This window comes from Bos mutus, chromosome 19 (genome assembly GCF_027580195.1).
Source record: "Bos mutus isolate GX-2022 chromosome 19, NWIPB_WYAK_1.1, whole genome shotgun sequence".
NCBI classification, from domain to species: Eukaryota; Metazoa; Chordata; class Mammalia; order Artiodactyla; family Bovidae; genus Bos; species Bos mutus.
The window spans coordinates 19,582,551-19,654,639 of NC_091635.1; the positions used below are offsets into that span (position 1 = coordinate 19,582,551).

The following is a 72,089-nucleotide window of genomic DNA, read 5'->3' on the forward strand; positions in this document are numbered from 1 at the left end:
ACAACCTGCAGACCCCAGGACCATAGAGCTGTCATTTCCAGAGAAATCTGCAAAGTGCTTTAAAGAGTGTCCCTTGAAGCACCTTCCTGAGGCTGAGTCTTGCAGCCTTAAGATATTCCTCTCACTGGTGAAAACAAAGCTTGACACGTTTTGCATTGCTCTGTGGAAGTGGGGAAGATAAGAGGAGCCGACTTGTCAAACAGGGCTGCTGCAGCTCCTTCACTACAAAACAGCCTCGGGACCAGGACATTCTAGAGCCTGCTCTCCTTCATCCGGAAAGGATGGGCCCCTCTGAAAGGTACCAGCATCCAACCATCCGTTGTCAAGACCGGAAGCTGCGGCATCACCCCAGACTCTGCACCTTCTCTCAACACCAGTTACCCGTGGATCACCGAGTGTTAGCAGCTCCATCTCCAAACTGTTTCCACCACCTTCATTCTCATGGCAACCACTCTATTTTAGGCCCTGGTTTAATTTCTCTGAATTACTGCCAAAGCCAAATGCTCTCTCTGCCTGCACTTTGTCACTATCTAATGACCATTAAAAATAACCATCATCACCAACTTGTTATGTTCTGGACATTGTACTAGTACAGTAAGTCCCCTATATACGAAACTCCAAGTTGCCAACTTTCAAAGATGCAAACATGTATTTGCAAGTCCAATCACATGAGTTAGTTCATATGTCTATAAGATTATTGTACTATAAAATTTAAAATATTTTTATATTTATATTTTTATTTTTAAAAAATATATGGGTTCAGGATGGGAAACACATGTAGAATTTTTTTAATTATTTAAAAAAAGAAGAAAAAAACCACAAAACTAAAAAAGGGATCAGTTGATATAAAAAAATAAATAAAAATTTTTATTTTTCTTTGTTTTTTATGGAGTGTTTGTTAGTCTTGTCCAGTTCTTTGTGATCCCATGAACTGTTAGCCCACCAGGCTCTTCTGTCCGTGGAATTTTCCAGGCAAGAATACTGGAGTATGTTGCCATTCTCCTCTCCAGGGGATCTTCCCAACCCAGGGATCAAACCCGTGTCTCCTGCATTGCAGGTGGATTCTTTATCATGTGTGAAAAGTATTATAAACCTATTTCAGTTCAGTACTATCAATGATGGACAGGGAAGCCTGGTGTGCTACAGTCCATGGGGTCACAAAGAGTCAGACACAACTGATTAACTGAACTGAACTATCAATATATAGCCAATCATGTTAGCTGGGTACCTGGGCTGATTTTATTGGACTTATGAACAAATTGGACTTAGAAAAGTGCTCATGGATGGGAACTCATTCATGTGTAGGGGACTCACTGTACTGAAATTGACCTGAGAAATAGTAATTATTAACTTTTCCCCAACATTTTATTATGGAAAAAAATACAAAAAAAGTTGAAAGAGTGGCCCAATGAACACCCAAATTCCTACCACTTAGAATCTATAATTGCTACCTTTTAACAGCATTTGCTCTATCACATATGTATCCATCTATCAACCCGTTTTACTTTTTATTCATTTAAAAGTTAGTTGCAGATGTCAGGTTATTCACTCTTAAGTAATATGACATGAAAACCATTAAATAAAGTGCAATACATGCTTAACATTTTTAAGGTAAGATTTACATACAGTAAAATGTGCACCTCTCAAGGGCACCACTGATGGAATTTGGTGACTGTCTCCACCTGAGTAATACAGCACATTATTGTTAACCCAGAAAATTCCATCGAGCCACTTTCCAGTCAATTCCCAGTCCCCAAGGGCAACCACTGTTGACAACTATTATTTTGGGAACTATTATTCCAAAATAAAACTAAACTAAAATAAAACTATCATTCCAGCTATTATTCCGAATTTCAGTGAGGGAAGCAAAGCTAGAAAAATTGAACATTTTGCTCACAGAATCGAAGTCAAAAAGCCTGGATCTTTCTAACTCCAGAGACCATGTTCTCATCCTGGCTTTGTCCCAAAGCTTCAGCTGAGTGTCTCTAGTGAGGTGGCACTGCCCACCAAGGCCTCTGTGGAACACGCTGATGGTTTTTTGAGAGAAAAGTCCACTAGAGGATTTCTTGATGGATATGAGCATCTAGAAGAATTTCAAAGGTTCTGAGAAATCCTGCAACAAAAAAAACATCAAAACAGAACAAAATAGACACCTGGTTATAGCCTGCTTATTGTTGTTTAGTCACTAAGTCAAGTCTGATTATTTGCGATCCCATGGACTGTAGCCCGCTGGGTTCTTCTGTCCGCTGGCGTCTCCAGGTAAGAATAGTAGAGTGGGTGACCATTCCCTTCTCCAGGGGATCTTCCTGACCCAAGGATCTAACCCATGTCTCCTGGGTTAGCAGGTGGATTCTTCACCACTGAGCCACCAGGGAAGCCCATTTATTAGCTGACTTAAATCGTTTTCTCCTGTAACAAAACATGCTGTGATGGTGCTTTGAAATATTCCCCAACACCTGCTGTGCTCGGCGACAGGTGGGCTGCAGTCTGTAATGTCTCTACCAGGCATGTTCTGTCCTGCCTTCTGACCCCTGCCCTGCCCTTTCTCCCGGCCTGGAATTCTCTCAGCCTCCATCTCCACTCTGACTTGTGCTGGTCCTCCAGCTCTCAGTCTATTACTTCTTGGAAAGTTCCCAAATGCCCTGAAAGGACCGATTAGGAATGCATCCCCTGTGTTGCAATGGTCCCCCCCCCCCGCCACCGCCAACACCCCCACGAGTAGCACTCCTCTCTGTTGCCTTGGAGATGTCTTTTTATTTGTGTCTTTTTTTACTTCTATGTTCTCTGTTTGCTAAATATCCACAGACCCTTTGACCACCCAGACACATGTATTTGCTCTTATCATCTCATTCCATACCTGGGTTAGAAGGAACTGCATCAAGCTGGAAAGTCTCTGGGTCCATAATAATTCCCCAGTTCCCCCTTCAGGGCAGCCAAGAGCTTTGGACAGCCCTCTCCAGGGAGGTGGAAGCCTCAAGCGCTTAGAAAAGACCTTTATCCACTGACCAAACAATGCCCAGCTGTTCCCAGAGGCCAGACCTGTCCTCGAACCTCTCCATTTCCATTTCAGCAGACACCTGCAGCAGGTGAAAGGACTATTTAAATGATCATTGTTTCCTTGTTCTTCTGGTCCCCCAACATCTCCTTCAGGAAGGCAACATATAACATGGGGAGACAGTGTCTTCAAACCAGGCTATAAAACCTACTTAACAGAGAGTATAGTTGAAATTCCCTCATGTGGAGGAAACAGGCTTTTGTGCATCAGCCAGGAATGAACCTGTCACTTAAAACTGATTCTATGGGGGAAGATATTTCAAGGACAAACAACCAGCTTATGAACTTTTCTTGCCATGATCACTTTGGGTTGTTTCTAGTCAGAGGGTAAATCCCTACTACCCTCCTTGGCCAGAAACAGAAGTCCTTTTGTTTGGTTTTTGCCCAGTATTTTCCAAACAGGCAAGGGTCTTTCGGAACTTTTGATCTTAGTCACATGGTCAGTGCATGACTTATCTTCCAAGAATCTGCTCCAAGTCACCCCCTTCAAGAAGCTTCTAACACTTTCTGTCTACCATCACACACTTCATACAGAATAGAGCCTTTCTATTCATGAGGAATACATTCTGAGCATGGGAAAGAACCTATTTTAGTTAACTAGCACCAAAGTGCCCACCAGGCTCCTCTGTCCATGGAATTCTCCAGGCAGGAACACTGGAGTGTGGGTAGCCGTTTCCTTCTCCAGGGAATCTTCCTGACCCAGGGATCAAACCCACATCTCTTGGATTGCCAGCAGATTCTTTACCTTCAAGCCACCAGGGAAGCCCCAAAATGCTGGTAAGTGTTCACAAAACATAGTTGCTCCCCATTTGGAACTGAATGCTCTTTAGAAGAAGTATGCTACCAAAGACCCAAGCACACAGAGGGCAACCTACAGTCCATCAGTATCAATGGTTACTGTCAACAGTCTCGTCCTTAGAGGTCTTTCATTTCTTCTCTTCTCCATCATCGCCATTAGCAACTGGATTTTTCTTAAGGTTGTTTCTGACTACACTGAGATAGATTCTCATCAGTCACACTGTGAAGGTAACTGTGCCAGTCACCACCACACCCCTCCCTCCAACCAAGCGTCAACTAGTGGTGGAAAGTCAGCTGGTCTCCTCATTAGTTTGGTGACTTGTTCCTGCCCATACATTTCACACTGTGCCCTCAGCCACCCAGGTAACACTGCACCCGAGCAAAATTAAAGTCATTACATGTGTAAATAAACTGGTACATCCAGACAATGGAATATTATTGAACACACACAATGAGCTATCCAGCCTTGAAATGACATGGAGGAGGGTAGCTCAGTTGGTAAAGAATCCACCTGCAATGCAGGAGACCCCAGTGCAATTCTCAGGTCAGGAAGATCCCCTGGAAGAGAGCATGACAACCCACTCTGGTATTCTTGCTTGGAGAATCCCCATGGACAGAGGAGCCTTGTGGGCTACAGTCCATGGGGTTGCAAAGAGTTGGACATTTCTGAGCAACTAAGCACAGCAAACTTAAATGCATATGATTAAGTAAAAGAAGCCGATTTGAAAAGTCTACGTACTGTATGACTCAGACTACATGACTTTCTGGGAAAGGCAAAACCTTGGAGACAGTCAAAAGATCAGTTGTCAGGACTTTGGGGAGCAGTTAGGATGAATAGTTAATAGCAGTTAGGCCTTCCCATGTGACTCAGACAGTAAAGAATCTGCTTGCAATGCAAGAGACCCAGGTTCAACCCCTGGGTTAGGAAAATCCCCTGGAGAAAGGAATGGCTACCCAGTCCAGTATTCTTACTTGGAGAATTCCATGGAGAGAGGAGCCTGGCAGGCTACAGTCCATAGGGTCCCAAAGAGTCAGTCAGTCACTCAGATTGAGTGACTAACATGGATGCTGCTGCTGCTGCTGCTGCTGCTGCGTTGCTTCAGTTGTGTCCGACTCTGTGTGACCCCATAGACAGCAGCCCACCAGGCTCCCCTGTCCCCAGGATTCTCCAGGCAAGAATACTGGAGTGGGTTGCCATTTCCTTCTCCAAAGCATGAAGGTGAAAAGTGAAAGTGAAGTCGCTTAGTCGTGTCCGACTCTGAGCGACCCCATGGACTGTAGCCTACCAGGCTCCTCCATCCATGGGATTTTCCAGGCAAGAGTACTGGAGTGGGGTGCCATCGCCTTCTCTGAACATGGGTGCTAGGAATGAAGAAACAAAGTGCAGGTTTCTAGGGCAGTGAAAATACTCTGTATGGTATTTTAACGATGGGTATATGTCATTATACCTTTGTCTAAAGCCATACAATGTACACCACCAAATGAATGCTAAGCTAAACTGTGGACTTTGGATGACTATGATGAGTCCTTGTAGAGTCATCAACTGTAATAAACATACCATCTGGTGGGGGACATTGATAATGGGGAGGCTATGTATGTGCGGAGGTGGGTAGAAGCTGTATGGGAAATTCCTGTACCTTTTCCTCAATTTTCCTGTAAACTTAAAACTTGTCTTAAAAATACTCATTAAACTTATCTTCACAGTGATAAGAGAACAGACTCTGTATGATTTCAATACCTTTAGACCATGAAGTTTTTGCACCTTGTTTTATATCCTTGGGTATGTTCCAACATCTCCTAGTTTATAGTCTATGGGAACTTAAATACGATTACTATCTTACTGTTGTATGAAAATTGCATAAATCTTAATTATTTTGAATTGGCTTATGGTGCTGTTTGAGTCTAGTATGTCCTTTTCTGTATATTCATTCTATTAATTTTTGAGCATTTGATATTGAACTCCAACCAAAAATCTTAAATTATCTACTTAAAAAATAATTGTAATATATAGTGGAACTATATATAACTTTGTTCTGTATTTTCCAAGTCTGCTGTAAAGGTGTTATCACACTTTCACAACTTAAAAAATAAAAAAGAAAGGGGAAAAAATAGTCATTAAAAAAATCACTGGAAGGCACAGGCCTGTGTCCGTACTCAGATACTGCTGACACCGTGAATACCAAGTCCAGCTGTTGAGAATCTAATTACACTTTATTGCATTTCTTTCTTTTTTTAATTTCCTTACTGATGTTCTCCTTCTAGACTCTGGTCTTGGAAGGCTGAGACTTGTCTTACCACTCTTCCATCCCTATGGCTAACTTCAGTCCCTGGCATAACATACACACTTTATTAATATTTGTTGCATGTATGAATGAAGGGGTTGTTTGAAAAAACATACAAATCTCCACACCTCTGTGTTTCACTAGAAATCTGCACATGAAGGTAGGGATCCCCTGTTTATATGCACCACACTCTGACTGTTAAATATTTCTTTGAGTTGCTTTACAACTCATTTATTTATGTTACTTCAACATTTAAAATTTCCAACCTCTTGGCTCATCAACTATCCTTTCTGCTGCTTGGACTTCAAGGTGGGTTTAAGGAAAATAGATTTTGGTACGGTAGAATTGTAGGATGTCTCAAGAACGCTGGGGCAGTGATGAATGTGTTCTTGAAGGTCTTTATCACTTTAGCATTTATCACCTTTCTCATCATTTTCTATGTTTCTTCCTGAAGGCTAAGGTGTGCAGGAACTTTGAGAGCTTCCCCACCACAAAGTAGGAACCCTCTTTGCTTTTTAATCTGACTAAAAACCTAGAGCATGTATATGAAGACACACTATTATTTTATTTTTTTGGCCACACCCTCCAACATGCAGGATCTTAGTCACCCAACCAGGGACTGAACCCGTGCCCCATGCACTGGGATCATGGAATCTTAATCTCTGGGCCACCAAGAAGTCTCAAGACACACTACTATTATCACTGTGCTTAGTCACTCAGTCATGTCCAACTCTTTTCGACCCCATGGACCGTAGCCTGCCGGGCTCCTCTGTCCATGGGGATTCTCCAGGCAAGAATACTGGAGCGGGTTGACAAACCCTCCTCCAGGGGATCTTCCTAACCCAGGAATCGAACCCAGGTCTCCCGAATTGCAGACGAGTTCTTAACCATCTGAGCCACCAGGGAATTGTTTTATTATTCCCATTTTAAACATGAGGAAAGTGGGGTTTTGAGTATAAAGAAATGTCCAAGTCTATTAGAATTGGACTCTCCTGCCACCAGCTCCATCTCAAGCATCAACTTTCTCCTGGTTCACTTTATCTCCAAGGATAAACACTTCATGGTGCTCGGTCTCTCTAACAGTGGATCTGATAACCCTTGACGAGTGCCGCCTGGAACAGGCTCAGGATTTTATGTGAACTATTTGGAGGCCTCTGATGGAAGGCTGTGTGGTATGAACATTCAGTCATGTTCAAAACATCTGAGGGACTGAGCTATGTTTATCCAGACCTGGCAGTTCTTGTGTTCAGAACTATTTTCCTGGAGCACACTGTGGAGGGGCTTGCCTTTGCCAGAGAATGTTCCTATAAGCTTTCTCTCAAGTGAGAGGAGAGCATCGTCCCTGCTCTGAGGCCCTCCTAGGGGTGTGGGAACATAGTTTTCATCAGATGCTTATAGACACCTTGTTCATTACATGGCCCTCCCAGAGCACATGTGGAAATGCCACAGCCATACAGATTCACAGCATGTCCACACCGGCTTACAGACAAGCCCAGGGGTTGTGATGCTGGGTTCTACCACTCTTTTCCTGACCACGAACTCCAGCCACAGGCCACTTGTGGTCTGAGTCCTAACCCAGCTCTCAGCACATGTGACCACATGATTTCTGGACAAAATAATGGGCTGTGTGGGTGGGGATCCAGCTCTGGACCCTGGGGTGCAGGAGGCATCAATTCTTTCCTGAATGGGATGAGCCATTAGTGAGCTTAAAAAGCAAGCCATTTCTTACAAGCCGGATGACCCAGTTTTACCTTAATGTGTCTGGTTCCTTTTTGCTGTGTCGCAAATTTTATGAACAGTTAAAGCTAGGCTTTTTCCAGTAGCCATGTACGGATGTGAGGGTTGGACCCTAAAAAAGGCTGAGCACCAAAGAACTGATGCTTTCTAATTGTGATGCTGAAGAAGACTCTTGAGAGTCTCTTGGATGCAAGGAGATCAAGACTGTCAATTCTAAAGGAAATCAACCCTTAGTGTTCATTGGAAGGACTGATACTGAAGCTCCAATACTTTGGCCACCCATGCAAAGAGCCGATTTATTGGAAAAGACCCTGATGCTGGGAAAGATTGAGGGCAGGAGGAGAAGGGGGTGACAGAGGATGAGATGGTTGGATGGCATCACCAACTCAACGGACATGAATTTGAGCAAACTCTGGAAGATAGTGGAAGACAGAGAAGTCTGACATGCTGCAGTCCATGGAGTCACAAAGAGTCAGAGACAACTTAACAATTGGACAACAATAAACTTTACAGAAACTTGCCTTAAATGTTTGCTCTCAGCTATGTTCTTAGACATTAAAAGAAGTCACTTTCCACCCATCGTGTATCATTTGCCAGGATGGCCCTAACAAAGTACCCTAGAGAAGACAGCCACCTTCTCCCTGTGTCTTCACCTGGTCTGTCCTCTATGTATGTCAACATCTAAGGTGTCCTCCTCTTATAAGGACTCTAGTCATGCTTGATTAAGACTCACCTATACGGCCTCATGGTAACTTACCTCTTTAAGAATCCTGCATCTTTATACATCCCATTCTGAGGTACTGGGGTTAAGACTTGAACATGGGAATTTTAGAGAACACACTTCAGCCCATACCACATCCCTACACAGAACAGTGTTGGAGGACTTGGTAATTAATGAGCAATTATTCAAAGGGAAGGAAAATTTGAGAGGAGAGAATTGGAGCTTCACTCCTAAACTCCCTTCCCCCCAAAGGAAGAGACTTGGGGTTTCTGGGCTCCTTCCTTTTTCCTTTTGGGGTGACATACATATTCAAACCATAGAAGCCAGTGAACACTAGTGCCTGAGAGAAGGAATGTCTTTCTCTACTTTTTCATACTTTGGTTCACAGAAGAATGGACTTTCTCTCTCCTCCCTATAGACAACTTTTAAAGGGGCCCTGGCTGACTTTTCTCTCCCACTTCCCAGGGTCCTTCCCCCAGGTAAGAATGGGATCACTGACCCATCGAACATGAAATTCATTCATGGCACTGGGGTCACTGGGTTCAGACCACTGCTCATGGGCCCACACTGTGGTATTTTCAGGGGATTATATGTAAGGCCAGCTAGTTATCCTCACTCCTGGGTGACAGACAGTAGCTGAGGGACTTCCCTGTGGTGGTCCAGTGGTTAAGAACAGACCTTCCAGTGCAGAGGTCGTGGATTCAATAGCTGGTCAGGGAACTAAGATCCCCCATACCTAGGGGGCAACTAAGCCCACACACTGCCGCTACTGAGTCCATGTGTCCCAGCGAAAGATCCCATGTGCTGCACCTAAGACCCAAAGCAGCCAAATAAACACGTAAATAAAATAGAACAGGGCGGGAAAAGTCAGTAGCTGAGTCAGGAATTTTCAAGGCCGTGCCTCTCTCTCTCTCCATTGCCATCTGAGAATGTGGTCCCAGATTTCAATTCTGGGGTAAAAGCCAGGAAGTGAGAGACCCCTGTCTTTGATCCCAAGCTTGAGAACCCTCTTCTAATTACCCACACTTTGCATTGGGATATTGGGCTCTGAACTGGTGTACTCAATATGCCATTAAAAAAGGAAGCATGCAAATGAAAATGTTTCTCTGTTGTTTAGTGAGACCTGTGTATATAATAAATAGCAGGAGGAGAGAATGTCCCTCCCAACGTCTTTTCACACCATGATAATTAGAAGGTTAAAGGGAGGATTAATTAAAATAATTGGGGCATCTCTTGCAATAAAGGCCAAAAAAACCCCACAAATTGGTTGGAGGTATTGAGAAGGACATTGTCTGATAGAATGGGGGATCATATTCTCTGAGGAACTACAAGCTTTGAACTTTTCAGATCGTCCCCATTTCCTAAAAATAAAGACAGAAAGTTTTCTACATTATCTGTCTCTAGGGGTACTGAGTGTTGCTTATACTATTTCCACAAGTCAACTTTTACTGAACATCCTGTTCAAGGACATCTACCTAATTCATTTAAGAACTTCGTTTTATTTTCTCTTTAAATTTTTTTTTTCAAAAATTTGTCATTGTTTTTTGTTATCACTCTGCTGTTTTAAATCCTCGGTTCACAGAAAAGAATCAACGGCTCCAAGGTGGTTTGTTAAGAATAAGAGTATATTGAAAATAGTAATGTTAATACTAGAGCTCAGAATAGCATCATAAATATAAATAGGAAAGAGGATTCCAGTACAGTTCAACTATAGACTATGAATCTGCATGTGCCAGAGCCGTGATAGGAAAACAGATTTCCTACAAACAACTCCAACTGGAGGGTTGAATGAAAAGTCTGACAAGTGAGTTTTTAAATTGGATTTCACTGGATGAAGGAATTTCTTTCTTTCTATTTCTGCACTGATTTGTCCTGATCAGAAACTTCGCTAAATAGGAGTATGAAGATTTTGCATCATTTTTCACCAGTGACCTCTTTAATAAACCCACTGAGCAATTTTTTTCTAGAATGACCACAAAATACTGCTTTCCAGTCTTCAATGGAATCTTTTTCTCTAAGAAGTCTAAAACTTCAAAGCCAACATTCAAAGCCTTCTCCAAAGCATCAACAGGTTGAGTCAAAATATTTTCCCAAAGTTCACAAAACCAATTTCATAGCCTTTGACACATTTGTACTCAGAGAGTAAGTCAAATGAGCATGTGGAAATCATTAGGGCATTCACTACCCATTTCTAGTTCTCTGCCTCCTGCGTGCCTGACAGCACTGCATCTCTCAGCTGCCTCTGAAGTCAGGCACAGCCACATGACCGGCTTCAGTCTGGAAAAAAAGGTGGATAAACAATTTTCAGAGTTCTCTCTAGCCTGCTGCCAGGACTTGTCCATGTTCCAGCAGTGGCTGTTTCACCACCCTGGATCTCAGAGTAAGGATGATGTACAGCAGTCTTCAACTGCCTCGTGCCAGTCACAAACTTTGCTGAGTGAGATCAGGGGCTCACTTGTTACTGCAGCATAACTTAGCTCAACCTGACTGATGTGTAGTGATGGGATTTATTCATCAGTTCAGTTCAGTTCAGTTCAGTCGCTCAATCGTGTCCGACTCTTTGCGACCCCATGAATCGCAGCACGCCAGGCCTCCCTGTCCATCACGAACTCCCGGAGTTCATGCAGACTCATGTCCATCGAGTCGCTGATGCCATCCAGCCATCTCATCCTCTGTCGTCCCCTTCTCCTCCTGCCCCCAATCCCTCCCAGCATCAGAGTCTTTTCCAATGAGTCAACTCTTTGCATGAGGTGGCCAAAGTACTGGAGTTTCAGCTTTAGCATCATCCCTTCCAAAGAACACCCAGGACTGATCTCCTTTAGAATGGACTGGTTGGATCTCCTTGCAGTCCAAGGGACTCTCAAGAGTCTTCTCCAACACCACAGTTTAAAAGCATCAATTCTTCGGTGCTCAGCCTTCTTCACAGTCCAACTCTCACATCCATACATGAGTGGACACCAGATGGATGATGCCCTGTATTAATAACATCTAATGTGAAAGAGCAACGTCATGAAGGCTGGTGGTAAGGCTTGTGTTTGTTTTTGGTTTGTGGTTGGATAAAACCCTGGTGTACCAACTTTTGAACTCACTTGGAATATGAGTGAATATCTCAAGGAAGAAAAAGCTGACAACTTTTTCTGTTGGAAACTTATAGTACAGAAGAGGTATTTATTTTAGTGAGCAATTATTGTGTGAGTCATGCTGAGGACTGGAAAATGTGCGTTGGGAACACTAGCTAAGTAGGTATGGTGAGAGAAGGAGCTGGTGAAAATAAATGTTGGGATTACCAGTGTGTGTGTTATTCATGACGCAGTAAAGCAGGGAAGATGCTCAAACTGGAAATTTAAATCAAGCGGTGCCCATTCAGCATAGGCCTTTTGACACAGGGTGTGAAGGTATCAGCAGGAGGTATAAGATTTTATTCTCTACAATAGACTGTATTGAGTAAAAGGCACTCAAATGAGTATTTGAATTTAGGAATGAGCGTTTAGATTTTTAAAAAACATTACTTCATGGCACTGATAATATCTCTTAAGCCCAACTCAGTGATGCCCAGGGCAACAACAGACTGGTTCCAAATAGGAAAAGGAGTTCGTCAAGGCTGTATATTGTCAACCTGTTTATTTAACTTATATTCAGAGTACATCATGAGAAATGCTGGACTGGAAGAAACACAAGCTGGAATCAAGATTGCCGGGAGAAATATCAATAACCTCAGATATGCAGATGACACCACCCTTATGGCAGAAAGTGAAGAGGAACTCAAAAGCCTCTTGATGAAAGTGAAAGTGGAGAGTGAAAAAGTTGGCTTAAAGCTCAACATTCAGAAAACGAAGATCATGGCATCCAGTCCCACCACTTCACAGGAAATAGATGGGGAAACAGTGGAAACAGTGTCAGACTTTATTTTTCTGGGCTGCAAAATCACTACAGATGACGACTGCAGCCATGAAATTAAAAGACACTTACTCCTTGGAAGGAAAGTTATGACCAACCTAGATAGCATATTCAAAAGCAGAGACATTACTTTGCCAACAAAGGTTCGTCTAGTCAAGGTTATGGTTTTTCCTGTGGTCATGTATGGATGTGAGAGTTGGACTATGAAGAAGGCTGAGCACCGAAGAATTGATGCTTTTGAACTGTGGTGTTGGAGAAGACTCTTGAGAGTCCCTTGGACTGCAAGAGGATCCAACCAGTCCATTCTGAAGGAGGTCAGCCCTGGGATTTCTTTGGAAGGAATGATGCTGAAGCTGAAACTCCAGTACTTTGGCCACCTCATGCGAAAAGTTGACTCATTGGAAAAGACTCTGATGCTGGGAGGGATTGGGGGCAGGAGGAGAAGGGGACGACGGAGGATGAGATGGCTGGATGGCATCAGCGACTCAATGGACATGAGTCTGCATGAACTCCGGGAGTTCGTGATGGACAGGGAGGCCTGGCGTGCTGCGATTCATGGGGTCGCAAAGAGTCGGACACGACTGAGCGACTGATCTGATCTGATCACACTATATATTTGGAAATTCATGAGGATTTTTCAGGAGATGGACAATTGGTATAAATGAATAAGTGAGTGCTAGTCACTCAGTCAGGTCCAACTCTTTGCGATCCCAGGGACTACAGCCTGCCAGGCTCCTTTGTCCATGGAATTCTCCAGGCAAGAATACTGGAGTAGGTTGCCATTTCCTTCTCCTGGTATAAATGACTTAATAGCAAAGAATTTGACTCTTTCCCAGTACCTGTTGATTTTTTTTCCATTATTAGAGGAAGAGAGAGATGACATTGTTGGGTAGACAACATCTTAAAACTGCAACCAAAATGATGTCACAGAATTTGAAAAATTAAAAAACTCAATTCAACCAAAAAGTGCATGAGGAAATGTTCACTGATCCTTCCCAGTTTTTGACTTTCACTTTTATTGTTCTTCTGGATGTTTGAATAGATACAGAGAGTGTATACTTTCATGATACTTAAAAATCTATAGTCATCTATAATTTATACTAATTTGTCTTACTAAATTACAACCTAAATTAATTTTTTTGGCAAATTGCTATTTATTGAGTGATCCATCCTCCCTCCTACCATTATGGAGCATCGATTTTATTAGATCCACATATATAAGGGCATGATTTTGGACTTTCCTGTTTCAGTGATCTGTCTGCCTATCTCAGCTTTAATTACTATAATTTTAAAATGCTGCTTCTGTAATAAGTAAAAGTAGCTGAAAGATTTTTAAGGACACTTAGAGAAGTCTTACCTTAGAGTAACTTTAAAATTGTTACCAAGTAACTCATCTCTTTAGAAGGTAATATACGTAATCTGACTCCTCCAGTCTGATTTCTTCCTCTCTTCCTTGGCTTCTTCTCTATACTTGCAAACGTGAACAACGTATTCATATCTTGAAGAAATTTGCACTGTCTTGGATGTTGCAATCCTGCTTTGTCCCCAGCAGCTCTGGACATCTTCTGGGTGTGGGAGAAAGGAGCCCTTAATGAGAAAAAACCTCAACACGTGGTTTTCCTAGAAGCTCTCCCATCTTTCCGTTCTGACCACCACAAGTGTATCCTTCCTTCTTCCTCGGTACCTTCCACTGAGAAGTTCGTCAGAAGCTTCTCTGGCCTCTTGCTGCCAATAGCTCAAATCGAAATCTCTCAGCCTGGCACTCAGGACCACCAGAGTAAGAGCACAAACTTACTTGGCAGCATCCATACCCATTGCCACCCTAGTTAACATTTGGCCTGAAAGGGTCTGCGTTTCAGTAGCTGTGTGATCTTGGGCCCTTAGCCTCACTCCCTACAAACCCTGAAGTCCACCAGGAAGTGGCTTAGCCAGTGGGATATTGAGTGTGTCAGACAGTGAGGAACCTGCGGGATTGGGAGCCCCGTCTTTAGCACACATGCAGAACACGGCCCATCTTGTAGAGTGGTGGTGGCAACACCTCTAGGCTCCTGGAGGTAAACACTGGGACCCTCCCTTTTTCTTCTGTGTTCTTAGAGGTCACCAAGTGGTTCTCTTTTCTCATTGCTCACCCTTTTTTGACCCAATGAAACTATTTTATTTCTTGGCATCCCCATACCTGCAATTACCCTTAATAGATGCTCTATAAAGCTTTGCAAATAAATAGAGACCACATGGCCACAACACAGAGAAAAGATCCCTGAGAGTCAGAAGGTCTGAGCTTCATCTGGATTTGTCCTCTTCCAGTTCTGTGGTACTGAACCACTAAATAGCTTTCCTGAGTTCCAGTGCCCTACATTTTCATTTGAAGTGGTGTTAATTTTCTGTATTTAAGAGTCACATGTGGCTGGTGGCTACTCTTTTGGACAGAGAAGACATAGGACATTTCCATCACTGCAGAAACCTCTACTGGACGGTGCTGAGAGTTAATACAGCACAAGAAGAAGATGCTGTGGCTGGCAGACATGTCATAAGATAATCTTTATGGGAAATGCCTGGAATAGAAGCTTCACGGTCAGCAGGAACACGGCTGCATTGAATGGGAGAGATGGTCAGTGTCTGTGAGAGGCACTCCAGGGCTTCAGAGGAATTAGATTAGCGGAGATTCAGAAAAGCAACTGAGAAACCTCATCGGAACCATCTGGGAGTCATCTGAGCTCACTGAGTCATAGGGAGGAAGAGGGGAAAGTGGCCCCACCTCATGTGAGAGTCTGCAGCATTAAACTCAAGCTATGGCACAGCTCCCCCAAAGTATTGTGAGGCTTCAAACGGAAAACAGTGGTGTTCAGATCTTTAAGCTTCTTAATCGATTTAAGAAATTGAGCCTGATGAATGCAAGGAAGTGATTACTGGCCTTAAACAGAAATGTTTTGGTGAAGTAACAGAAATGGAAGCCTGATCACAGGAGGCAGAGTGAATGGACACAGCCTATCATGAAAAGACTCTTCACAAATGCAATGAATTCTCCAGCTCCTATATCTAATCTCAGAACCAAGGTCCTATGCCTGCATTCTAGCTGTAACAACTACTGGGGGAAAAAAATCCTAAAAGATGCCTAAAAATAAAAATCAAATTGATAGAAAGAAGGCCAATATCTTCAGAAGCATAACATCTTAAATTCTGAAGCATTGTGCTTTAAAAAGGATATGAAGAACTGGAAAGTTGGAAGGAAGTTCTGGGAAGAAATCAGATTTATTCCTCTTATAATCTGAAACATAATAACAGTACCTTTTATTTGTATGGTACTTTAGAGTTCAAAAATGGCTTTTAATACATCTTTCTCTGAGTTAAAAAAGAAAAAGAAAGAAAAGAAAGAAATTGAGCTTGAGTTGGGAGGCAAAAACATGGTGTTTAGCCCAGAGAAAAGAAGACTGGGAGGACACATATGAGAAATGATACCTTTCCCAACTCAGAAATGTCCTGTTAACCTATTAACCCTCTGTTCAATTCTCAGGATCCTCTTCAAAGGACACCCCTTGGCCAGGTTCTTTGTACCAGCTGTACTGTAAGTTTCTAAAGGGCAACAACCATGACACCACTCCCCTCCAGTCTTCACATCACAACCAGAGCATCCTTCAGGAATTGAGACGATGACCCTCCTTGAGTCACACCCTCCAATGGTTACACATCACAAGTAGGGTCAAGATCAAACTCCCACAGCCAGGACCACCTATGAAAATGCAGGGCTCCTTGTTCAAAAATTATTAAGAATTTCAAGATGGTGACAGCAGAGCACTGGCCCAAGCATGAGCTCCCCTGAGTCCAGGGCCTTGAGTGACTGTGCAGGTCTCGTGCCTATGAAGCCAGCCCTGCCCATTTGTAACTCTCTTATGTTAGTGCTGTCACTCAGTCACGTCTGACTCTCTGATCCCATGGACTATATAGCCCACCAGGCTCCTCTGTCCCTGGGATTCTCTAGGCAAGAATACTGGAGTGGGTTGCCATGCCCTTCTCCAGGGCTTCTTCCTGATCCAGGGATCAAACCCGGGTCTCCTGCCTTGCAGGAAGATTGTTTACTGTCTGAGTCACCAGAGAAGCCCTGTATGAAGCTCCTCAAATGTTCGGGGTCTTTGAAAATGCACTTCTCTGTACCACTGTGGGCTCTCCCACCCCCAGCACATTGCACATTGATCCTGTCCCTTTCAGATAGTTGCTTAAATGTCACAATTTCAAGACAGCCTCCCAAGGTTCAATCCCTCTCATAAATTGTCATAATTAGCTTAGTTCTTTGTTAAGAACTAAGGGTTCTTAATTCTTAAATTTGATTGGGTGGCCCGTCAAATTCACTGGGCTGTCACCTCCATGAGGGCAAAGACCATGTCAATCTTGTTTACTGTCTTATTTCCAGAGCTCAATAAGCACAAACACATGGTAGGAACTCAGTAGAAATCTATTGATTCAGTGAATGAATAAAGAATGAACTGCAAATAACCCACATATTTTCTTTTTTTGCAAGTGCAATGTGCCACTTACTGAGAGATCTTCAACTTAGCTATTGAACTTTTGCTATTGATTTCTAACATAATTCCACAGTGATAAGAGAACAGACTCTATGATTTCAATACCTTTAGACCATGAAATTTTTGTACCTTGTTTCTTTTCTTGAACAATAAACACATCTCAAAACTTCTCTAAGAAGGTAATTACTCATCTGACCAACCAGAACTCAAATGACTCTTGAAATTCTCCCTAGGTAGTTATGCATCGGTAGGTTTGAGGTTTTTGTTGACTCCTCATCTCTAAATTTCATAATTAGAGCCCTTTCTACATTCCCTAACACTGCTATTCCACACTGCTTAGTACCCATTTTATTAATACATTCCTGTGTATCCTCAGCTCCTTGCAAACAAAGAAAAATGTGTCCTTAGCTAAGGGTCTTAAAATCCTCAAGATAAGATGAACAGAAACCAAACCAAGGTGAGAAAGGGAGGGACCTACTTCTAAATTCTCTTTTCTGTCTAGAGGAAGTTAGCTATTTCTGTTGCTATAACTCCAGCTCAAGAAGACAGTCCAAAATGCACACATACGGGAAAGAACCTATTTTAGTTAACTAGCACTAAAATGTCGGTGTCACAAAGCACAATCGTTTTCCATTTGCAACTGAACACTCTTAAGGAAAAACATGCTGTCAAAGACACAGGCACATGGAGGGCAATTCTACAGTCCATCAGTATCAATGGCTATTGCCAACAGGATGCTAGAAGAGCTTGATTCCTAGAACTGAGTACCTTCTGTCAAGCTGTTTGAGATTTTTTCCTTCTATCTGTAAAACAGAGTATACACTCAGATATGGTTCTTAAATTCTATTTAAAGATATACTCAAAGAAGTTTAGATCTAGGACTTTGCAATATTTTGGCAAAATTAATTCACTAATATTGATGAGATTGATTGTTCAAAATATTATATCCTCATGAATATCTGTTGGGAAAAATAATACATCGGTCTTAAAATAATTTTCTTTAAACCACCACAAGCTTTGATAACGTCTAATTTATTCTAAACAGTCAGAGTTCCCTCCTCACTGTACCATGGTGTCACTGGAGCTGCTTTTTGGTCTTGATGAGCTCTTTAGAAGCTCTTTGCTAAAAGGAAAAAGTTGGCAGCAGAAAGGGTCTTCTATTAGCTTCCAGCAAAATGAGTGAACAGCAGGGTCCCCAGGGAACCAGCCATCAGTCACAAAACAGAACCCTTCTGATGTCAGAAGAGAAAGATCTGGGTTGAGGGAGAAGTCAGAAGTGTTAGAGCAGAGGCTGCAGAGTCTGTGCTGCTGCTTCTTCATCCTGGGCCCCTGCAGGCTAGACTCCCCTTCGGATGTCTAGATTCTTACCTGTGTGAACACACACGTGGCCCCAGAATCCTTCTCAACATTCTGAGTAAGCACAACTGTGGTCTAGAGCTGGTCCTCAAGATCAGATAGACTTCCCACCCCTGGAGAAGAGATGAAGTAGTGTCTCTTTTCCCCATGAATGCATGAAGGTATAGGGTTCAGGAAATACCATCATGGCACCCTGCGTAGAACGCTGGGTGCGTAATCTCAACAATGCTGGGTCTAGCACCACTAGGAACAGCTGAAGGGCCAGGGCTAGAGGAGTGGACACTGACAAGGTCAAAGGGGACACATCAGTGAGAACCATTCCACCTCCTCCTGCACTGGGTCAGCCCCACATACAAAAGGAAGGACTCCAGCCCCGTTTTCAGGGCAAAACAAAAATTATAACTGAGCACTAGACCCCACATCAGCTATTTACAGCATGAACTCAAGACTCAAAAATGCCTGGCGAGGTGTTTATGACAACACTCTCCAGGGACATAAAAGGAAATTACTAAAATTATAGGTGACTTGGCTATTTAGGGGCAGTTACACACATTTCTAAATCGGAATGATGCTTGGCTGGGTGGAAGCCTTTAACATTCCACAGCCTTTCTTAAAGCCACATAATATTAAAGACAGTTTGAGCCTGAGGACACGAGGCCAGATCACGTGTTGATATTTGCAGACCTGGGATTCTTACACAAGATCACGCTCTGTGAGTCTTGGCTGTTCGTGGGTCCTTGTGTTTGAATATTTGCCCTGGTGAAGTAGTTGTGACATTTAGACCAGAAACCAAATGTTTATTTGTGGAATTTTGCCTTGCCCACGCTTTACCAAAATAACAAGAAAACTAGCCTTTTCCTATGTCTGAACTGCGTCTTCTTCCCATCACATTCTTGTAATCCTGGGAACATATGTTTAAGTAAAAGGACTCCATATTCACACATTCCTCAAAAAAATACAACAAATTATAATTCATGGAAAAAGTAGGCAAGACTTTTCCCGAAACACACAACAAATAAGACACATGTGGAATTTATGTTTTTTCTCACCATTGTCTAAAAATGATGACCACCAACACTTGATTACTCTAATTGCTAAGTGTTTGGTGGCACGTATATATCTTTGTTTCCATTAGAAGCAAAAGGAGGATGATGAAACCTACAATTTGATGTCTAAAATGATATACTGGGACTACGAAAATAACACGAGGACAAGCTTATCATGTTTATGTCAATCCTACTAGCGTTTTGAGACGTTTTGTGAGGTTGACTAAACCAAGAATTGCTGGAGAAAAAACTTTAGGAAACAGAGATAGAGAGAGAAATAGACTTGGGGTTAGTAGACAGCGGTTAGGACAGAGCAGAAAGAACTCAGGCAGGAAAAGATGCTAATGAGAGAGAGAGATGGGCATGCAAGACGCAAGTAGCGAGAAACAGGAGAGAAGAGACGTCCTTCCCCAACCCCCACCCCCTGTAATTTCATCTCCCCATTTCAGAGTTTCTAGATCAAAGGATTCAAAGCTAGCATGCTCTCTACATCATATCAAATTGAATTCCAGATGGTTAAGTGAAACTTAAGAAGTCATGAACTGAATTAGAAGAAATTATAAGTAAATAATCCTGCGGTGAGAAAGAGCTTTCCTGGTGTAATTCCAAAGAAATAAATCATAATGGAGACATCTACACAGTTCACCCTCTGAACATTAAAAACTATAAGCAAAATGTAAACACAAGAGGCATATAAAGAATGTATGTTCTGTATGTATATGGCTAAGTCTCTTCGCTGTTCACCTGAAACTACCACAACATTGTTAATCACCTATACTCCAATACAAAGTAAAAAGTTTAAAGTTTTTTAAAAAAGACTATATATTCTTGGGAATTCTCTGGTGGTCCAGTGGTTAGGACTCAGCGTTTTCACTGCCTGAGGCCCAGGTTCTAAGACCCTACAAACCGCGGAGCAAGTGCAGCCAAAAGAAAATATGTTCAGCACGTAGGATGAAAATGTGTGTCACAGGATATACAGGGAACTCTTAAAAACAAATGAAGAAAAGATAAATCCTTGGGGGAAACAGGCAAATAACAAGGACAAGCAATTGACCAAAGAAAGTCAAGGACCCAGTAAACAATGTCCTACGTCATCATTTTCCAAAGATGAGATGTGAAAGCAATAGAAGCACTTTCCTGTGATGGGAAAGACGCAGAAAGTCAGGCCCTCTCATGCGCTGGTGGTAGGGATGCTAAGTAACACATTCTCTCAGGAACGCCATTTGACAAAATACCGTAAAAGCCTTTCCCAATGTGTGCCTGAGTTCTGATGTAATGATTACATATCTAGGAACTTAACTTAAGGGAAATATTAAAGATGTTTGCAACTTTGCAGACATTTCACTAACAAGATTCAGTCATGGCTACCTTTTTATAAAGAAAAGTTCCTTTTTATAAAGAGGAATTCCCTGGAGGTCCAGGGGTTTAGGACTCCATGTTTTCACTGCCAAGGGCACAGGTTCAATCCCATCCCTAGTCAGGGAACTAAGATCCCACAAGCTGCACAGTGGAACGAAAAGAGGAAAAAAAAAAATAGTTATTAAAAAATACACTAAAAAAGAAGAGTCAGCCACAATAAAAATATCCAATAATGGGGGATAGGACATAAAGCGTTCTAAAAACTCAAGACAATGGAATATTAAAAAGCCATCAAAATGATGCTGTGGAAAGGGATTAAATGACATGGAAAGAGTATACATTTTCAAGTGGAAAAAGCATAAATGAGTTGAGGTGAGCAAGGCTCTGGGGATGGAGTCAGTCACATAATAAGTTTCAGCTTCATAAGGGCTCCTTTATTGGGAATTCCATTTCTGAATGGAAAATGTGCACAAAATCACAGAAATAAAATATATGTATATCGAAACATCTAGTTAGTTTAAAAGTAATTGAAAGTTTTTATTTTTCTCTTTTGCTCATTTGTACTTTCTCTTTTTTATCAAAGTATAGTTGACTTACAGAATTATATTAGAGTCAGGTGTATGACAGTGATTCAGTATTTTTACAGATTATAATCCCTTTAAAGTTACAACATAAAGGCGGTATTTCCCTGTGCTTATGGATTTTATACATAATAGTTTGTACCTCTTAATCCCCTACCCTTCTCTTGCTCCTCCCCCCGCCTTTGCCCACTTGTAACCACTAGTTTATTCTCTGTGAGTCTGTTTGTGTTTTATTAACTTCATTGTTTGTCTTATTTTTCAGATTCCACATATAAGTGATAACATAGTGAAATAAATCAGCCATAGAAAGGGAAATATTCTGTTATCCCTTGTCTGTGTTTTCTGACATTTCCACGAGTGGTATTTATTGTTTTTACAGACACTGAGGCAAGGTTTTAAAAAATGATGCTGTGTATTAACAGCTAATGACAGAAACCCATTTGAATAAGGAAATGAGATTACCAATCAGCAGCATCATCCAAAATGTTATTAATCATGTATTTAAATACAAGCATTACATATTATACCTATTTGTAAATAAACATAAACATTGCATATTACCTATATATGCAAATAAATTTTATATGTACATATATTGTAATAGAAAAAGGACTGGAAACACGTACCATAAAATGCTAACAAGCTTCAGTGATTATTTCTGGGTGTTGTGAAAATAAAGCAATTTTCAGGGGTTCTGTGTGTGTGTGTTCCCTATTTTCCAAAACAGGTATTCAGCAAATGTTTTTCATTTATAATACACAAAAAGTTTTTTTAAAAAATACACAACCCTTGAGATAAGGCAGGACCTCCTACAATGTAAGTGATGTCCCGTTTACTGGTCCATCCAGCATCAGCACCTTTTTGTCACCTTTTTGGACGCTCTGCACTCACAAGTGAGGTGAGCAAGTCCTGCTGATTCATTGCACCATGTCTGGCGTTTCTCCCCTCTTGGTTTCCACGGCCATCTCTCTAATTCAAGACTCTCCTTCCCCAGTCATGGCTTTCACAAGGACATGTCCCCACCCAGAGATGTCCACTGTTCCCCCAATCGACATGGAACTGAAACCCTCCCCCAACATTTCCAGGCGTCTCACCCATCCTATTTCTTCATACACGCCCTCCATTAGGAATCACAGCCAACTGTCCCCTTACTATTGTCCAAAGGCACTCTGTTTTTCCAGCTTCCTTTTTGCTCCAAGAACCCTGACAACCACCTTCCCAGAAACCTTTCTCCTTCTCTCAAAACCCACCTGCCAGGACAGGATCTCTGTCCCCACACCTCAGAGGAAATACACTTCTCCTTTCCAGCCCATTCATGTTACACAGAATAAGAGGAATAATACAAATAAATGTTCTTACCTAGTCTGTTACATTGTATTTATCTAGCTCAGGAGCCTAGTAAATCTAGAGAATGAAGGTTTGGATGCAAAGAAAGGGTTTTCCAAGACAGGACCCCAGTACGTATCTATAAATACGATCCTTTAATAAGTGAGCAGATCATCCCTTGCATAAGCGCAGGCGCAGGGCCCTGGTCCCGCCTGGTCCCGGGAGCGCCACATCTGGTCCGGGGAGAGCACCTAACAGAAGCCCACCAGGCGCAGGGTGCTGGGGAAGCTTCTGCGCATGCTCATGCACTTGTCCTGGTCGATGTACAGGGAGTTGGCCTTGACTGCCAGGTCGTGCTCAAGCGTGGCCTTCGTGTGGGCCAGCGACTGCAGCGTGTCCTCCGCGTCCCTCAGGCGCTGCTGCAGGGTCTGGATGGTGTCGTCCACCTCGTACACCTCGTTCACCAGCCTGCGTGGGGAAGAGGCGCCCGTTAGGTTAGCAGAGGTCAGGCTGGTCATTGCTCCACCGGGGGCGTGTGTGCTTACTGCATTCCCACCGGTCACCCCAACCTCAGAACTATTTCACGTCACACGGGAAACAGTATCGGTGTGCAGTTGCATGAGACCAGGAGGAAATGTCAAAACCCAAGAGAACATGAAAATGACAATGCATGAAATCAGCTACATGAGCCATGAAACAAGTTGCAGTTCTGATTGTGCTGCTGATGAAAAACATGAAACATTTTCCTTAAGACTGAAAGGAAAAAAGGCATGATTTTATATTAAAAAAAAATCTAGCATCTCCCTCTCAAATTATTTTAATCCACATTGTTTTCATTTTCATTTCTTTAATTATCAGTGAACCTTTCTTCAATGTCTATTGGGCATTTGCAATTCTGCAAAAACAATTTGGCAAGTGTTTTCCCCAATTTGTTTTTGACTTTTAATCAGCTTATGATAGTTTTGTTAAAAGTAAGATTTCAATTTTTAGTAAGATGTCTTTGTGATTTCTTCTATTGTATTTATATTTAGAAGCCTTTTCTCTTCCCAAAGAACAATTAAGCAAGGACTCCTTTACAGTCTGACCTGGCCAATAGTATCCAAAGGATATGACCACATGGTCAGTCAAGAGAAAGAATATGAAACAGGTTACAAAATGACAATAATAATGATCATTAATTTATTGACTGCATTAGTGTATGTGTATATATGTATATATATATATATACATGCATGCACGCTCAGTCACTCAGTTGTGTCTAACTCTGTGACTCCATGAACTGTAGCCCACCAGGCTCCTCTGTCCATGGAATTTTTCAGGCAAGAATACTGGAGTGGTTTGCCATTTCCTCCTCCAGGGGATCTTCCCAACCCAGGGATCAAACCCACATCTCCTGTGTCTCCTGAACTGGCAGACGGATTCTTTACCACCGAGCCACCTGGGAAGCCAGTGAAAACACCAACTCCAAATTCATCAAATTTTGACCAGCGATTAAAAGCTAGTTTTCCTTATTTGGAGGTTCATTTATCAGGAGACTGGAGTGCATGAAATTAACTAAAATGTACCATAATCTAAAGAGAAGAGTGACAGTAAACAAATAGGATGGGGACATCCCTGGAGCTAGAAAATGATCTCATGATCATAGAAGAATATTTAGACCATGTTTAAATCGTTATACCAAGGCCATCTTATAGCTCCACAGAACTTTGCAACTGAAAAATAAATGTGAGAGGTCATTAAGCCACGTTTCCTTGTTTTACAGTTGAAGAAACTAAACACCCCAGGGACTGATGAACTGCCCTCCCTGCAGGCACATATCCATGTTTATACACAGCATGGTCATCCAGGAAGATGGAAGGAAATCAGGGGCCTTGACAACCATAATAAAGAACTGGGTCCCATTTCCTGCCCGACCCGCTCAGCATCCAGAAGCAGAGAGCAGGGAAGTTGGCCTCTGCACTCTCTCCTACTCATGAATTTGAACAAAGTGAAGAGTTTGACATAGAAGGATAAAAGAATGATTTCTTCATTGTGTTAACTTGTGTTGAATAATATTAAGTGAGAACAAGAAGAAATAACATCAATGTCTGATGATAACAGACACCATAGCTGGATGATGGGGTACTACACAGTCATACCTTTTACAAAAGAATTTGTTCTTGCCTTGGGATTCCCTGGTGGCTCAGTGGGTAAAGAATCAGCTTGCAATGCAGGAGACGTGGGTTCTATCCCTGGGTCGGGAAGATTCCCTGGAGGAGGGCATGGCAACCCTTGTCTAGAAACCTATGGACAGAGGCGCATGTCGGGCTACGGTCCATGGGGTCCCAAAGAGTTGGACATGACTGAAGTGACTGAGCATGCATGCACATGGGGAAAGAGACTCAGAATATAATGTTGGTTGAAAACATTAAGCTATTTGGGAGCCTCCTGCAGCCATCCCAAGGTTGGGGTCACTGCAAAGCACCCCCAAAAGGCTCATGGAGGCAACGACAAGCCTGTGCACACCCACACCATGACTTCATCTGAGAACCTAACCTGTTTTCTTATGTTGCAAGGGGGAGGGGAGGAATTAAACTTTTGTGCGAAAGTTTCCTTTGGTCTAAAATCAGTAAATGCAGCATCTGAGAACAGAGCTAAAAGCATATTTTGTTGTTGTTGTTGTTAAGATCAAGTTGGATTTTAAAAGTTAAGTTATTTTTTGAAGATCCCAGGGTTTACAATACCACTAGCAAAGAAACAGGTCTTCAGAGAGACTGTTGGATAGGGCTGGTGGTAGGATTTACGAGGGCCCGTTGTTTATAATCACACCGGCCTGCTTCTCGTCTCGCATCCTTCACTGAACTGTTTTCACTGCTTCAAAAGGAACTCTGAACCCGAAGGTAGGGACGGAGCAGGATTATATGAGTCTTTACTCCTCCAAGCCAAATATGTTAGTCTAGTGGGAAATTTATCTGTGAGAGATCTTCTGAAGAAAGACACATTAAAATATCAATTTCTTAAAAGGAATACAATTTCTTAAAAAGATACTTAGAATGCAGGCAGCTAGCATCCTTGTTTCCCTATTGCTGTGTGAAGGCAGCGCAGAGGTATTACGCCTCCCTCAACTTGCGCCATTACAAATACATTTTTCCTCCTCTTTCAAGGCCACGTTCCCCTCTCAGTTTCCTTATTTTTTTGGCAGATGGCAGAGAGCCATTCCGCTGGAACCACTCCTTCTGGGGGAAATCACAGAACTGAAAAACAGTTTGCATTCAAATACAAATAAAACTACCATCGTTTGAAAAAAAAAAATCAAGATGAAGTACAGCAGAGCCTGGTCTGGCCTACCACCAAGGATGCCAAGAATGTTTAGAATTGCTCTTGAAAGAACCCATTTAGAAAAACTTCAAATGCAAAGCAAAGTGTTGAAATGAAAACAGCACTTCTTCTCTGTCCCCACTCCCCTGAGTTCACGGTTCTTATGTTTTCTTCACCCAGACAGCCAAAGGCTGCTTTCAGAATGCTCGATGAGAAAGAAAAATAATCCCCTCCCTCAATAATCATCCTCAATTCCACAGTTGTTCCTCTAGGACCATATTTTTGGCAACGATATTTTAACAAGAAATCTTTATGGAAACAAAAGCAGGTTTTGTCCTGAAGTTGGTAAAGGAGCAGAGGAAATAGACACATGGCAGGGTCGCCAGGAAGTAAAGGAAAAAAAAAAAAAAGCAAATTCTGCTCAGCCAGGAAGGGCAAGAAAAGAAGAAAATGCATTCAGCATCTTAGAAGTGGCTGTAAACACCTCACTGTCTGATAACTGCAAAGTCAAATTTGACCATGACCCAAGCCCTTCTAGAAAGCAACCCTGGCTGGTCTGATGGCAGCCTGGACAATTTCTCTCGCCCTGCCTCTATTTCGATGACTTTGCAGAAATTGTCAGAGCATGAAACTGCAGCTCAGCTTTTCCTAATAATATTTGCATAAAACCACAATTCATGATCTACTGGCCAAATGGGTGTGACCCCACTCAATACCAGGTTCCTGTAATAAGCAGACACTTCCGACTGGCTGCCTCCAGAGTGGAGGCCCACTTATCCTCCGAGATGGGCTGTGTGTGAGTCGGGGTTCTGCGGAACCCACTTGGATAAAGGTGGCCTGGGTGGGTGGCCTCCTCCAAGGGATGGCCAGACGACAGCTCCACTGAGAGAAAGGCAGCTGCTGCGGGAGATGAAAGCCAGTGGCATGTGGTCTAGAGCCCGTCTCTCAGTATCCAACACAGACAACATGCGTGCTGCCCGTGGAGGGGGCTCTGCAGTGATGCTTCCTCTGTGAGCCTCAGGTTCATCATCTTCTCCGAGAGCCAGATGTAGCCTGTGCTCGGCTAAGATATCCCATGGCAATCCAGAAGCCAGAGGAGCTCAGGCCTAGGACTGGGGGTGCCAGGGGCCCCACCCAATGAAAGAGAAGCAGAAGCAAATCGCTGGGTTGGCTGAACGGAGCTCAGCAGCAGACAGACAAGGATTCTAACTATCCTTCCAGCAGGTGCCAGCCAGGCCACGTCACTCAGCTCACGTCTGCCTCAATTTCCCTATTTATAAGGTGAAGATCATGCAGGAGGTAAAGTGTGCAGGACAGCGCCCAGCACAGAATAAGATCAATAAATGACAATGGCCCTGGTGATTGTCAGGCTTCCCTGGTGGCTCAGACAGTAAAGTACCTGCCTGCAATGCAGGAGACCTGGGTTCAATCCCTGGGTCGGGAAGATCCCCTGGAGAAAGAAATGGCGACTCACTCAAGTATTCTTGTCTGGAGAATTCCATGGACAGAGGAGCCTGGTGGGCTACAGTCCAGGGGGTTGCAAAGAGTCGGACTTGACTGGATGACTAACACTTTCATGGTGATTGTCAGCATCACCACCTTTATCATCTTCATCATTTCCGGCCTCACAAAACTGCCCCCCCCACATTGGACATATGTATACCTACGGCTGATTCACATCGATGTTTGACAGAAAACAACAAAATTCTATAAAGCAATTATCCTTCAATTAAAAAATAAAAAAGACCCGCCCCCTTTCCTTCGCTCCGGGGAACACACAGCCTCACCCTCCTGCTTGTTCCCTGGGTAAGAGCTCAGAGTCCTTTTGTCCCTAGATAGAAGGGAACTCTATCATGGAGCAGGGCAGATGACAAGGCCAGTGGCCTCTCCCCTCTGCACAAGTTCAAGTGCTGCCCCATCGCTCCTCCAGTTGATATAAATTTGACTTGCTTCTACACAAATTGTTTCAAGACCTAAGAAGAGCCATAATGAAATCCAGAAAGAGGCAGACAGACTGGTACTGAGAAATTAGAAATAAAGCCAGAATGGGGGTGAGGGTGGCCAAGTCCACATGAGGCCATCTAAAAGGAATCTTCCAGGTTAAAATGATAAGAATAAAATATACCTAGTGTCCGGGCACATGTGGGAGATGCTTGATGAAGACCAGCTGCTTTCAAGTTCTACTGAGAACAAGAACAAACTGAAATGAGCTGAGATGAGCTGTTGAGGTTTAGGGAATCCTAAGGATGCTCTGAAGGACCAGGGCAGGTATTAGCTCCCCAAAGTGGTGAAAGAGAGCAGCGGTGAGAGCAGACAGATGGGGTCTGGGGAGCTGGTGCCCAAAGTCCCTTTTCTTATGAGTCCGGGGGACTGAGAAGCTCATAGTGGCCAACCTCTGAGCTGCTTCCAAGACAGGAATCTGGAAACCCCAGAGACTCTAGGCAGATGTAAAGGAACCCAGCGCGTCCTCCATCTGCTGAAGGAGGCTAAATGTTTGTTAACACTTTTCTTGTATGTAGCGTTGATGTCATTTCCTTTTTTCTCTATCCGTGGTAAAATACACATAACACAGAATTTACCATCCCAGCTCTTAAGTTTGTGGCATTAATACCCTCACAATCTTGTGCATCCATCACCAACTTCTACACTTCGAGAACTTATCATCATCCCAAGCTGCAAATACTAACACCATTACTGACACTTTAAAGAAGGCTCCTGTCAAAGCTATGGTCTTTCAAGTAGTCATGTATGGATATAAGAGTTGGACCATAAAGAAGGCTAGACACTGAAGCATTGATGCTTTTGAATTGTGGTATTGTAGAGGACTCTTGAGAGTCCCTGGGACTGCAAGGAGATCAAATCAGTCAACGCTAAGGGAAATCAACCCTGAATACTCATTGGAAGGACTGATACTGAAGCTGAATCTCCAACACTTGGGCCACCTGATGTAAACAGCCAACTCACTGGCAAACATCCTGATGTTGGGAAACATTGAAGGCAAAAGGATAAGAGGGTAGCAAAGGACAAGCTGGTTGGATAGCATCACCAATTCAATGGACATGAACTTGAAACCTCCAGGAGATGGTGAGGGACAGGGATGCCTGCCATGCTGCAGTTCATGGGGTCACAGAAAGTCGGACATGATTTAGTGACTGAACAACAATGACAACAAAAAAGTCTGCAGCACCAAGACCATCACTAGGTTCCCCCACATCCCCGAGTTGGCGGACACACCTTTGAAAGCAGCTCAAAGCTGCAGGCAGGCTGGGGGCTTCCCCAGAAGAGCCCAAGCAGACCCAGGAGGCGCCCCCCACCATCACCATGACCCCAGCCTGGTCCTCCCCACCTCTTGCCACCCACTCACCGCAGCTGAGCCATGTCTCTGCACAGTTCTATGTTGGGTCTCCTGGTCCGCTCGTCCAGACGGGTCTGAGCCACCTTCAGGAAGGCAGACTTCTCCACGATGGCCTTCTTGATGGATTCAATAGTCATCTCTGTCTGGAAAATCTCCTGCAGAGTCTGTACCAAGAGAAGCAAATGCCTGAGGCTTTGGTGCTGAGCCACCAACAACCTGCTTCCCACCCTGTGCATCTGGGACCCAGACTTGTCCTCTGCTGGGAACAGGGGTTCTCTGGGGGCCTCCTCCTTTCAGTGCCATCTGGGACCTGTGGTGGGAGGTACGGCACCTGCTCGCACCCTCCAGAGAGCATCCTCCAGACGTGGCATGTGAACACTGACACCACAGAAATGGGCAAATGCTGCAAACCCAAGCTCGCTGTCCTCCTTTCCCCAGATCACGGGCTGTTAGACATTGACTAGTGCACATTTGTACGTGACCCAGAGAAAAGGGGGGCCAGGAACTTTGAGGGCACCCACTTCCCTCCCAAATTTGTATGCCCTTAAGTCTTTATCTTCCTGCTGTCTCTTCTCACTAATCTTAAAGAGGTTTTCCTGCCAATGGAGGATTTGCCTTGAAGCAAGTCAAGGTCAAGCTTTAGGGTGTCTCCATGGAAGGGAGGAGCGCTGGCAGTCTGGTAAGCCCAAATTTATATTCATTTTGCCTTAGAAAAGGGTTGCCCCAGTTACCTAAACCTGAATCCCTCCCCACCTGGGAAGCCCTTGAAGAGGTAACGAAGTTAAAATGAGGTCATTAGGGTTGGTCCTAATCTAGTCCAACTGGTGTCCTTATAAAAAGAAGAGACTGAGACAGACATGCATGCAGGGGAGACCACGTGATGATGCTGGGAGAGAGTGACCATCTACAAGTCTAGGAGAGAGGACTTAGAAGAAACCAACCCTACTGATAACTTGACCTCAGACTTCAGCCTCCAAGACTGTGAGAAAATAAATGTCTGTTGTTTAAGCCGCCCTGTCTGAGTGCTTTGTTATGGCAGCCTGAACAAACTTAATACAGCGGTAAATAAAAATCTGTTGAACAAAGGGACTCCATCGTGTCACTTTCTAAAACGCCTTTAGATGATCTCTCACTGGCCAGGGGACCATGCCTCTAGATGACCTCTCACTCCCCTTTAGATGCCCAGGGAATCGTAACCCTTCCCATCAGTGAGATCCATGGTCTGGCTCCAGCTAGTTTTCCAAGCTTCTCTTTCAGGACACACACTGTCCATGCCAGCCAGACCAGGCTCTTTACAGACCTGACTCAGCCCCTGATCTGCCCCCTCTCGAGGCTTTGTTCATGATACTGCCCCACCCGAATGTTTGCTTCTTTCTCCAAACCCCGAAAACAATTTCTTTATTGGCTATTTGGCAACCACAACTTGTAATTTTCTATTGTTTTTAATTGTGTGTGAGCTTTTCAAGTTACACACACCTTCTCTACAAATATAAGCTTCCTGGAACAAAAACTACCTTTCATCCATCTCTCTGCCCTTCTCCGAAGTAGAAGCTGTCTGGCCCAAATGTTTGTGGCCCAAAGAATTCACTGTGAGAAGGGAAGGTGAATTCTTACAGCCTGGGAAGAATGGCGACCTCAATCAAATAGTACCTCCTTAGAGAAACACAGCCAACAGTGTAAGATTCTTAAAAAGAGAAACAGAAAACTATATACAGCATAATCCACAGAAATAATAAGAGCTCCAAGCCCGAAACTAAGTAATATAAGAGCTCCTTGTTTATCTTGAAACCCACGAATTCTGCCTAAATCCTTCATTTTATTGTCCTTATAAAACAAAAGCACTTTAAAAAGTTCAATATCAGAAACATCTTGAACCACCTAATAGTTTCCTGTGTTTGGTTTTATATTCCAGAAAAAAAAGGGGGCTGAAATAATTTAACAGAAAACATCCCTACCAATTCACTTGCTAGTTACATACAGTAATTCATTAAACTTTAATAATAATATTTTTGTAACTGTTAAATAGTAGGAGCCTTTCACAATATAGTGCATTCTTTGTGCTCCCCAAACTGGTGGATTCCAATTTCATTCTGACACCTGGCTACCTGGCTAACATAAATGGTGTGCTTCCTATTGGTTCTCATTTTCTTTAGCCTGTATGGCCAGGAAGTCGTGTGCCTTATGGTGGAGATCTGTGGTCCCAGGGCCCCTGCCCTGTCTCTCTAGGTCAGCCGTGGGGCCCACCCCCCAGTACCAGGCTTACCTTTGCCAGGTGAGTCTGAATCTTATTTTTCGCATCCGCGGTTTCAGCAATGCGGTTGGTGAAAGCCAAGTTCACCTTGTTGAACTGATTCCACATCTCATTGGCTGTCACCACCAGGACGTTTTGGATATCGTCTCTCAGTTTCGCAGAGGCGGCTCGCTCACTCTGGGAGCGAAGAATGTTGTCGTCGGTAAATTTGGCCCAGGACTCGGGCACTGAGACCCTGAAGAGAAAGGAAACAGATCCAGACAACGGAAACAATGATGCATCAGCCTAGACGGTCTGCAGGCAATCGTCCATCCGGCGAAAGGAAAAAAACAAAAAAACAAAAACAAAATCACTTGATTCTGGTTTTATTGCATGAAGTGTAAACAGCAGAGCAAAGCGCCTTTTAAACCTGTCTTAATTGCTCCTTGTTTCACTGCTTACTCTGGAAAGCCACAGCATGTATTAAGTTCACTACCAAGGTAGGGGGAGAAAGGATTGCTGAAGGGTGTGAGTATGTCCATTCATTAGAAAGGTCTCACCAGCCCCATAAGTGTTACGAAAAACTATTCAACCTCAGGACTAATCAAAGAAGTACTGCTGAAAACAGCTTGCTAATGACCCTTTGTCAGAACAGCAAAGAGCTAAGAAAACAATTATTTTCCAGTGAGCATGTTTAGAAACAGATTCGCTCATATCCTGCAGGTATATGCGTTAGTCGTTCAGTTGTGTCAGACTCTTTGCAACGCCAAGGACTGTAGCCCACCAGGCTCTTCTGTCCTTGGGATTTCCCAGGCAAGAATATTTGAGTGGGTTTGCCATTTCCTCCTCCAGGGGATCTGCCTGACTCAAGGGTTGATCCTGCATCTCCTGCATTGGCAGGCATTCTTTACTATCTAAGCCGCCAGGGAAGCCCTATCCTGTAGGTAGGAATGTTGAATTGCTACAGGCCTGGTGGAGAGCAATGTGAACTGAGTCTCTCAAATGTCATAACCCAGAAATTATACTTCGAATTGACATGTAGCATTACATCAGTTTCCAATGTGCAACATAATGATTTGATTTATGGATATATTGCAAAATGCCCACCACAGTGAGTCTAACTAACATCCAGCATCACACACAGTTACAAATCTTTTACTCAGGATGAGAATTTTTAAGATATCTTCCTGGTGGCTCAGACAGTAAAGAATCTGCCTGCAATGCAAGAGACCCAGGTTCAATCCATGGATCAGGAAGATCCCCTGAAGGAGGGCATGGCAACCCACTCCAGTATTCCTACCTGGAGAATTCCATGGACAGAGGTGCTTGGCAGGCTACAGTCCATGGGGTCACAAGAGTCAGATAGAACTGAGTGATTGAGCACACACACAAAGAAAGGTAACACAGGGTTATCAAGATGCAGAGAGACAGGTCCTCTCAGAGAAGAGACCATCCATCCCAGATCGCATCCAGGGGCCTGGCAAAGAAACCATGGACAGGGCAAGTCTAACAAAGAGGGGAAATAAATTATTCAACGTTCAGCTATTTTTCAGCTTCTACTCCTATCACCCCACCCATTCAGGGCATCTAATATACTGGTAATATTTTATTTTCTTTATGTTTAATTGTGTTTTCTAGGTTTTCTGCCTCAAGCAGGTGCTATTTTCATAGTTAGGATTATAAACAACAAATAATTCTTTTACAAAAGATCACAGGATACAAGTGGCCACAGAACACGTGAGCTTACTGAAGACTTGTCCATAGCAGCTGAGTCTTACCTTTCTGTGTCCTCCCATGGCTTCCAACTTACCTGTATGCTGCATCCTTTGGAAAACGGAGAGAATGGACTCAGGAGCGTGGAAGTCACAGGCAGCCTGTGCCTACTTACGTGGCATCCACCCTCTCCACTCCACGGAAGTAGCTGACGCCGTCCGACGTGTTTCGCAGGTGGTGGCATTTATCGTCGATCCTGTAAGCCGACTGCTTGTCACTCAGGTCCTTCTCCAGCTCGTGCTGGGCGGCTCTGTTGGCTCTAAAAGGCAGAAAGAGACAGAGCTTCAGGCTTAGGAAACAAGGTCACACAAAGAAGTGTGACTGCCGTTCTGGGTGGGGAACCACCCCTACCCCCTCCCTACCCCCATCCCCACACCCACTCCCTCCCATGACCTCCCATGAAAGTCTGCTCCTTCACACAATATCCAGCTTCTCCATTAAAAGGAGCTTCCCCTGCAACCTAGACGTCCATCTACAGATAAATGGATAGAGTTGTGGTACATGTATGTGGTGGAATATTACTCCATGAAAAGGAATGAATTTGAGTCAGTTGAACTGAGGTGGATGAACCCGAAGTCTGTTATACAGACTGAAGTCAGTCAGAGAGAGAAAAACAAATATTGTATATTAAGGCATATGTATGGAATCTAGAAAAAATGGTACTGATGAACCTATTTGCAGGGCAGGAATAGAGACATAGATGTACAGAACAGACTTGTGGACGAAGCCAGAGGAGGAGAGAGGGTGGGACGAATTGAGAGAGTAGCACCAAAACGTTCATTCAATTCAGTTCAGTTCAGTTGCTCAGTCGTGTCCAACTCTTTGCGACCCCATGAATCGCAGCACGCCAGGCCTCCCTGTCCATCACCAACTCAGACTCATGCCCATCCAGTCAGTGATGCCATCCAGCCATCTCATCCTCTGTCGTCCCCTTCTCCTCCTGCCCCCAAATCCCTCCCAGCATCAGAGTCTTTTCCAATGAGTCAACTCTTTGCATGAGGTGGCCAAAGTACTGGAGTCTCAGCTTTAGCATCCTTCCTTCCAAAGAAATCCCAGGGCTGATCACCTTCAGAATGGACTGGTTGGATCTCCTTGCAGTCCAAGGGACTCTCAAGAGTCTTCCCCAACACCACAGTTCAAAAGCATCAATTCTTCGGCGCTCAGCCTTCTTCACAGTCCAACTCTCACATCCATACATGACCACAGGAAAAACCATAGCCTTGACTAGACGGACCTTTTTTGGCAAAGTGATGTCTTTGCTTTTGAATATGCTATCTAGGTTGGTCATAACTTTCCTTCCAAAGAGTAAGCATCTTTTAATTTCATGGCTGCAGTCACCATCTGCAGTGATTTTGGAGCCCAGAAAAATAAAGTCTGACACTGTTTACAGTTTCCCCATCTATTTCCCATGAAGTAATGGGATCGGATGCCATGATCTTCATTTTCTGAATTACCATATGTCAAATAGCTGGCTAGTAGGAAGCTGCTCTATAGTACAAGGAGCTCGTGACAACCTAGAGAGGTGGGAATGGGTGGGAGGTGTGAGGGAGGTTCAAGAGGGAGGGGATGTATGTATACCTATGGCTGATTCACATTACTGTATGGCAGAAACCAACACAACACTGTAAAGCAATTATCCTCTAATTGAAAAACAAAAAGGAGCTTCCCCTGGAGATGTCCATACATATGAGTGATGAGAACGCTGTCCAGACTGCCCCTGTTATGGGCAGAAGATGTGTGGGCACACAGAACTGGGTATCTGCAACCCGTCAGGCTGCCCCCCATCTTCCTAACACACAAACCGCCCCAGACAGGACACTGGCTTGGAGCAATCTGTCCACATCTGTGCTTCCCTTTCCTTCTTCCTTTTCCTCTTCTACATCCTAACCCCTTCCCCTTCTATTCCTGGAGAGCAATCCCCTGTGGAGTTATTAGGAATTCGGAGTCAGCCTCCTTCCATCTGAAATGACCTCAGTTTGTGGTCACCGCAGGTCTGAGAGGTTTGCCAGGAGATAGAAACCAAGAGTCAAAATGAACCTCCGTGGTAGGAGCCAGTGTGCAGAAAGAGATCAGGAATTGTGGTACCCAAGCTCGTGCCCCAGCGGCCACCCTCCTGGGAAGGAGGAGCCCTTGGGGAGCTCTGAGATGCTATAATCACAGAGTGCCTACTCAGCACCCAGGAAGCAAAGTGGACAAAGCAAAGGTCTCCTCCCCAGAGGAGCATACATCCTACTGCAAGGCAACAGGCAGTCCCCATAAGGAATAGACAAATCCTGTGGCTTGTTAGCAGAACAATTCAGAAAACAACGCAGGAAAAGGGGGCCAGGAATGTGAGTGATGATGTTAAACAGGATAGTCAGGGTAGGACTCCTAGAGGAGGTGGTGCTTGACCCAAGACTTGCAGAGGGAGAACCAGACCAGACAAAGCCTTACTGGCCATTGGAGGGAGTCAGGTTTTTCTCTTAGATGGAATGAGAGACCACTGACTCACATTCTTACAGGATCATTCTGATGTGGGGTTTACAACAGACTTCAGGGGACAGAGAGGTCCCATTAGCAGACACGTGCAGTTACCCAGGTGAGACACGGTGGTGGCTTAGACCAACAGGGCGGGGGGGTGCGGGGAGGAGGAGAGCAAGGTTTAGATTCTGGAGATGCTTTAAAGATAAAACCAGGGGAATCTCCTAGGAGATCAGACATCGGTGAAAAAAAAAATAAAACCTGATGTTGAGTCACTGGAATAGCAGGAAGCCATCAGTGGAGGTGGGCAAAATTGAGGGTGGGTGGGGGAGAAGAACACAGAAGGTCTTGCTTAATGTCTAAGTGTCTATTAAACATCCAAGTGCAGATATGAAGTGGGTTGTTGGAACTGGGGAGAAAGTTCTGGGCTAGAGTAAAAATTGAGGAGGCAATCGCATAAATCACATACAGAGAGCACCTGAAAGACGCAAAGAACTGGATAATCCTAGTCATTTCTGAATTCTGGTCTCAGCACAGAAAAGCCACCCAGGAAAACCTGCATGGGACTCAACCAGCTGATTTCTAACTTGGCCTGTGGCTTTGGGTACTTCACCGGACCTGTCAGAGCTCTAAATTTTGTGGTTTGTCAAGTAGAAATGAGGATAGCGGCATGCAGGTCGTCTGCATTTTGTGAGTTCTAAGTCAGTGCATCCGTGTTCACAGGATGAAAGAAGAGGGAGCTGCCTTCCTGCTGCTTCCCGAGTCCAGTCTCTCGCCTCAGGTACTGGGTTGAATCTCTGGGACTCGAAGACCTTCCTCATCTGTCGTCTGGGATCAAGATGCTCCCCTGGCTTCCTCTCTCGGGCTGACACCCTTGACCTCCTCTGACCTGACTTCAGAACCTCCTTAGGAAGGTCTTCCCTCCATCCACTACCCTAGCGCCCAAGACAGGAGAGATCTATGCTGCCATGTTGGTTCCTAATGAGACTCCATTCTCAACTGAGATCCTTGCTGGTCTCGTTTCTTCATTCATTATTCCTCCCAAGACAAGTAGAGTTGAAACCCCTCTCCCATTGCCTCTACTAGACCAAGTCCAGTAACCATGTTAGGGATTCCAGCCCCCATCTCCTGGATGGAGAAACCATCCCAGGAAATTAGGTGGGCATTTTGGCCACTGTGTATTAAAGAGCAGAGGATATGGAAGATGGGTGGCAGATTTTAGATTATGAAAAAAAATGAAGATTAGGAACTGGACCAGAAGAAAACAGAACAATCATTGGAACCACACTCAACTGATTTTGCAATTTCCAAGGAGCAGAAACCAGAAATTAATATCACAGCTGCTGTATCTTGTATTTATAGCTTAAGTGAACTGTTCACTTACTTAACCAAGCCATGGGAAGTCAGCCATCCATAACCAGTCCTTAGCTATTTCTGAATTTAAAAAGCCCTTTCAATCACAGCTTGAGAGACACCTTAGCCACCTGAACCTGACTGACCTTCACAGCATCCATCCTGAAGGTCAGCAGACTGAGAAAAACCACCACTTTCAGAGCACCTGTTCCCTTGGCTGCATCACACATTACTGCTGACAACATCAGTACAGGCAGAATGATCGTTCCCTTTGTGTGACATATTCCTCACTACTTCTTTCCATGGTCATCACCAAATGCATGTTGATCTTTCTAGTCCTTTCAGCCAGTACTTTTTCTATGCTGATAGTTGTTATCAAGGCTTCGAACCCTCCTTTGACTATTCTTCTTTGCCCTCAAACTCCACTATACATTTTAAGTACCTACTATCTACTATAGAGTCAGACAGAGGAGCCTGGTGGGCTACAGTCCATGCGGTTGCAAAGAGTTGGACCCGACTGAGCAACTGAACTGAACTGAACTATCTACTATTGCCAAGAGAAGAATAATTTGTATTTGGTTAGAGAGGAGGATGGATGAATGATTGCAATGCCATGGATGTAGTGAATGCAAAGATGTCATCACAGCACCAAGGACCATGTATTAGGGTTGCAGGAAACCAGCGAAAGCTGAGTTTTTAAGGAGGAGCAGAGTAAATATAAAAGTGAAAGTGAAAGTAGTTCTCAGTCATGTCTGACTCTGTGCAACCCCATGGACTACAGCTTGCCAGGCTCCTCCATCCACGGAATTCTCCAGGCAAGAATACTCGAGTGGGTAGCCAGTGCCTTTTCCAGGGGTAAATATAAAAAAGTCATCACTTTTCCAGCTGTTGATCTGAGCATGTACAAGTCAATCTCTTATCAAAAAATAAAGTCTTTTGAGTTAAAAGAAACCTTGGTCATACCTCAATTTAGGAAAAAAATCCTTTCTAAACCATTGTGAAAAAATATTTCTTAAAATAAAAATGTAAAGTAAATATCCCAAGTATTCATCTTAACCTCTAAATAAAAACATATATGTGCATATGGATGTGTGTCCATGTATAAGAAATCCTTACATAAGAAGTTAAGAGAAATCTGATTGGGAGGCATGGAAGTATAGTTTCATGATAGATATTTTTAATTGTATAGAGAAGTTAAAGTTCTTACGCCAGTTGGGCAATGGCCTTGTCCAAATACAGCTTCATCCTTTCTTGACAACACAGAATAATATCAACTTCCTACTCAATTGAAAGAAAAGGAACATTAATGTTTTGATTATTGAACATAACGTTCAAAGTCAACAATGTAACAAAACATCAATGAGGAAAACCTTGTTACTGGGAGAATTGTGACATAAAATAAGAAAATAATTTGATACCCCCTTATTTACCTATATGCCCCTATGACATTGCTGTCTCAATAGTAGACTGAAATTCATCCTTTACAGGGTTATAGGGAAATTATATTATGGAACAAGTTGGGACAGGGGTAACATTTTAGGAGTTTTCTTTATCTTTTATTGCTGGTCTTTAATTAAATCAATGGATCAATGAATCAAATTCTGGTGATGCACAAGGTTGAATTGAATGCATGGCTTCTTCTGTACTAAGTACTCTTCCGAGAAAAGCAAATCTGGGAGGGAAAAGGAGAGCCTAAAAGGCAGTTCTCTCTGAAAGTGCATGTGACTTTCAAATAACCCAGCTGTATGTTCCAGACAGAGCCCAACCTCCACCCTGGGAGGCCAGCCCTCCCTCACCCAGCCTCTGCCCTAAGCCCAGCTCCTATACTGGTATAAAAAGCTGCACTATCCTCACATCTGCTTGGCCACACACGTGGTACTTTGATGCTGCTAGAATGTATGTATACACTGTTGACATACATTGTAGCAGAGATTGTTTCAATATTTACTTCCCTTTGAATTTCATATTCACATATCAGAACCCTAAATAGCACCAAGAAGACATTTAAGAAGTGCACATAAGCACTGTTACCACTTTTTCAAGTGAAAAACGATCGCACCATCCTATTGAACAATGAACTCCTGAACACTCTCCTGTGACATAAAACAATACTGTGATAAACAACCTCAAAAACACGTAGACACCACTAATGGGGATGCCTTTTTTCAAGGTTTTGACAAGTGCAGCCAAGTTGCCCTTCAGAAAAGTTAGCCCCAGTTCTTAATCTAGCAATAAATGAAGGTGAATTTCCTCACCCTCACACCCAGTGGACACTATGATCACTCTCAATCTTTGCCGACGTGACAAGCCCCCCACATAAAAGCACACTTGTCCAGATTTGCATTTTAATATTATGACTATGTATTTGTTCATGATTTGACTTTCTTCTTTTGTGAACCACCTGTTCATGTGCTTGTATACCTTTTCTGCTATGTTTTTCTTATTTATAAATATTCTTATGTTTATAATTCAATCTTTTCCCATTATATGTCACAAGTATAACATATGTGTCATAAAATATTTTTTTACCAGTTTGGTCCTTGCCTTTGTATTTTGTGTGTAGTGTTTTTGATACAGACATTTATGATTTCTATGGTGTTAAACTCTTAAAAGTTCCCCCTTTGGGTTTCTGCTTTCATTAATTTGATTTGAAAGTCCTCGTCTCTTCAATGTTAATTATTACTCAACCATATAATCTTCTTATTCTTTCACTGCTTAATTGGTGAACATAAAAATATTATGCCTAGAGCTTATTTCAGTGATAAGCCTCCTGCCTGATCCTCTGATCCTCTGAATGATTGGAGTAAATGAAAAGCTAAATTCCCACAACATGTGACCAAGTTCCCCGACTCTTACAGGCAGCAAGGATGTCTCACGTGTTCTCATCGGAGGTTGTGCGTGTCTTTGATTTTTAGTACTATGCAGTCTTCATCTTTCTCTCTGACCTGGTGTGTGTGTGTACAGCTAGTTCACAGAGGTGTTGACCAAGGATCCATGGAATACTGCTGAGAAAACACCACTTGAAACCCAAAATCTCAGTGAGCTTTTATGCTCTGTGTACACAATGCACACAGAGGGAATTCCTGGAACTTCAAGTGGAAAAAAACTACATTTAATGAGACACTTGCTATGAGATCCTTCAGCAGTATTTTTTACATCTGAATTTAAATAATGTCATATGATGAACATCATGGTTGGAGGTAGAAGGCTTCGTGGGGATAGGGAATGCCTGAAACCAAAGACTTTTGGAACCCGTTCCCCAATGCTAACACCTACTAATCCATACTCATACATGGGCCTCCAGCAATGCTCCCAATGGAAGCAAATGCAGGTCAAACGCCTTATCCCCTCAACCACCCATGAAAAGAACATGTACAGAAGATGGTGGACACAGACAGAGGGCAGAAGTGAGAAAAGCCCAAATGTAATCAGATCAATAGCTACCACCCGACACCCAGGGAAGCAAACAGAGATCATGGCAGGAAACCCAAGAACAGCATACTAGGAGCCTGGCAAGTGGGCCCACTCCCTCTGGATCCTGAACTTGGGGAAGAACAATAAACCTCATGAATAAAAAGGTCACGGTGACTGCTCTGCATTTCTCATAGTCTCAGTGATCAGAGTGAATATGTTGTGCTTTAAGATGGAAAGAGAAGAAGAAGACACATCCAGGCATTTGAAGAATCTCGAATGAATCCTACTCTTCGAGCAGGTGAAACCTTTGCGAGGCATCTCGTTACTTCTCCTCTTGGGAGCTATATAGTCTCGGGATGGGGAGAGGGGTTGGGGGATAGAACAGAGACTTCACAGCCTTTGGCTTCCCCTCACCTCAAGCAAAACCCTGCCTTGTTGCCTCACACTCCTGGGTCTTGGGTGGGATAGTGGTTAAAGACACTTTGGCATCAGTTAGCCCAGCTCCAAGGCTGGCTTTGCAGATTCTGGGACCAAAGGCAAGTTATAAACTAAGGGAGATAACACTTACCTCTCTAGGCTGCAGGGTAGATAATTACATGCATCACAGGTGAAAAGTTCTCAATAAGACGTGGACCTTACAACATGACATAGGTCATAGTGCGTGACTTAGAACTTGATCCTCATGCACAATGTGGGCTCCGCCCTATTCTCAGCTGAGGGACATCGGCCAGGTCACAAGAACCCTGAATGCTGACCACACGTGTGGCTGTGTGCTGACTCGGCTACAGCCTGAACTGTGGACATACAGTCATTTCTGGGACCTCACTGTTAAACCCAGACCCTGCTTCTAGCAGACTGTCATTCTATGTATCCACGTTAACTGAGCCTTTTTAAGTTTGGGGAAAGTGGGTCATAACATGCTCTTAACAGACAGTTACTAAAATCAAACTTTAAAAATCAAATTGTAAGTCCGATTGTATCTGGAATCTGGATGATGGCAAATATCACCTATAGGAGTGGACACTCCATTTCTTTGTGGGGTTGTTTTTGTTTTGGTTTGGTTTTTGTTGTTGTTGTTGGGGGTTTTGTTTTGTGGAATCTTAGTTTCCCAATCAGGAATCAAACCCATGCCCCCTGCAGTGGAAGTGTGGAGTCTTAACCACTGGACCACCAGGGTTTCTATATACAGTGTTTTGTAATGATAATACTCTCAAATTCTCACGTATCCTTGAGTTTGGGATGCAGAAGGTGTTTCCTTAGAGATCTGCATTCTCAGTATTTGCTCCTCCATCACTTGAAGTTGACCCATCACCCGGTTAGTTGTGAGGGGGCTGTAGTCCCCCAACCTATTCAGAGGCGGAAATCCCAGATAGGGAAGACATGTCTTGCTACTGGCGGTGAGAACCCAGCCAGACATTCTTTCCATGCTGGCATCAAGGTTCTATTCAATACTGTCTCGGAGCAGAATCCTCCTTGGACAGAGTCATAGAACCAGTAACAGGCCCCTCAATAGGAAGGGAAGGCAGAAGGCATCAGGGTCCAAGAACAGTTCACTTTCAGGCTTCATGAACATGAACGAAAAAATGAGTTACCAACAGACATATGTTTGGCACTTGGGGATGCAGAATGAATGCTTAATAGAGTATGCAAACTGAAAAACAGAAACGGGAAGAGTACCAGGTACATAAGAGCTGAAACCTTTAAGGAATGGCAGAGACCTTGTGAGAGAGAGCCTAGGAGGTAAGGTCAGAGAATGGAGAACAAAATCATCTTTAGTTGGTGGAAGGTGGAAGAGAGCCTAATGGGAGGACCAGCACCATACATCAGATATAACTATAAGCTTCTGGATGGCAATTTTGCTGCATGTCCCCTTTGACAAATCAATTGGATTTTCAAAAATGTATTCTAAAGAAATAATCAGAAATACATACAGTTATTAATACTGTGCCTGTACGAGGGCAAGGGCCACTTGGAAATCTCTGTACCTTTCCCTCTATTTGGCTGTGAACCTAAAAATGCTCTAAAACATTGTCTTAAAAAGTAGCACTGCCTTTCCAAATCTACATTTAAGAATAAACACCATTGAGCGTGTATCCCACCAAAAAAAGCACTGTTCAAATTCATAGATATAGTATAATTCTAATCTTGAAGATACATTTGTGTGTCTTCAGACTGGGTGACATCTATCTAAGTGTGATTAAGAAAAAGACCAAAACACTCTAAAATGAATAGTCATTCCTAACTGAACTTTGAGTGATTTTATCTTTTCTTTTTTTATCTTTTTTATCTATTTTTATATATATTGCATTTTTCAAATTCCCTCAGGAAATATCTATTACTTTTATAACCCCCCCAATATACCTTTATAAAAAAAATAACACATTCATAGCACAGGGAACTATATTCAATATCTTGTAAAAAACCATAATAGAAAAGAATATGAAAATGAATATATACATGTGTATATTTTATACACACACACACTCATATATGAATCACTCTGCTGTACACCAGAAGCTAACGAAGTGAAAGTCGCTCAGTCGTGTCCGACTCTTTGTGACCCCATGGACTATATATATAGTACATGGAATTCTCCAGGCCAGAAGTACTGGAGTGGGTAGCCTTCCCCTCCTCCAGGGCATCTTCCCAACCCAGAGACTGAACCCAGGTCTCTCACATTGCAGGCACATTCTTTACCAGCTAAGCCACAAGGGAAGCACAAGAATACTGGAATGGGTAGCCTATCCTTTCTCCAGCGGATCTTCCCAACCCAGGAATCTAACCGGGGTCCTCTGCATTGCAAGTGGATTCTTTACCAACTGAGTTATCAGGGAAGCCTGTTGTAAATCAACTACATTTCAATAAAAAAATTAAATGTGTTTTTTTCTAAATGCTATAAATATCTGATACTACAACTCCATACTTATAAGTGTCTTTATGTAACATCATTTTTGTTTCTATACAGTAAATGGTAAATGCACATTTGCAAGTAAGTTTCTTGTTATTGAAGGATTTGCCCCATATTTACCGTCAGCAGCTCTTTTTCCACTTCATCATGAACTAGATCGATTCCCATTCTCTTCTCTCGATGAAATAGACATTCTCGGGCTACCTACAGACACAGAAATAATGGGAAAAACGAATGCAAACTGACTAAAATCAGTGACCAGCGCTTCTAATAACCTGTTTCTAAGACAAGTCAATAAATACTCCCAATACCAACTTTTCAAGCCATTTTGGTGGAAACCAAACAAGAAACTCACTGTGACAACTAAATGAATCCTTACTGCTGGTGAAAAGGTAAAGAATTTGAAAAATTACTTGTTTGAAAAATTACTTATTTGGGAAGTTGACAAAATGAAGCAGATGGTGTCCTACTTAATCCTCACAGATCATCTGAGAAAATTATTTGGCATTAATTCCTTCTAGAGAATAGTTCAATAACCCAGATCATAGTCTTCAAGGTATTATTTCTAAATATTTTCTACTGAGAAGTGAAAGGATAAACAAGTGATTATTTAAAGACACCAAAACATTTGTGTAGCCAAAAATCCAGGTGATTGTTAAGTACCATTTATTGCTTTCCTAATTATAAAAAAATACACTTTAATCATTAGAAAAAAAGAGAGAAGTTGAAAATTTTATTCATACTCTTATCACCACTGTGTTTGTTTTTAACAAAACAGAAGTTATAATGCCCTCATAATTTTACATTTTAGGATCGATATTAAATAGTAGACCTGAAATATTGTCTTTGAGACAAAGTATGTTAATGACTCCAATAGAAAACAGCTTAGGTAGCCAACAACTAAATTATGTATGAAAGAACTTTATGTGTTAAAATACTGTTTTTCAAAGAGTATTTCATGTCATGGGATGACTGTATAATGTTAAAATTTTTTAAAGCATAAAACATAATAGTATGTATACCATAATCTGGATATAATATCATTGAACAAAGTCTTGGAGTGAATCTCTAATTTTTTAATAGTACAATGTACACTTACTAGAAGATGAATTAATGGGTTGAAGGAAACTCTGATTTTAATATATATTACACAAAATTGCTTTCCAGCAAGTTTATACTCATCCATAGTCTACTAACAATATACGGAGCATCTGTCTTCTACATTTTTGCTGACCCTATACATAATCAGTTTTCATTTTTGCAAATTTGAATGAGCCAAAGAAGTTTACTTCATGCCTTAGCTTGTATTTGTTTCAGCTTGGATGTTTATCATTGAGTTTTAATATTTTTTCTTACATACAGTGGACCATCAGTATATCCTCTTTTGAGAAGTATCTGTCACGTGACTAATTCTTATTTTAATTAGGGTCTTCTGCTACTGTGCTGATTGTAAATGTTTAAACACACAAGATATCTGGACCAAAAAAACTGCAGAAAAGAAATTTAAATTATATCCATCTTATGGAAATCAGTCATCACTGAAAGGAATGGTAAGGGAAGAAATTTAATCTCCTCTGGAATTAAGTAAAAGTAAGTGGCTATCATTGTAAGGGTTCATTAAAGTGGGAGTGGCGAGGGATGTAAAACAGACCAGAAATCCTCAAAATGATCCAGAGCTCAGAGAAAGTACGGAAGGACTTCTGATCCCCAAAAACAATTCATGATAAGTTCATTTAAAACAATCTCGTTAGCGTGCTATAGACCTTTCTCAGAGTTTCTGTGGTTCTGTGTATTTATGTGCCCTTGTGTTCAGTGGGGAGGAGGCACAGTGAGAAGTTACAGTGTGGGGGAGGGGTCTCCAGCAAACCCTCCAACCCACTAGACTTCCAGCTTCTCAATACTCTAATCTCTTCTACTACAGATGCCATAAAATAAGACCTACTGGAAATGCTTATCACTTGGAAAATGAGTTATACAAACATGGAGTAAAATGGTGTTAGCCTTGTCCATCCACATACATACAACTTCTCAAATAATTTATCATTTGCACATCTTCAAAGACAGAATGTTTTCTTTCAATGGTAGCGGATAGAATGGGGTCGGGGTAAGGGGGCGGGGGGCGGGCGGGGTAGGGAGCAACATACACTCAGAGGGTTAGTGGTAACTGGATCTCCACTCAGAAGCCTAATCAGAGGCCAGTAACCAGATGAAAGGCTGCCTCCAAGACCACAACTGGCTCAACCTCCATCCCATTTCTCTATTTAATCAAACTCATTCCATCTCCTAAGAAGGTCTCATTTGATCATTTCACTGTGCCCCAAAGTGGAATCACCACATGCACACCGAAGGCATGTGTGTTTCATGACATGTGTTTCATGACATAGACTAAAAGAACAGCTTATCTTTTTCCTTTCAAACAATGTTTATGTTATACAATGGACAGCAATGACCAAGCAGCCTATTTAAGAGATGGGAAAATGGCATTTTCACCGTAAAATACTGTGTGTCCTAAGAATGTTGCTTTTTCATACTGTTTATGGGGTTCTCATGGCAAGAATACTGAAGTGATTTGCCATTCCCTTCTCCAGTGGACCACATTCTGTCAGAACTCTCCACCACATATGGTGGGAGAGCTGGACTACATGTATGTATGGATGGATGTGAGATACAGTAATGTATGGATGTGAGAGTTGGACCATAGAGAAAGCTGAGCACTGAAGAATTGATGCTTTGGAACTGTGGTGTTGGAGAAGACTCTTGAGAGTCCCTTGGATGGCGAGGAGATCAAACCAGTCAATCCTAAAGGAAATCAGTCCTGAATATTCATTGGAAGGACTGATGCTGAAGTTGAAACTCCAATACTTTGGCCACCTGTTGCGAAGAACTGACTCATTGGAAAAGACCCTGATGCTGGGAAAGATTGAAGCGGGGAAGAGAAGGGGACAACAGAGGATACGACGGTTGGATGACATCACCGACTCAGTGGACATGTAATTGAGCAAGCTCCGGGAGTTGGTGGTGGACAGGGAAGCCTAGCATGCTGCAGTCCATGCGGTCACAAAGAGTCGGACACAACTGAGTGACTGAACTGAAGAATGTTATTTTAATTAGCCTGTATGAAGAATTTTCTCTTCTTTTTTTTTTTTTTTTGGCTGTGCCACTGGGCCTGCAGGAGATCTTTGTTCTCTAATCATGGGTTTTACCAGTGACCTCAGCAGTGAAAACACAGAGTCCTAACCACCGGACCACCAGAGAATCCCCAAATTCTTTCTACTTAAACGCTGTTCTGAAAAATGTGTGAAAAATAGCAGTGGTTTTATCATCAATGAAACCTGTTACAGATATATTGATAGGGGCTTGGCACCTACAGGTTAAGTGGAATATACTGCAATAGATAAATGATCTTGACAATTCAATGACTGGGTTATAATCCTTTTAATAAAGTCTTATATTTACCTGAAGAGGGGCTTCTGTCTCCATCAAAGCCCTCTCCAATCTTTTCTTAATGTCAGTTAGTTCATTTGTCTCTCCAATCATTGCATCCAACTCATGAATGATTTCAGATTTCCAAAACCCTATGTCGTTGACTCGTTCTCCCAAATTTTGGGTGGAGTCTGCCTGGGTTTTTCTTGTTTGTTGGTATTTGTCTTGAATCAGGCGAGATGTGTCCACCCTTAGTCTCTCTGAATTGTGTCGGGAAGTGTTGGACTCTTGAAAGTTGGTTAGGTTGGACCTGTACCAATCGTCAGGTGTATACCTGGTGAAGAGGGTGGTTCTGTTGGAGACAAAAGGTAGCATGGTGCTCTCGGACACCCTCTGAGATCTGGTGCAGTACGGGTCCAAGGTTGGCCAGTTGGAGGCTGCTTTGTAGTATGTGCTTGGTCTCCAAGGCAGGCTCAGGCTATGGGTCAAATTGTAGTGAGGAAAGCGATCCCTGTAGGTTGAAGCCATGGTACTGATGGCTGGTAGGAAGTTGGTTGGTGTTGGTCTAGGGTGGGCATAAGTTGCTGTTAAGGTAGAACCTAGAAGCTCCATGATGCTCAAACACTATTTGTAAATTTCTCCTGTTTAAAAGAGGTCGGGGGGTGGGGGTGGGGAGCAAAAATAGATAGTCACATAAACTAACTTAGGCAAAAACTTACACATAAAAGGTCACATCTGGCTTACTATAATTAGCAGTGATAAAGTATTAGATATTTGTTTTAATTCAATGTCCACCTTTACTAGTGATAACATACCCCAATTTTTTTTAATCTCTGTATCTCTAGACTGTATTCAAATCACATTTTTGTAGATTGGCCATTTGAGTTTTTGAAATATTTTTTTAATTATGAGAGTAACATTGTCTTGTAACAGATTCAAATCAAGAGCCTGAACCATGCTTTTTAACAGATTGGGTTCAAATCTTGGCTGAGCTCTTTACTAGGTGTGACACCTTGTGCAAATGATTTAACCTCTCAGTGCCTCATCTCTAAATTGGGAATAATAATAGCAATCACTACTTTGGATTCCTGTGAGCAGTATTAGCAGCAAGGGGTTACTTAGTATTCCCCTGCCCCAGCCCACATCGAGCTTCCTAAATAAACATGCAATCAGAGAAGCAATGGCAAGTATGGAAACACAGGTCAAGGAAGTACCCTGATACCCTTTTCCTGGCAACTTGCCACCTCCAATATACATAGACATGTAACTCAGCCCCTGCAGGGCTATGAGGATTGAGGAGGACGAGGCTGAGTGTTTGGAATACTTCGCACAGTTCCAGGCACAAAGTAAATGCTCAATAAATGTTAACTTTAAAAACTACTAGTGTAGAGGAATAAACAAAGTTTATCCATTCTTTCCCATCAAAAAACTACTCTTCAGAAGTATACATTGTGAATAGTTCATTAATAGTTTCATCTTTCCAGATTTTTCCTTTTCTTATACTAACACATATACTACTTTAAAATCTATATACATCTCCTAACATACATACGCACAGGGCTTTTTAATACAAAAACTGAATTATCATAATCATTATATGTATCATTCCAATAACATGCATTTTTTAAAATAAATGTATTTTGGATCTCTCTCCTTATTAAAACATATAGATGCACTTCATCCTTTTGGGGAGCTTCCCAGGTGGTGCCAGTGGTAAAGAACCCATCTGCCAATGCAGGAGATGTAAGAGACACAGGTTCGATCCTCAGGTCAGAAAGATCCCCTAGAGAAGGGCATGGCAGTCCACTCCAGTGTTCTTGACTGGAGGATCCCATGGTCAGAGGAACCTGGAGGGCCACAGTCCATAGGGTCGCAAAGAGTAGGACACAACTGAAGCCACTTAGCACACCCTTTTTCACCAGCTGAAAAGTATTCTATTGTCTGGAATTTGAGGTCACTGTCAGTCCACAAAGCCAAGGATGCCATAGACTATGACATACATTTCAGCATCTAAATGTCATTCTACTTGGGGGTTAATGTCTATGGACTCATTTACTGAAAATAAAAAATAATATCAGATCTGATTTTGTAGTCTGCTCAAAAAAAAAAAAAAAAAAACAGACAAACAAAACAAAAACAAGTTCAACGATTCTTTAAATAGCTGTTTTGACACCATTCCTACCCAAACCACAAAATGATCTATTTGTCAAACTGTAGCTAAATCAAAATCCACTCAGACCACATGTGATGAAACAGCTGCCCGCCGCCACAGGTGGTATCTCCCGCCACACTAGCTCCCTGACTATTTCCTACTTCTCCCCTCCCTCAGCCCCCAAATGCCTTATACTGGCCAAGCTGAGGTTACAACAGAAAAAACAAAAGCCTTAACAACCACTTTCCATTGTGAATCTCTGTTTGAAACACACTGCTTTTTGAAAAAGCAAATTCAAAGTAACTTGAGACCTTAGGGTCCTCGTGGCTACTTTTAGTTTCAACCTCTTCCTCAAGTCCCATATAGAAATAAACTGGTCGGTTTCCTTTGAGCCAGAAGCTTCAAGTAAGACTAGACCACTCTTGACCGGCTTTTTTTAATTACTGACAATGAATCGAAAAGTTAATGTCACACTTGGTTCTTCAGCCATGGAATTCCAGGTGTAGAATTACTACATGTATTTAATCAACACCTTTGATGTTGAATCTTAAGGCATTTCAATCCATGTTTGTCAAATATTGGACCATGAGTCATCCACTCCAAAGGGTGATATGTGAAAGGCTGAGGTACAAGCCAGAGAAGACCTATGAATCAAGAAAATCAATATGGCTTGAAAAAGCATCCAGTGATATTTTACAATTAGAGATGGGATATAATTTAAAACCTGGAATCTGCAGTATAAACTCAGTTGTTTAAAAAGTTCCCAGATATAGAGCTCCTCACATATGGCAGTAAGTTTCACATGAGAGACAATATTCTCTCTCTATTCCATACTCCAATATTCCATATTCTAACTCCAGTAGGCCATCTTATCAGTCATGACTCTGCTCAATTGCTCAGTCGTGTCTGACTTTTTGTGACCCCATGAACTGTGGCCTGACAGGCTCCTCTGCCCATGGAATTTTCCAGGCAAGAATACTGGTGTGGGTTGCTGTTTCCTATTCCAGGGGATCTTCCTGACTCCAGGGCTCGAATCCATGACTCTTGTGTCTCCCGCATTGACAAGTGGATTCTTTACCACTCCACCACATGGGAAGCCCTATAAGTCATTTAGGAAGGCCTAATAAAAGACAACAGCATGGTAATTTTTTTCCCCACATTGGCCAAGAAAATTAAGAATCTCATGGCCCATAAAATACTTAACTCAAAATAGATTTCTGCCTTCAACCAGGATAGAGCAATAAAAAGTAGACTTAGCCTCTTCCAACTAAAAAACTAGACAAAATATACGCAGCAACTGTTTTCAGGCAGCACAGGACTCCAAGCCCTGAGAGAAGAGAAACAAATACGGTGAGCCCTCTGATCACCTGGAGGCAATTTCCAGACCATGGGGAAAACAGATGAAAACCAAACAGCCTGGACGCTCTGACCTCAATTTGCGAGTTTAGGAAGAGGTCAGAATTTGGAAAGTCTGAGACAGCTGGAAGTTGTGATGCAGGATTCTGGAATAAAATGATTTATGCAGAAACAGAGCTCCATAAATCTATGCAGGGTCCACTTGAGTCTTTGCTGAGTAATAGACTGTACGGACATCAAGAGACATTCCACAGACCTTAGCAAAGAATGATGGCAGTGTTGTTAGCTGAACAATTCCTAGAGCCAGAGAAAGCACAGAGACATTTTGAACCCAGACCAGCTGGAGTAGAAACCTGTTAGTGATCACCTACAGCATTCGGTGGAGACCCCAGAGAGGTCACTCATTAGAATGGGACTGATACGTCTAGAATGAAGGTACTAAAGACTCTAGCAAAGCTTGAATACAGGCCTCAAAGAACTGAAGCTAACCCACAAGTAAAGTGCCTGACAACACCAAGATGCTGAAACATATAATATCACAACGTCCAGCACCCAATCAAAACCATCCAGACATGCCAAGAAGCAGAAAAATGTGACATAAATAAAAGTCAGTCAACAGAAACAGGCATAAAAATGGAGGAAATGTGATGGAGATAGAAAACTATGTACAAGTATTTAAAGAAAGATGAGAACGTAATAGAGATATGGAAGACTTAAAAAAGAACCAAATGAAACTTTAAGGATAATGTGAAACAGATCATCAGTCCAGGTTCAATGCATGAGACAGGGTGCTTGGGGCTGGTGCTGGGGATGGGGATGACCCAGAGGGATGGGATGGGGAGAGAGGTGGGAGGGGGGTTCAGGATGGGGAACACATGTCCACCTGTGGCTGATTCATGTCAATGTATGACAAAAACCACTACAATATTGTAAAGTAAATAGCCTCCAATTAAAGCAAATAAAGTTTTTTTAAAAGAAACTTTAAGGATAAAACATACAATATATATTTTCACAATTTCACTGGATTGGATTAATTGCACAATAGACACCAGAGAAGCAAAGATTAGTGAGCTTAAATCTAACCAAACCAAATCACAGAGTTTTTTAATTAACTGAAAAAAAAATGAAAGGGGGCTCAGTAAACTATGGTATAATATCAAGTGGTCTAACATCATGTACTCGGAATGTCATATTGGGAGGAGAGGAGACAAAATATCTAAAGAAAAAATGGCAGCAAATTTCCCAAATTTGGTGAAAACTATAAACCCCTAGGTCTAAGGAGCTCCACACACTCCAAGAGGATAATAAGTACATGCCTGTGTGTGTGCACACACACCACCACTACAATCACCTCCTCAAGGCTCATCTTAATAAAAGTTCTGAAAGTCCACAATAAGGAGAAAACTTTTAAATCAGAGGAAAAAACACATTAGGTAGGCAAGAAAAAAAATAAGTGAAGAATTCTCAGAAGCTCTGCAAGCCAGAAGACCATTAAACAACCTCTTTAAAGGACTGGAAGAAACTGTAATCCTAGAATTCTATTCCAGTGAAAGTATTCTTCAAAGATGAAGTTGAAAATAGAAGTTTTTCTTAGTAAAAGAGCAAAAGCCAAGAAAATTCAGCAGCAGCAGAACTGCAGTAAGAGACTTGGTAAAGGAAATTCTTCAGGCAAAAGGAGATTATACCAGATGGAAACTTGAATCTGCCCAAAGGAATGAAGTGTCAGAAATGTTAAGTATGTGTGCCAATAGAAAAAAAAAAAGAAAAAAAAAAAAACCTTTTCTAACTCTTAAATTTCTTTAGAAGATGGTTGTTTAAAGTAAAAATAATAAAAAATATACTGTGAAGTTTATTACAAAAAAACAAAAGTTGTATGATAATAGCACAAATGATGGGAGAGCTGAAATGGAAAACTACTACTGTAAGGTCTTATGATTAAATGGAATAATGTTATTTAAACATATACTGCAATAAATCAAAAATGCATACTGTAAACTTTAGAGCAGCAGTTCTCAAAACATGATCCAGGAAACCATAGGCTTGCCTCAGACCTCCTCTGGGGTGACAAGGTCAAAATTACTTTTATAGAAAATACCCAGATGCAATTTGCCTTTTTCATTCTTGTTCTCTCACAAACGTACGCTAGAGGTTTCCAGAAGTGACATTATATGTGCTATCACGACAGACAATACAGAAATAGATATGAGAGCCGGATAAGAGTAATTTTAAAACTTTACCAAAAATGTAAAACAACACCACTCTTCTCAATTTGTTTCAGAAAACATGGTTTTTCAATGGAAAGTGTTATTTATGCTACTAAGAGGCTTTCGTCATTATTTTTTAAAGAGTTAGTATTTTTAATTTCTCAATTTTAATTTCTAATAAGTATCAACAGTGTAATTAAATTAAAGCTCTACAGGATATGTTCTCTGACCATATCAGAGTTAAACTAGAAATCAATAGTAGAAAGGTATTTGGAAAATCTTCAGAAAGTAGGAAACTAAACAACACATTTCTAAATACCCTTTGGGTCAATGAAGAAATCACACAGGAAATTAGAAAATATTTTGAACTGAATGAGAATAAAAAACAGACCATATCCAATTTATGAAATGCAGCTAAGTGTATTTTGAGTGAGGCTTTTAGCTTTAAATGCTTATACTAGAAAATAATGAGCTAAAATCAATGATCTACACTTTCATCGTAATGGCTAGCAAAAAAAAAAAGAAAGCAAAGTAAACCCAAAGTAGAAGTAATAAAAGTCAATGAAATAGAAAATGAACAAATTTTTGGAAAGCAATGAAATCTTAACAGTAAAATTGATAAACCTCTTGCAAGACTGATCCAGATTTTAAAAAGAAGACAAAGTACTACCAGAAATGAAAGAGGGAATACTACTAAAGACCTTGCAAACATTAGAAAGTTAATAAGGTGCTATTACTAACAACCGTATGCCAAGGAATTTGACAACAGAGAGGAAATAGACACAATTCTTTAAAAACACAACCAACCAAAATTAACTGGAAGAAAAAGGTAACCTGAATAGCTATATAGGAATTAAAGAAATTGAATATGTAACTTAAAATTTTTCTTCAAAAAAAACTTCAGGCCCAGATGGGTCCAATGATAAATTCTACCAAAGTTTTAAGGAATAATATCAGTTTTTAAAAGCCCATCACTTACTTGGGTGATGTGCCTTTCACAATATTTAAATTATTTTCTAAGTTCTAACTCAGCCTCTTCCCAAGAGGCCATGAGCAGCACATACTAAGATCATTAACTGATGCTATAAATAGCTCATATTTGCAAGCAAACTAAACAAATTCTTTGGGAAGATGACTGAAAATAGCTGTGGAAAAATTCATCCCCTAAATCATGCAATTGTTTTTTTTTTTTTTTTTTTTGCTTTTAGTCATGACCAAAAGGCATTTTAAGAAATAAGACCTGTTACAAAGTCAAATACAGTATTTGACTGTATTCACTGAAGGTGGGGTCAATAGTTATTTACATACTGGAAAAATGCTATAATAGTCTTCTATAAATATTAACATGCTAAAATATAATTAATCCAACAGAGATTGTAAGTCCGGGAAAGCTCTATTTAAAACCCAAAAAGTGGCCTCAAGTTGGAGAAAAACATTAGCACATTTAGGCAAGGCTTTAAGATCATAAATATTTTAATGTATAAAAACCTATAAATTATAGTCTACAGAAGGCATGACAAGGACAGAAAGTTTCCATGAATTGTTTCACACCTTGTCTCAGATCAGTGCCCAGCACAGGCTTGAAAGAATCACACAAAACCTGTTTCTTTGGCCATATGTATTTAATTACAATTTCAAGCTGAAACAGAAATAAAACACTGCCCTTAACACATTAATAAGTACCAGACTTGAAGAAATTATATCATATTTCAATGTTTAAGTAATTTCTCCCTATGCATATATTAAATAAGAATGCAGGAAAGGTTTAATAACTCTTTCTTCTAAAATAAAAGCTTGATAAGAAACTCTCTTCATTGCTCGTGAGAGTATAAATCACTACACATTGAAGAACTACATATGGGCCAGTATCTATTAAAATGGAAAATGCGCATTCTCTAAAAACCAAAATTCAATATATATTATATATACACACATAAATACAAAAACCCAAGTTTGTATACAATCAGAATGTACAAGAATATGCTTCTAGTAGTTTTTAAAAGGGAAGAGCCTGAAAGTCCATCGATAGGAGTATGCATGCGTAATTTGTACTAAATTCATGCCAGAGTTATCACACAACAGTTAAAAGCAATGACCTAGAGCATGCATAGAATGGTATCATTATATAACTGTTCAAAAGGACACTATATATTGGTTTCTGGATAAATACCTAAGGAGTAAAAGTATAAAAATATGCAGAGTATAAATAAACACTATATTCTGGTAGGTGGGGAAGGAGAAAAAGGACATGAAATTCCCAAGGGACACATAAGCGGCCTCTTCCGTGTCTGTAACAGCTGTTTGGTTTTTTGTTTTATTTTTTAAACAAGGCGTACATGCATGCTTGAACACTTTATTTTGTGAAATACTTTCTTTTAAAAAGAAAAAGATTTTATCAAAACACTTGGCCTATAAGTCAAACAATTTGCTTGCTTTTTTCACAATAGCCAAATGAGTAATTTTATCCATTTCTAAAGGACTGAGCAGCTTCACTTTCACTTTTCACTTTCATGCATTGGAGAAGGAAATGGCAACCCACTCCAGTGTTCTTCCCTGGAGAATCCCAGGGACCTGGGATCCTGGTGGGCTGCCGTCTCTGGGGTTGGACGCGACTGAAGCGACTTAGCAGCAGCAGCAAAATGTTTATTTACCTACACCTACACAAGAATCCAGGGAGAAAAAAGGGACTTGGTGTAAACTGTCAAAATACAAGTGAGCACGTCATAGCTAGAGCTAAACAGAAAAGGCCATGGACAGTGAGCATGGACACTGCCATGATCTGAATTTCAGCACCTCTTTGACAGGCCAGGTGAGTGCTTGTCCAGCCCCCGCCTTGTTTGCATTCTGAAGACCTGGGTAAGGAATCCGGGAGAACAAGGACCAAGGTTGGGGCACCGCACAGGTAACAGGTGTAAGATATTATACTTAGGGCCTGGGATTCTGACGCCCCCTTCCTGGTTCTGCATTTAGAAATAACTTCTCAATCCTTGAAAAGCATCAGAAATATGCATTAGGAAGGCTTGGGGGACTGGGTAAGGGTGCCTGTGGGTGTGTATAGTTTTTATTTGGAAGGGTGGGAGGAGAGAAGTGAAGATGGACGGGGAGGTGAGAATTCCAGGGTTTCCAAGACTTCACCCCGAATTCGGAGGCCAGACGTTGGAGTGCGAATCGGGGCGGGGGCGCTGTAGGGGTCGTCCCAGAGGCAGTCAGGAGCCCACGGGACCACTCACCTGTCAGGGGTGCCGGACCAGGGGCAGGGAAGTGGGCGGTGAGCGGGAGGGGTCGCAGTGGGAGGGGTCGCAGCCCCACCACCTACAACCCGCTGAGGCTCCGGGGATCTGCCCCGCCCTGGCCCCGCCTATCCCGCCTGTGACGTCAGCGCCCACGGACCACTCAACGGCCGCCGCTGAGGGCATGCCGAGGCAGCCGATTGGCCGGTGGAGAGAGAGAGGCGGGTGGTGGGAGGTGGAGGGAAGAGGGAAACCCGGCGGGCTGGTGATGGTTGCCATGGACGCTCTGACGCGTAGTAACCACGGCTCCCTGGAGACCTCGAGACGGGAGGGGTGAAGGGGTGAGGGATTCCCCGCCAGAGGTTGGTGGTCCATGCTAGGAATGCTGACAGGCACCCACATTTCCACCTGCTTCGCTCCATGAAGGGATTATCCAGCGAGCTTTCCGCGTTTCCTCACTCTCAGGAAATGATTTGGAGCTTCTGTAAATAGGAGTCCTCGCTGTTTGGATAGGTCTGGGCCACGTGTCTTACCTACATCAGGGTTCATCCACGCACCTTCCATTACTTGCTCAAGCTTGGTAAAGTTCACTGACTTAGGCAAGGAGAAACCAAGTCTAGGCTCCCAGATCCTTACCAGCGCCCTGCCAGCGTCATCCTGTTTTCCCGTATTCAGTTCAGTTCAGTTCAGTTCAGTCGCTCATTTGTGTCCCACTCTTTGCGACCCCACGAACCGCAGAACGCCAGGCCTCCCTGTCCATCACCAACTCCCGGAGTACACCCAAACCCATGTCCATTGAGTCGGTGAGGCCATCCAACCATCTCATCCTCTGCTGCCCTCTTCTCCTGCCTTCAATCTTTCCCAGCATCAGGGTCTTTTCCTTCCCATATTCCTTACCAGCAACTCTTTCTATATCTGGCATAAAAAACAATTACCCTGAGCTACCCTTTTCACTGGGCTTCCCTTGTGGCTCAACTGGTAAAGAATCTGCCTGCAGTGCAGGAGACTTGTGTTCGATCCCTGGGTTGGGAAGATCCCCTGGAGAAGGAAAAGGCTACCCACTCCAATATTCTGGCCTGGAGAATTCCATAGACTGTATAGTCCATGGGGTTGCAAAGAGTCAGACATGACTAAATGACTTTCACTTCTCCCTTTTTACTGGGGCTTCCCAGGTGGCTCAGTGATCAAGAATCCACCTGCCAATGCAGGACACACAGGAGACTCAGGTTCAATCCCTGGGTCAGGAAGATCCTCTGAAGGAGGAAATGGCAACCTACTTCAGTAATCTTGCCTGGAGAATCCCATGGACAGAGGAGCCTCAGTTCATGTCAGTTCAGTCACCAGGCCTCTCTGTCCATCACCAACTCTCGGAGTTTACTCAAGCTCATGTACCTTGAGGTGTTGATGCCATCCAACCATCCCTCTGTTGTCTCCTTCTCCTCCTGCCTTCAATCTTTCCCAGCATCAGGGTCTTTTCAAATGAGTCAGTTCTTCACATCAGGTGCCCAAAGTATTGGAGTTTCAGCTTCAGCATCAGTCCTTCCAATGAATATTCAGTACTTATTTCCTTTAGGATGCACTGATTGGATCTCTTTGCAGTCCAAGGGACTCTGAAGAGTCTTCTCCAACACCACAGTTCAAAAGCATCATTTCTTTGGAGCTCAGCTTTCTTTATAGTCCAACTCTCACATCCATACATACTGGAAAAACCATAGCTTTGACTAGATGGACCTTTGTTGGCAAAGCAATGTCTCTGCTTTTTAATATCCTGTCTAGGTTAGTCATAACTTTTCTTCCAAGGAGTAAGCGTCTTTTAATTTCATGGCTGCAGTCACTATCTGCAGTGATTTTAGAGCCCAAAAAATAAAGTCTGTCACTGTTTCCACTGTTTTCCCATCTATTTGCCATGAAGTGAGGGGACGGGATGCCATGATCCTACTTTTCTGAATGTTGAGCTTTAAGCTTACTTTTTCACTCTCCTCTTTCATCAAGAGGCTCTTTAGTTCTTCTTCAGTTTCTGCCATAAAGGTGGTGTCATCTGCATATCTGAAGTTATTGATATTTCTCCCGGCAATCTTGATTCCAGCCTTTGTTTCATCCAGCCCGGCATTTCTCATGATGTACTCTGCATATAAGTTAAATAAGCAAGGTGACAATATACAGCCTTGACATACTCCTTTCCCTATTGAGAACCAGTCTGTTGTTCCATGTCCACTTCTAACTTGTTTCCTGACCTGCATACAGATTTCTCAAAAGGCAGGTCACGTGGTCTGATAGTCCCATCTCTTTAAGAATTTTCCACAGTTTATTGTGATCCACACAGTCAAAGGCTTTGGCATAGTCAATAAAGCAGAAGTAGATGCTTCTCTGGAACTCTCTAGCTTTTTCAATAATCCAGAGGAGGTTGGCAATTTGACGTCTGGTTCTTCTGCCTTTTCTAAACCCAGCTTGAACATCTGGAAGTTCATGGTTCAAGTACTATTAAAGCCTGGCTTGGAGAATTTTTAGCATTACTTTACTATTGTGTGAGATGAGTACAATTGTGTGGTAGTTTGAGCATTCTTCGGCATTGCCTTTCTTTAGGATTGGAATGAAAACTGACCTTTTCCAGTCCTGTGGCCACTGCTGACTTTTCCAAATTTGCTGGTATATTGAGTGCAGCACTTTCACAGCATCATCTTTCAGGATTTGAAATAGCTTATCTGGAATTCCATCACCTCCACTAGCTTTGTTCATAGCAATGCTTCCTAAGGTCCACTGGACTTTACATTCCAGGATGTCTGGCTCTAGGTCAGTGATCACACCATCGTGATTATCTGGGTCGTGAAAATCTTTTTTGTATAGTTCTTCTGTGTATTCTTGCCACCTCTTCTTAATATCTTCTGCTTCCATTAGCGCCATACCATTTCTGTTCTTTATTGTGCCCATCTTTGCATAAAATGTTTCCTTGGTATCTCTAATTTTCTTGAAGAGATCTCTAGTCTTTCTCCTTCCATTGTTTTCCTCTATTTCTTTGCACTGATCACTGAAGAAGGCTTTCTTATCTCTCCTTGTTATTCTTTGGAACTCTGCATTCAAATGGGTATATCTTTCCTTTTCTCCTTTGCAGAGGAGCCTGGCGGGCTACATGGTATTACAGAGTAGGATATGACTGGAGACACAAGCACCCTTTCTATTGCTTTTCCCATGCACAGTGTGTTGCATTTTGTATTAATCCTCAGAATTCTGGATGGGCCTTTCTGATGCCTCAGGCTGTGGATGAAGTCATTGCCACCAGCCAAAAGGCCTGCAGCAGTCATGAAACAGACTTAACTGCCTGCAAACTCATTTGAGATGATACTCAACCTTTGTGCCTGCACACAACAAAATGCCCAGTATCATTGCTAATTGAATATCAAAATCAGTCAATGTCTGATTCTAAAATAAATATGAAAAATGATAGCAGATTTGGTCTTTTGCATGATACTTTGAGTCACTGAAATTGAAAACTTCCTAATTATTGATCAACTCTGATCTCCACAGAAATAACTGGATGATTTCCTAAAATAACTTAGAAACCGTCCCTCCAAAAAATTGTTCCTTGATTATCAAGTCTTTGCCAGAATTAAGAGATTAGTTATCTCACTCTTTAGCTTTATTTTAGAATAGACACCTTCTAACTGCTTATTTTTCTCTGTTTATAAAGAGAATAAACCTAAACAACCTGCATTCTGTGATTCAATCTCACTCTTCTCAGCAGCTCCAGAAACTCAGGGATGTATCTGTTTCTTTTCATCCCTGTGTCTGCAGCATGTGGCTTAGTCCAGCCACACGGGAGGTGTTTTGTTTTGTTTTCTTGGTTAAGTGAAAGGATGTGTGTGATGATTAGCAATAGGAGATCATCAAAGGTATGGAGGACAAGCAATACAGCAGATCATGCCTGTTTTTTAACTTTGCTCAAGAAACACTGCTTGAGGCCCTCTCTACCTCTGACTTCCTTATCTGCTATGTTTCATCCCCTCAGCCCCATAACCACCCAGCCTCCTCGCCTGTCTCTCTGGGGCTTCCCATCACTCAGCCCTTTACTCTTTCTCAAAGATGCTATCAGCCAGAGACATCCCTGGAGGTCCAGTGGTTAAAATTCCACACTTCTACAGCTTGGGAGTTAGGGGAACTGAGATCCTGCCTGCCACATGGCAAGGCCAAAAAAAATTATTTTTTATTTTTTAATTTAAAAAAGATGCTATCAGCCCCTTCCCAGCTCTACTTCAGAAACAACATGTGGTCCCTCCATCTTCACTCCTGGATCCCCACCATTGTCTCCACCCCCACAGCTGGCTTGCCCTTGGCCTACTCCTCTGTTCCTCCTCTCAAACCCTGAGGTTGTGCGTTGCTTTAGATTTGCTGCTACTGGACATCAGTGCCATTCCTGTTTGGTCTAAGATCTGATGCTATTTGAAATCTGTTGACTCAGTTTTCCCTAATTCATGAAGGACTATTGTCCTAAAACTCCCATTTCACCCCTATTGGCCCAAGAGGCGTGGTAAATGAAAAGCTTAGCCTCCATCTCTATGAAGGCCTGTTCATCACCCTCCATACCTCACTCTTCTCTCACTCACACCCTCATCATTAGAGAAAAGTGAAAGTGTTTGTCACTCAGTCGTATCCAACTCTTTGCAATCCCTTGGACTGCAGCCCACCAGACTCCTCCATCCACGGAATTCTACAGGCAAGAATACTGGAATGGGTTGCCCTGCCCTCCTCCAGGGGATCTTCCCACCCCAGGGATTAAACCTGAGTCTCCAGCATTGCAGGCAGATTCTTTACCATCTGAGCCAACAAGGAAGCCCTCATCCAATAAGAAAGAAGATTTTTCACAGAAGCACACTGCCTCCCTCCACTCAGATGTCTGAAATATTTCCAGCATCTTTCACTTCTCTTCCTCCCTCAGGACCTTCCCTTCCACCTTCCAACACAACCCAACCATGGCTGGTACTGAATTAAGCCCCTGGGCGTTCCTGCTTCTCTGAGTTATTGACCTATACTGCCCTTCCTTGCCTTGTCAAATCCTTAGATAAATGATCTATGCACATGGCCTCTACACAGAATTCCTCCCTGATCTCACGACTATCCCAGTCTCCATGGGCTCAAGGTCCTGTCTAGTGGTCAGAATCTGTGTCTACATCCCTAGTCCAGTAGTCCAGCCTGGTTTGACACACTGCATGCAGAAAAGCCAGCTGTCCCAACCCTCCACTGGAACTTCCCTGGACTGTGAGCTCCTTAATCTATCATTGGGTATGGGATCCCAGTGGCCTTCATGAACAGAATATAACACTAATATTTACAGAAAAGCACTTTATGGAGGGTTTATTGGCAACTTGAGTGTGTGATGCATTCACTGAGAATTTTATCTTCTACAACAACAGAAAGGTAATAGCAGTTGTCACTGTTATGTTTTGCTTATGTTACTAGGTTATCTATAGGGGTGTGTTTTACCATCAGCTTTTTTCACTGAATGACTGTTTTCAATGACATGAAATTGCAGGGCACACCTTGTTGGGAATATTTCCAGAGAGCCAAGGTACACTGACTCCATCAAGTTTAGATATCACATTCTAGCTCCCTTGCTTAGCAAGTGAGGAACTGTGTCCTAGAGGCTAAGTGACATGCCCAGGGTCACATTTTTGCGTTGCTTTAGGATCAAGTAGAAAACAGTGGACGCTGCAGGTCCCTCACTCATTATGTTCCCATCCTCTGTGATCTCATTGTTGTATGTTTGCACGTATTGCCTTCCCCGTCAGACAATGTCCCTGGGAGGACAGGGACAATATTCTTCAATGGTTCCTTAGTCACAGGAACCATTTGGAAGCACTCCCTCTGTGCCAGCTTCATACACATCCTCTATGACCTTCATCATAAAATATGATCACCATAAAATTGATGATATGATCCCCCTTTGGCAGGGACTTACCAAGGTTAAATAAGTTGACCAAGGTCACATAAGCCAAGAGGTCTTAGAGTTAGAGTCTAATCTAGGTCTGTCTGACTCCAAACCCCACAGTCTTTCCTCTACATCCAATGGCTGTATTCCTTCTCGTATATTCTCCTTTCTAGCCTCAGCACACCATCAAGCTTGGTGTGTGAGTGTGCGCGCACATACACACGCGCATACATCCAAGTGTGTCCAACTCTTTGCAACTCCATGGACTATATATAGCCCACCGGGCTCCTCTGTCCGTTGGATTTCCCAGGTAAGAATACTGGAGTGGGTTGCCGTTTCCTTCTCCAGAGGATCTTCCTGACCCAGGGATCAAACTTGCCTCTCCTGTGTCTCCTGCATTGGCAGACAGGTTCTTTACCACTGTGTGTCTCTTGAGAGAATGAATGAGCGCTTGGAAAAAGAAGGATCAGCTTCTCTCCCCTACTCTTACTGATGACGTGGTCTTGGGCAAACCCTGAAAACACCCCAGGTCTGTTGTAGCTCTCCATAGAATGGGGCTAATGATGCCTCATGGCCTTGAAAGGAGGAGTATTAATCCTATGCTCTGTTGAAACTCTTCCCAGAAAACAGATTGAAATTCAGATGCTCACTTACAAGTGATTCTGGAAAAGCTAAGGGTACTTAGCTCATCTAAGGGGAATGGCAACCACTTCAACAGGGCCAGTTGGGCTGCCTCCCCATCTCCCTAAAGAAATGAAACTCTAGGGATAAGCAACCCAGATTGGAGTTATCAGGGGATGTGCATTATAGAGTATTAATCAGCAGCTGAGATGGCTAGACAGTTTATTTATCTCCATAACCTAAAGTCTTATATGATCTGGGACGCCTCTAAAATTCAAAGTTCCATGTAGAATGTTCTGGTATTTATTGGCAGGCCAACATCATCAAGTAATCATCATCAACAACAAAGATGACTCATTTTAAGTGCTGTAACTTATATGCAGAGTACATCATGAGAAACACTGGGCTGGAAGAAGCACAAGCTGAAATCAAGATTGCTGGGAGAAATATCAAGAACCTCAGATATGCAGATGACATCACCCTTATGGAAGAAGGTGAAGAGGAACTAAAAAGCCTCTTGATGAAAGTGAAAGAGGAGAGTGAAAAAGTTGGCTTAAAGCTCAACATTCAGAAAACTAAGATCAGGGCATCTGGTCCCATCACTTCATGGCAAATAGATAGGGAAACAATGGAAACAGTGTCAGACTTTATTTTGGGGGGCTCCAAAATCACTGCAGATGGTGATTGCAGCCATGAAATTAAAAGATGCTTACTCCTTGGAAGGAAAGTTATGACCAACCTAGACAGCATATTCAAAAGCAGAGACATTACTTTGCCAACAAAGGTCCATCTAGTCAAGGCTATGGTTTTTCTAGTGGTCATGTATGGATGTGAGAGTTGGACTATGAAGAAAGCTGAGTGCCAAAGAATCGATGCTTTTGAACTGTGGTGTTGGAGAAGACTCTTGAGAGTCCCTTGGACTGCAAAGAGATCCAACCAGTCCATCCTAAAGGAAATCAGTCCTGGGTGTTCATTGGAAGGACTGATGCTAAAGCTGAAACTCCAGTACTTTGGCCACCTCATGGGAAGAGTTGACTTATTGGAAAATATCCTGATGCTGGGAGGGATTGGGGGCAGGAGGAGAAGGGGAGACAGAGGATGAGATGGCTGGATGGCATCACCAACTCGATGGACGTGAGTCTGAGTGAACTCCGGGAGTTGGTGATGGACAGGGAGGCCTGGTGTGCTTCAATTCATGGGGTCGAAAAGAGTCGGACACGACTGAGCGACTGAACTGAACTGAACTGAGGGGAGGTCCTGGCCATCTAAAGGAAGAAGCAAAGGCACAAACAGGACAGTTGGGGTGGGGGAACTTTCCATTTAAAGTTGTTCAAAGTCATACAATGGTAAAGGTTAGGTTGTCAATTATACTTCATGCTATGTATGAACAAGCAGAGGACTATATCAAGGCTACTCAAAAGATCTGATGTTTTAAGATCTGAAGCCATTTTGTAATATTCTTGCAAAGATTCTTCAGAGACTGTATGATTTTTTAAATGTGACTGTTACAAGCAAAGAGACTAATAGGTCTGAGTAGGCTGGTTTTTAAGCAGCGATACACCATTTTTCATCTAGATGCCCTTTATCAGTTAAGAAAAATTAGCTTCTAAGTAAGTTCATCTGTATCATTTTTTTTAGATTCCACATATAAGGGATGTCATAACAATATTTTTCTATCTGACTTACTTCACTCAGTATGACATTCTCTAGGTCCGTATGACATCCTTTATGTGTGGACTCTAAAGAAACATGATACAAATAAACTTATTCACAAAACAGAAACAAACTCACAGACTTTGAAAACGAGCTTATGGCTGCCAAGAGTACGGATGGGGGGACGGGATAGTTAGGGTGTTTGGGATGGACATGTACCCACTGCTATACTTAAATGGATAACCAACAAGGACCTACCATATAACACAGGGAACTCTGCTCAGTGTTATGTGGCAGCCTGGATGGGAAGGGAGTGTGGAGAATGGATACATGTATATATGTATTGCTGCGTCCCTTCACCGCTCAACTGAAACTATCACAACATTGTTTGTTAATTGGCTATACCCCAAAACAAAATAAAAAGTAAAAAAAAAAAGAGAAATTAGCTTCTGAACTCAGCTACCACTGAGAGGTTTTAAACTTTAGTGAAAGCGATAGACCATGTCAAACAGTCAGTGTCTCGAATTTATTGGACCAAATCACACAAGCTACCGGAGTGTTTTTTAAACACTGGACATGCAAGGCAGTGAACTAGGTAACTGACTGTAGTTTGGTTTATACTGGCTCACAAGAGCCCATTGGTAAGTTCTCAGGAATTCCTTAAGCCTGCTGTTTTATAGTCATTATTAAAAACTAAATTATATCAATGTATAATTAAATAAATTGTATTGAGACAATGGCAACAAATACTCAAAACATCACTTTCTAATTCTTTTATAGCACTTTACTATTTTTCATCCTCTTGAGTTTATTTTCTCTCTCTCTCTCTTTCTTTTTTTTTTTTATTTTTTTTTATTTTTGTCTTTGTTTTCTGGCTGCTCCACACAGCTTGTAGAATATTAGTTCCCCAACCAAGGATTGAACCTGGTCCCTCAGCACTGAAAGCTCCAGTTCCTAACCACTGGACCACCAGGGAAATCCCTTCGAGTTTATTTTCATCTCTTGCCCTGTTACGGTAGAAAATCAATACATAATGACAATATCCATTCCCATTTTTAAGTTCAGTGATATCACATTGGTAAATTGGAATTGACCCTTATGGGAGTATTTAAACCAGGAAAATCATTAAAAGCTATAAATCAAGGATTGATTTATTGTTTTCTTGATTGTCTAGACTCAAGAACATCATAAAAAAATGCTATATAATACTGATGAAACTTAAGAAAAGTCCTGTGTCTGTAGCCCTACACTGTGACAAACAAACAAAAAAAGAAGCTATATTCTTCTTACTGAAGGCAAACATCTGATTCAGCAAAGAAGCAGTTCATTTTATTAAGTGAAATTTTGGGATATATCTCCAGTTTTGTCTTATTCATTAACATAAAGGAAAATATTGACCAACGGTCAAGTTGAAACTCTTGGTCATCATTGCAGGGTTGGCTAGAGATAGAAGAGTGTAGGAAAAATCAATAAAAGTGTGTGGTGAAAATCAGTTGGCTGTGTGGAACTTACAATCCAGAGCCCTGTGATTTTTGCAATTATTTATAACTTGTATGTTACTAATATCTATCTTTGTATAGTAAAACGTGTAGTAAACTTATGTGTTTATATATACAGACATTTTCCCAAGAGAGCCAGCTGTTAAATGTTTACATCACTGGAAGTGGGCCCCTGTGCTTATCCTTAAAGAGATTATCATCTGGCAGGACCCAGGCAAAACGCCTGTGCTGCAGGCTCCAGGGTGGTGAGAAGTGTTAGAAAGGAATTCAATCTGGAGTTCTGACAGGGCAAAGCAGCAGTCATCCAGGGACTCCTGGAAGATTGGTTCACAGGTTACATGGAAAATCATGTAGCTCTTTAGACTGAGAAGTGTGTGGAAATAAAAATGGAGTTGGATATACATAGACATGCTATATGTGTATGAGATATTTGAAATGGCATTTCATATGACTTAATGAGAAAGTTAATTTATTTTTGTTGATGTGACTGAAAATAGGTTATCGCTTGTTTGTAAACTAGAAACAGGCAGAGTGTGGTTGGTGGTGATTGCGGTCTGCCTGGTGTTGGCCTTTGTCTGATTTCTGTCCACTTCAGTCGATTGCTTCTGCTGAGATCACGCTGTGGACAAAGTTACTAGAAAACTGAAGGTGCCTGCTACAACCTGCTCCTAGTTTCTATTTGGGTTTGTTGTTGTCATAGTCAGGCCATAGAGGAAAGACTTTTCAGTTGATGGAATCAGCCATGACCTCAGAGCCTGGGGAACAAAGCCTCTCCAGAGAGTTATTTGGGGGGCTGTAGAGGTGCTATTGGTGCCCCAATCCCCCCAACCTCGGACTCTTTGACCATTCTTGAGCACAGGTGTCTGGTGGGTTTTCCCTCTAGCAGTGGACTCTACCTCTCCCTGAAGAAGGATCTCCAGAATCTAGCTTGCCTGCACCAGAAAAGATGGGAAGACATGCATCACGCCAGCCCTTAACCAAAGACCAAGTTCAAGAGTGGAAAGAGTCCAGCTGAGACAATGCTGAGCAATTAGACAATCAGACAATGCTGATGACATATGCCATCCCCAGGGCTCCCCTGTAGGTTTGAACCAAAGTCACCCCCAACTCCCCACCACAGGGACTTTCCCTGCCATCACACTCTTGCTTCTCCTGACTTCCCTTCCAGACCCACTGCTTTGTTTCTCCACCAGCTTTTCCACAGGAACATCCTCTGATCAATCACTTCCACATGAATCCTCAGAGGAACTCAAGCTAAGACAATGGCCACATTCCACATCATGTGGTCCTCACTCCGTCTAGCACTCACGGCCCCAGCTGACTGGCCACAGGTGGGACAGGTAGCCTGTCTGCAGTTTGGCCAGCACGCTGAGGAGCTGTCACCCAGGCTGCTCTAAGCAGATCCGCTCTCTTAGAAAGTCTAATCTTGAGTCATCAAGAGAGTAGCCTAGTCATCACATTCGATGTTGCAAAATTCTGGTCGAGAATCACACACTTGGCCTGCCTGGGAGCCACCAGATACCCTGTCATTGGAACCTTATTGTCTCCTCGGTGACTTCCCAGTTTCCAAACAATCGTCCAAGAGATTTCTTACTTCTCCACATCCCCTTCTTCATATCCTGCTGGTAATCATTGTCTCTATTTCTCAAAGAGCCTAAAACACAAGCAAGGAATCACCTCTGGTGGACCCAATTTCCTGGCCACTCATTGTCAAATTCTTAGGGAAAGGGTCCTGAAAACTACTGTGGAGGCTGTAATGATTCAGCAGAAGCAACGTGAGGTCGAATTATTATTCATATCACTCAAGTAGTGAAGATGGAAGGAAACTGTATGCAATATTGAAAAGCTGGAAGAGGCAGATGAAGTTGCACAAGCAATACACAGAGTAGTTACCTGCACAGGGTACTGCTACTGGGTCACCTGCCACCCGGCCCGACATCACCAGGGAGTCTCCAGTGACCTCTTCGCCGACACTGCTGCCAGAGCCACAGGGCCGGCAGAGGCTGTGCTGGAGGAGAGGGCCCTGGATCAAGACGCCATTTTTGTTTTAATTTTAATTCATTACTACTACTAAGTCACTTCAGTTGTGTCCAACTCTGTGCGACCCCATAGACAGCAGCCCACCAGGCTCCCCCGTCCCTGGGATTCTCCAGGCAAGAACACTGGAGTGGTTTGACATTTCCTTCTCCAATGCATGAAAGTGAAAAGTGAAAGTGAAGTCGCTCAGTCGTGTCTGACTCTTAGCGACCCCATGGACTGCAGCCTACCAGGCTCCTCCATCCATGGGATTTTCCAGGCAAGAGTATTGGAGTGGGGTGCCATATGTAACACTAAAATCACAGTATGTAATAATAACATCACAATGTTATTATGATGTAATAACATCGCATTATGTAATAATAATATCATTGGAAAAGACCCTGGTGCTGGGAAAGATTGAAGACAAGAGAAGGGGACAACAAAGGATGAGATGGTTGGATGGTATCATAGATTCAATGGACATGAGTTTGAGCAAACTTCAGGAAACGGTAAAGGACAGGGAAGCCTGGTGTGCTGCAGTCCATGGGGTTGCAAAGAGTCGGACAAGACAGAGATGGAACAACAACAACAATAATAATATCACAGTCTGTTTTACGTGTTAAATGTATGAGAACGTATGAAATAGAAAGGGTAGGAAAAACATAAACGTGGGCCAGGAACATGAATTTTTTTCCAAACCAGGGGCCAAAGGAAGGTGTGTCACCTGCAAAGCACAAAGAGGAGGCAAAGAAGGTGACAGGACAGCGTGTGTTTGTCCCTGTGTCTACTCCAGGAAGGAGGTGAGGCAAGCCCTCTGCCCTGGTCCGGAACTGGGGGTTTAGTTTGGTCAGTGGGAGATGCTGGCTTGAGAGAAAAAAAGCCATCTGGTTACCTACACAGAACTGGTCCCCTGGTGACCACAGGTTGGTTTTGCCACAAAAAAACTGGGGTGAAGCAGAAGAAGCAGCTGGCTCCCCTTTATCTTCTATGCCCCTTCTCTCCCGAGGTGAGGCTCTCAACATAAGGAAGAGAGAAATCGCAAAAAGAAAGAATGGGAAGGCTATAAACCAGGAAACCCTATAAATCAGGGATGCTGCGGCCTTTGGCTTGGAGGTGCTTTTTGAGTCTTTCGCTGCCTTTTGCTTAAGAAAGCATGTGAGTTCTAGGGATCAGTGGAGACTGAGGCTCATTGTCCAGGCTTGCTCCAGGTTTGCCTTCTAACTAGATTTAAAAAGGAACTTCTGACCTAACCTGGCTCACCAGGGCCCCCAAAGAGGCAGGAGCTCAAGGCAGACATCTTTGTTCAGAAATGGAGGTTGAACCGTCCTCAGGGTAACCTGTCAGGTGGGGTGCAGAGAAGAGAGATGCCAGCTACAACCCTCCATATCGGAGATGGTAGACCAGCCCTCTGCAGACTCCTGCAAACAAACAGGATCTGTGCTCGCCTGGAATCAACATCAGCTCCTCCACGCCCACCCCACACTTCCCCGGAATGCTCATAAAAATACTAACTTCTTCGCATAGGCCAATAATTAGCTCACCAGTCACAGCACAGGGACGCTGTGACTCTGGGAGAACATTCCCCAGTGAGGAACAGGCCACATCGGAACTTCCCTGAGAGCTCTTAGAATGCAGATTTCAGGACCTCATCCACAGAGGACCTGATTCAGTAAGTCTAGGGTGGGGCCTGGAAATCCAGGCAAACTTTGTAACAGAGAAGGGCTTTACTTGGATTTGGGCAACCATAACAGATCTTACGTTTGTTCAGATAGCCCTTTCTTTAATCTTTATAAAAATATTTGGGGATTCTTAAAGGTGAAGAAGGCACCACCCATGGCTCATCCCATGAAGGGGCGCAACTCTGCAGAGGCCCCGCTGTCAACAGCGGTGGTTCCCTTATGACGTGCTTGGTGGGTCAGCACCCGGCACGCAGGCAGGGTGCCTCCTTCAGCAGCCAGGTCAAGGTAGGGCCCCTGGCCTCCAGCCTTGGCCAGCTCCCACTGCATAACTGCAGAATACACGTTTTCCTTTTCTCTTTGAGCCTTGATGTAGAAAGGGTTGGGTAACGCTGCTCAGGACTCCTATCTGCCAGGCATCCCTAAAGATCCCAGCATCACCTGCAGCGACTGGCTACGTCCCCTCCTGGTACCTGCCCCAGCCAGGAGCTGCGTGCTCCAGCAGTAGAAGAACCATGAAAAAGGTCTTTCTGTCTGATGTGGGCCCATGACGTGTTGGAAAGACGTGGGCTCAGTGATGAGACAGACTCAGGCTGCAGTTTTGTTTCTGCCTCTTCTGGTCCAAGATGATGAACATGCCATTTAAATCTCACTGGTTTCAACTACACCTTCTCAAGCGCACATGGAACGTTCTCCTGGATTGACTCCACTCTCAGCCACAAGGCAAGCCTTGGTAAAATTTAAGAAAATTGAAATTCATATTAAGCATCTTTTCTGATCACAATGCCATGAGATTAGAAATAAACTCTAAAAAACAGAAACACGTGGCGGCTAAAGAATATGCAACTCAACAACCATGGGATCACTGAAGAAATCAAAGAGAAAATAAAAGAATACCTAGAAACAAACAAAAACGAAAGCACAACGGGTCCACAACTTCTGGGATGCAGCAAACCTCACTGGTTTCCTGTCTGCAATGTTGGGATAGTCATCCCAACTCCCCAGCTTCTTACTTGGGTTCACTGAGAACACAGGTGGAACAGTCCCTGCCTCCCAGCCACAGAACCCGCTCATTCCCGTGGAACAAGAGAGAGGTACCTGGGGGGTGGGTTTGGAAACCTACACAGCCCCAGGCGGCTATTTTCTCCCCGCTGGAAAGGAAGCCTCTCACGACAGAACCGCAACAGGACAGGATGTAATTACAGTGGCTGTAACTCAGCCACAACCGGGGACGGTTCACCAGCCGTTCCTGAAAATGACCAAGGGCTTCTTGAAAGGTGACAACTATTTTTAAATAACTAGACCGGGGAGGGGGGAAGTTTTTTTTTTCTTCTCCTCTCAGCTTAAGGCAGATGGGCTCTGAGTCCTGGGGCTAATTTTTTCGCCTAGTTCTACATCCCTATAGTTCCTATGCTTTTCAAGCACAAGCCTAGAAATAATCATGGAAATGGATTCCCTGATTCCTGACACACACACTCAGGAGTCTCTCCTCGGAGTCTCTGTGGGAGCCAGGAAGCAATGGTGAGGATGGAGGCAGGTGAGGACACCCCAATTCCGAGGATGCGGCCCAGAAGCACAGAGCAGAGGGGGACGCAGGGAAGAGTCTTAGCTGGGTCTGGGGCACTGTCTGAGATGCAGCCCAGTTTTCTTCTCCAGCCCAGGGAAGACCACCGGACCTCTGGAGGTACTGGAACCCTTTCCAAGGGGCAGGTAGGCCCTCCAACCATTTCAGGGCTTCCGCTTCTGTACGTGTTCATTTCTACAGCCTACCCAGCCTCAGGGAGAAGGGTTCGGAAACCCTCCTCCTGGCTCCCCATCTCTTTCACTAACAGTCTTCTCTCTGACTTTCAGGAGTGTGTTGCCTTGGGTGTAAAACATCCCAGGATGTCCAACTGCAGGACACTTCAAAGACTTGTTAACAGGTTCAGAAAGTATATCACTCTGATAATTAGGTAGTGAATTCTGTTGCCAGTTCAGGGGTTTCCAATCAGTTTCCTACAAAATGGAAAGAAGACCTAAACAGCAGTTCACTCTTCAGATAAATTTTGGTGACAGATGATCTTGTTATTTTCGACACATGACTCAGAAGGTGTCCTATTTCCAGCTGTGCTGTGCTTAGTCGCTCAGTTGTGTCCAACTCTCTACGACCCCATGGACTGAAGCCCACCAGGCTCCTCTGTCCAGGAGATTCTCCAGGCAAGAATACCGGAGTGGGTCACCATGCCCTCCTCCAGGGGATCTTCCCAACCCAGGGAATGAACCCAGGTCTCCTGCATTGCAGACCGATTCTTCACCAGCTGAGCCATCAAGTAGCATTCACATAAGAATACTCTTTCCATAAATTCGAAGGAGAAAGAAAAGTAACATACGCTATCACTTACATGTGGAATCTAAACTAGGACACACACAAGAATAAATAATATACAATAAAATAGGACACAAATGAACTTATCTGTGAAAGAGAAATAGACTCCCAGACATAGAGAACAGACTTGCAGTTGCCAAGGGAGCGGGATGGACTGGGAGTTTGGGATTCACAGATGCAAACTAGTGTATATAGGGTGCATAAACAAGGGCCTACTGTATGGCACAGGAGACTATATTGAATATCCTGAGATAGACCATAATGGAAAAGAATATTAAAAAAAGAATGCATACGTATGTATAACTGAATCACTATGCTGTACAGCAGAAACTAACACAATATTGTAAATCAACTCTACTTCAATAAAGTAAATTAAAAAAAAAAAAGGAATATTCCTTTCACCCCTATCTGTATGAACAAGGTTTCTCAATATCAACTGCTGGAAAAATAAGGCATTGGCACAGAACTGACATTGAAAACAAGCCCAGTTTAGCAGTAAGAGTTGCA

General features: G+C 42.8%; 1 protein-coding gene across 1 annotated transcript; it reads right to left on the bottom strand.

Moving 5' to 3' along the window:
- Positions 1–21,205: 21,205 nt before the first annotated feature.
- TEKT3 (tektin 3) lies at positions 21,206–55,959 on the bottom strand. Its single transcript, XM_005887250.3, has 8 exons — positions 55,830–55,959; positions 46,921–47,528; positions 43,585–43,668; positions 38,350–38,420; positions 33,445–33,588; positions 31,590–31,812; positions 29,336–29,490; positions 21,206–23,142 (listed from the first exon to the last, which is right to left on the bottom strand). Exons 2-8 carry the CDS (start codon positions 47,497–47,499, stop codon positions 22,926–22,928), a joined length of 1,473 nt encoding a protein of 490 aa, XP_005887312.1. The 5' UTR covers positions 47,500–47,528; positions 55,830–55,959; the 3' UTR covers positions 21,206–22,925.
- Positions 55,960–72,089: the final 16,130 nt, after the last annotated feature.

What these genes read in the sequence shown, in the direction of transcription:
- TEKT3 (XM_005887250.3), bottom strand. Translation starts at nt 47,499, where the DNA reads ATGGAGCTTCTAGGTTCTACCTTAACAGCAACTTATGCCCACCCTAGA. An exon ending in AGACAGAAGCCCCTCTTCAG is followed by an intron (nt 43,669 to 46,920) that starts GTAAATATAAGA and finishes CTGTGTCTGTAG; the next exon opens with GTAGCCCGAGAATGTCTATT. An exon ending in TTCAGACTCACCTGGCAAAG is followed by an intron (nt 29,491 to 31,589) that starts GTAAGCCTGGTA and finishes CTCTTGGTACAG; the next exon opens with ACTCTGCAGGAGATTTTCCA.